This window comes from Betta splendens, chromosome 12 (genome assembly GCF_900634795.4).
Source record: "Betta splendens chromosome 12, fBetSpl5.4, whole genome shotgun sequence".
Lineage (NCBI taxonomy): Eukaryota > Metazoa > Chordata > Actinopteri > Anabantiformes > Osphronemidae > Betta > Betta splendens.
The window spans coordinates 2,432,913-2,505,001 of NC_040892.2; the positions used below are offsets into that span (position 1 = coordinate 2,432,913).

The following is a 72,089-nucleotide window of genomic DNA, read 5'->3' on the forward strand; positions in this document are numbered from 1 at the left end:
ACAGTTTGTATTTGCTTCTTCTTCATTTGTTTTTTATTTCTATCATGTGTACGATATGTATAAGGAAAATTACTTTAAACCACTTTCCCTGTTTGGTGCTATCAGTCTCTTCCTACTATTGTTCATTGCTCAATTCAATTCTCTGTCACAATCTCCCCACGTACAGTAAATAAGAAAAGTGTTTATCGTCAGCGGACAAATCTTGCAGCGTGTGCATGTTTGACTGGTCAAAAACCTCAACACAGTCACTGAAGAAAAAAGGCGTTCAATTTGCCCAAAGATACAATTAACAAAAAGACACAGGAGTCATTCTCGCTGCAGCATTTTCTTTCTATACGCGTGGAGGATGAAATATTAAGTCTGATCCTCTCTCCTGTCAGACTCTTTAAAGTTGTGAAATTCTGAAAAAAAAACCTCTCTGACAGTATTTTTCAGCAGTCATTGGTAACAGGTTTAATCCTCAGGTCTGACAGATGTTCTCACTGCTTCGTTTCAGCAGTAAAAACGTTAGAACCTACAAACTAATACTGGTTGGTGTGTTTAAGTTGAATGTAATCGTGTTATATATTCTTAGGTCCTATACTTTTCTTCTCCCATATGAAGGGAAACAGCTGCAGTCAGTGGCTAATCACTTCGTCCCACTGACCCTATGGATCCACTGCTGGCTGTAAAGCAGGAGCAGGAACCTGAGGAAGTCATTCAAGACGTCTGATGGATCAAAGAGAACAATTTGACCCAGTCGTTTCTGTAGAATGAGTTCTCAGATGATCACGTTTGCTTCCTGTATCTCTGTCCTTTCGCTCCCCTTCTTTACTTTTCCCCTCGGATCTATCCACTTAATATTTGATCATCATTTACTGATTTGAACGTCCTACGTCCTTCCCACCACTTCTCCTGCTTCCCTTTGTCCCACGCTCTCATTTCCTCTTTAAAAATCTGTTTACCGTTTCAGCAGATAGTTGACATTTGATGTTGAAACCGAGTCATGAAAAGTGGATTTCAACTCCCTGAAACCTTTCTCTTTATCCACGAAGCCTCTTTAATCTGAGGATCTTGGTGGGAGACAGTGAATTTATCGCCCAAGGTGCTTTCACTTATCGCTTGACCTGAATCCACTCATTAGGTGAAGGCGAGCAGCTGTATGTCATAGTCACAGCTTATTCAGGTGCTGCTGCGTGAGGATGAAAGGATGCGATGGTTTCACCAAAACGTGTCCTCAGATGAGTGTTGGGTGCTTTGAATGACTTCATCCAACTACATCGACAGAGTCTCTGTTTGAAAAGCTGCTGTACGAATTCCCCTCATTACCTCCTCCTAGTTAATCAGTTCATCATCATCATCCTGTTTTTTTTTTGAGCACCTGTTTGTTGTTGTTTTTTTTTTCGTACTGTTGAGTGGACAGAGTGGAGATTTTGTCACTTTCGGCCCCACTGACGACTGCATGTGCACAGAAACGAGCGCAGTCATTGGCCTGATTGATAACAAACCTTTCATTCCACGTTGCATCACCCTCTCCTCCCGCTGCTGTTCCGCCCCATCTTTCCTACACCACGCGCTAATATAGCAGAACAATCTGTTTGGAGTTTAGAGTGGTGATCAGTGGAACAGTTTAGGTTTTATAGTCCATTGGAGTTAAAGTGGTCGATGTGGGTCAGCGAGAAGAGGAAGCTGGACGTCCAATCAATGCAGAACTTATAACTTACACCTATAAAACGCCTACACACACACACACACACACACGCACGCATGCACACACACACACACACACACACACACACACACACACACACACACACACACACGCACGCACGCACACACACACACACACACACACACACACACACACACACACACACACACACACGGTATTGATGGACCCTCTTAAACTTAACGTGTATCAGCAAACAGACACTTTTTGCTGAAACTGACGTCCACGTGCACAAAAACTCGGGCAGATTCGCTGATCTCTCTTTTTTTGACAGCCGACAGCGGCTCCGTTCAGCCATAGATTTCTCTCCTCCTGTAATCACCTGTTCACACGTTTGTACGGGGTTGCAGCTGCAGCAGAGAGCGGGGCCGAGGCGGTGTCAGGCGGACGGGATGTAACAGAGAAAAGTGGATCGAAGTTTCTTTTTAACCGAGGCATCTTTCATTGTGTCCTGGGAACAATTGCAGCTCGCGCGCGCGGCGTTTCCGTCTCAATCCGTTTGTTTCCGTCCTTCTGTCATTCTCACGTCCGTCTGCCTCCGTTTCCCGCTCCTTCTACGCATTCACCGCGGCACGCGCTCCTGAGCTGCGCCCGCTGCGGAAACGGAGCGTCGGCTTGCGCGTGCACGTGCAAACAGCGCACTGAGTGATGTAGTGCGTGCAGTCGGGGTGTCGCATTCTGTTATGACAGCGAGCGATGAAAAAACACTTCCCGGCGCGCGCCGCTATTGACATCGCCCCCTGCGCCATCTATTGTGGTGTCAGGCGGCACATTAGTCACGCCGAAGACGTCGCGCGCCACGCGGCGACATTGTGTTGAGGACAGTGATTAAGGCAACTGCTCTGACCTCACTTGGCTTCTGGCATTAAACATATGGTTATCGTTTAACCTCAGCTTCTGGTGTGATATTAGCAAACAATCAGTCTGTTTCATTCCTCTTTGGGTGCAATCAAGTATTTTTTTGTGTTTTTCAATTATAAAACGTGCAGCAGCTACAGAAAAGACAGACCTGGTGATTCATTCACATGTTTAAAGGAAACTACATTTAAGTTGTATGTGACAAGTCAGTTGTTGAGATAAATACAAATGAAATATTGTATTGTAAAGTGTTATGTGCCAAGTCTGAAGCAACGTGGTGTTTAACAGCTGCTGACAGACCCCTGTTTTATCATTAAAGTCTGGTCACATGTACTTCTGTAGACAGAAGAACCAGGCGAAAGGCTCCGTTTGGGTCTGTGAGACGGAAATGTAGTCATCTGCCCACGAGCTTCTGCTCAGAGTCTATAGATACACAGGTGAAAACCAGAGGAGCTCCTCTTCTTTTGGACATTACCAGTATGTGCTGCATACAGTACGTATGAGGACTGATGGCATAATGCTGATGATAAATCATTTATGCTTTAGAACAATTGATTTTGTTTACTATCGTATTCCAAGGCCGTCCTCATAATACGTCGACCCGTTTGTCTAAAATCACCAAACTGTGGAGCTTGTGACGCGTGAGGTGGGAGTCGACGCCACACACACACACACCTGCAGGCGTGCGCTCACGCTGTGGAGGAAACAACAAGCCAGCGGCAGCGCATCAGCGCGGCGAGACGCACGGACACAGGCCGCGCGGTGTCATCAGAGTGGATCAGTCACACGTGACAGCGGAGCGAGAGTGATGAAAGATGGAGAGAGAGAAACGCACGGGGGAGAAGAAAAGGCGCGTGAAACGGAGATAATAGAGAGAATGGAGGAAGAGGCACTGGGGGAGACGGCGTGTGGACGAGCTTTGTTTAGAGAGGCAGACGGACGGACGGACACACACACATACACAGACAGACAGACAGACAGACAGACAGACAGACAGACAGACAGACCACACACACACACACATACACAGACAGACAGACAGACAGACAGACAGACAGACAGACAGACAGACCACACACACACACACATACACAGACAGACAGACAGACAGACCACACACACACACACATACACAGACAGACAGACAGACAGACAGACAGACAGACAGACAGACAGACCACACACACACACACATACACAGACAGACAGACAGACAGACAGACAGACAGACCACACACACACACACATACACAGACAGACAGACAGACAGACAGACAGACAGACAGACAGACAGACAGACAGACAGACAGACAGACCACACACACACACACATACACAGACAGACAGACAGACAGACAGACAGACAGACAGACAGACAGACAGACCACACACACACACACATACACAGACAGACAGACAGACAGACCACACACACACACACATACACAGACAGACAGACAGACAGACAGACAGACAGACAGACCACACACACACACACACACATACACAGACAGACAGACAGACAGACAGACCACACACACACACAGAAAGACAGACACACACACACATACACACACACACACACACACACACACACACACACACACACACACACACACACACACACACACACAGAAAGACAGACACACACACACATACACAGACAGACAGACAGACAGACAGACCACACACACACACAGAAAGACAGACACACACACACATACACACACACACACACACACACACACACACACACACACACACACACACACACACACACACAGAAAGACAGACACACACATACACAGACAGACAGACAGACAGACCACACACACACACAGAAAGACAGACACACACACACATACACACACACACACACACACACACACACACACACACACACACACACACACACACACAGAAAGACAGACACACACACACACACACACACACAGAAAGACAGACACACACATACACAGACACAGGAGGGTTTCAATCTGACCACAGCACACGCTCCAAACCAGTAGCAGTGATGAAGATTCTACTGGTAAAACCGTTGTTTAACGATGCCTTCAGGCACCAGAGCTGTGTCGAGGGGACACGCGCCTAAAACGCAAGAACACAGTAAATCAGATGAATTGATCCACAAGGTGTTTAAGTTGTAGAAAACAAGTTCAAGTATTGAGACAGATACTGTAGCTCACTATCTGTGAGATATAAGTACAGAATTTATTTTTCTAAGATAAAACAAAGGCTGTAATTGAGAATTCTGCTCACTTAAATTACTTTACGACCAACATTTCTACCTTATCTTGGTCACAATATCAAACGTCTACCATTAGAAAAATAAATGCCCTGTTTTCTCTACACACACACTCACACACACACACACACACACACACACACACACACACACACACACCGCATGCGGGAGGCAGGAATGAATGGCTCGGCTGTCCTGTATTGACAGCAGGATTGATGCTGTCTGAGTCCCAGGTGACTCATTTGAACAGAGTCAGAATAGACCTCTTCAACGCTTCACTGCCTCTCTGTGCATGTGTGTGTTTTTTTTGGGGGGGGGGGGCTCAGTGTAAATATTGGTGAGAGATGATAGATTAACAATGATCACAACCATTTATACTGTAGATAAATATAATAGTCTATTTGCTTTCCGTAAAAAAATACTGTACCAGAAATGAAAAGTAACATCATTTTGAACCTTGTAGTCATGAAGCTGAAGAGATTGTTACATAAAACTGTTCACGTTCATGTGTTGATCTGCAGCTTCCTGGTTTTCTCACACAAACACACAAACGCCAACTGCCTTCCGGAAATAAACATTCTCCGTGAAGCAACACACACACAAAAAAAAAACCACCAAGACGACGAGTAGAAGAAAAGTCACCGTACTGAACGGCTACAAGAATATGTCTCTGTGTGTGAAATAAATGCTGTGCATTTAGAACAATGTTATAATGAGTTCATGTCTCCCACTGAAAAGCCACACACAACACAACATGCACACAAACAGGAAACAGGTTTGTGTGTTTTCACGTGCAGCCGCTTCTAAAAACAACACAATTGCAATTAGCGCCGCCGCGTTATTACAATGTTCCAATGCACAGTGCAGCGCAGCGGGAAAGTAAAGACCATATATTATTGATGTCCGCGTCTCCAGCGGCTGCTTACATATTTAAAAGTCCATCTGCTGGTTTGATCTAAAGGCTGCAGCGCTGTGAACAGCATGCGGCTCCGCAGGACAGCTGGGCTTTACAGAGACTTCATGGCTCTAATTAATGGCCATAAAGAGCAGAAACCTTAAATATGGTTCGCTACCATTAAAAAAAGGCAGCTTTGCACATTACAGAGGTTTTATTGGGACAAAGTTGTTCTTTCGCCAGAGTTTATTTAATAAAAACTGTAATTAGTTAATTCAAACTTACAGTAACTTTTTAAAAATATATCACCCTTAGTAATGAACTGCTTGGCTCAGTGCAGTGAGGTGCGCGGTTTCAGTTTATGTCCTCACCATTTATTGAATCTTCCCAGGATGCCAGCTCAAAAGTGCATCTCACAAATGATTCAACCATTAAATCTCACACATTTACAGACTTCACCCCTCTTGTTTTCAAATTAGACCAAGAGAACTCACAGAAAGTGATGCAACACTAAAAATACAGTAGTTAACGGTGCTTTATTAAACCAGCGTGAGTGACACAAAGTGGTGGGATCTGACTGGAGATCAGTGAAGTCGGACTCTGAGCCCTGAGTCCTGGACCACACTGTTCCTGGTATTGACTTTCTCGCACCTTGTGCTGTAATTGCTCACTGTGTGGTCCCGTGTTCATTCTCGTTGGCCGGGGGACGTTTCAGCAGCAGGATCCTCTGCAGCAGAACTCCACCGCAGGACAGCGTCAACTCCTCATCCTTCCACATGTGCCACATCAGGGTTTATTGGTTATTCTTTCAGTAATGGCCAGTTATCGTATTTAATCCCATGTCTGAATGCGCGGCGTTCCATTAGACGCGGTGCCGCTCTTAAACTGTGGTTCGAGCCTGGTGCTGCTCGCTGTGTGGCTTATCTGCTCCCTCTGCCTCCGTGTTTATCCCTCAAAGTGCAGCAGGCGACGCTGCATCTCCTGTGTGTGACCAACAGATTTCCATGACCAGAGCACCTGCAGCACTTTTGCAAGAGTGCTTGGATTAGGAGGATTAAATTATCAGCGGATGTGATAGCAGCTGGAATCAATCAAGGCCAATCAGATCAGCTACTCTGATCCCTTTAAATGCAGTGCACACCTTGCTGTGGTCCACCGGCTGCTTTGTAATTTAGACGAGTCCAGTGCACATTCTCCTGAGGGACGCGGCCACACGCAGCATATTAAAATGTCCGGTGGAGTTTTTTGTAAACAAGCAAAGAGCTTTTCCACAGTGCACCAAAATGTTGTTGTTTTTATCCTTGAGGCCTGTTAATGGTCAGACGAACACCCTGGGTCCATCGTGGTTCATGTTACTGGTGCTGTGCTGGGGATTTGTAGCTTTAACCGTGTCTGAATCATGTTTATTGTGTAGTTGGACTGCATCTTTAAGGAGGAGCACACACACACACACACACACACACACACACACACACACACACACACACACACACACACACACACACACACACACACACAACCCTGCTGCTGAGCTGAGGTCCCACCTTTTCCAGTTCCCCCGCTGCAGCGCCTGGTGTCTCCACGACGCCCGCTCTGCAAATTGTGCTGGAAGACACGACGCGGCGTCTTCCTGTGACTGAATGTGGACGCGCCATCTTTTAGCAACTGCACAACCCGCAGCAGACAAGGTGTGGGACGCGAGTGAGTCGGGATAATGAGAGCGTTCGTCCACACGTGACCACAACCATCAGCGTCTCGTGGTTTTGACACCAAAGGACCTGAACTGATTCACGTGCGCATATGATGCTGGTGGTGTGTGAGCGCGTGCACGGCTGCCTCTGAGCCTCTGTGCCTCTGGCTTTGTTTACATGAGGCGTGGGTACAGTACAGTAGGTGCATGGGGGGAAAGGCTGACAGAGTGCACCCCCGCTCTGCTGAGGAAGGCGGCTGCGTCTGAGCGTGTGGGAGCTCAAATCCCACCTGGTGGAACGTTATTACACAGGCTTCTGTTCCAGAGAACGCACCTCCGCTTCGAGAGGGAGGGTCGAGACCCCAATGCGGTGTGAGGTCAGCCGGTAGAAAGCCTTACTTTACAACAATGATCCCAGTGGACGAGTCACGAGGCAGAAATGGGGCGTGAGTCCGTTTCCAGATACAGACGTGTGGAATCACAGCGACCGTCACTTCCTCCTGGTCTGGTTTTACCGCGCGTCCAATCACATTGATATTCGGCTCACGGGGCCAACGCTGCCTCCAGAGGTCGGCGTTACAGTAGATAGAGTTACCAGTAACTAATGAAGGGCTCAGACAGGCCCGCGCTGTAGATTAGAGCCAAGGGTAACTAGAAAGGACATGTGTTGATGACATTAAACAGCTTCCGTGTATCCCTCTGGCTCCCGGTCCCTAACAGACTGCCAATGTGGGCAAACACACACACACACACACACACACACACTGACACATCTTGGAACATTGGCTCTAGTGCGACAGTAGCGCTTTATTCAAATGACCTGCTCCTTAAGATTTCTTTGTGCATGTTTACCCTCAGTGCCTTCTTATAATGGCTCATACTTATAACATTGATCTGACCTCATCGTGGCATCTTGACATTCTGTTGTGATACGATATTGAGCTTATGATCTCATTACCTTGATTTGACAGATTAGTTTCAATGAGGGGAAAATCCATTACTGACTCGTAAGAAGATGAAGAACAATGTGAAGTGTTTCATAATTAGGCCTCATTAATCAGCATCTCCGGCCGTGATCAAGTTCCTCGTGTTTACATTTGCTGACTACACCCAGCGTAGAGTTTGGTAAATGAGGCGACATTACACAACCGACAGCACTGAGACACATTCGTCCAGCGCTGCTGAGGCCGGAGCTACTGAAGAGAGAGGCCGTTTCTAGGAACAGCAGCAGGCGAAGCGTCCAGGCAGCAGCACGGCGAGTTCCTATGATGAACATCGCTCACAAGCTGCACAGGAAGCTGGACTTACAGCCAAGACTCACATGTTCACAGTTCATGTTCTGTAGATCAGCATCCTTTTCGTCGTCATCTTCATGGAGAACATCCTGTAAAATGCATCAAGTGCAAAGACAATGCTCCTGTTACTCAAACTGAGGGTTTTTATCCAGATATGATATGATGGACGTAATACTTTAAAATACTTTTCATTCACACCCATTATCTGAACTTCCCCTTTTGCTTGATTACAACTACAGAAGGTTGCATCAGGCAATATTTAATATGCAGTAGAAGCATTCACTTTCTTTACCATAGTTCACCTGTGGATTTGAGCAGTTTGTCCATTTCATTTTTAATGTGAAATCTGTAAATGTACTACATTAGTGCTACAGCAGGTTATTAGGTGGTCATTAGGTTATTAGGTCATTAGGTCATTAAAAATGTTTTCGTGGGTCGATGGCAAATGCCCCATTGTCTTTGTGCTTAACCGACAGATGTGAAATTACAGATGTTACTTATAATATAGTGCTCTCAATAACAAGAAACAAGACCAAACTGAAGTACCTTACTGTAGATGGACTAAATCACCTAAACAGGGCTCATACCAATGACAATCTCTCCCCTGGAACTTGGAGAAGCCATTTTTAAATCCATCCTGCAGCCGCTCAGTTCCTGCTCACTCACACGATGAGGCAATCAAGGCCTCCCACCCGTAACCCACACTCAGAGGTCATTGACTGGGCTCACTAGCTGATTGCACCGCGTCCGTCCCATCTGAGCTTGGGTGCGTAGCATCTTCTGATGTTGACGGCCTGTTGTGAGTACCTTCCTGCCGTGTTCGGACCCTCACACATCACGACTGTGTCAATAACAATGACACTGTTCAATTCAGAAATGTGACCTTTGGGACAGTTTTTCTGGAAGCTTGGCGTGAGTGATTCAGGCTTTAGGTAAGTGCCACACTAGCAACTCAGTGCAAATGCTAAAGGAAACGCTTTGTCAATAGCAGGATACTGTTGAACTCACTATAGGGATTAAATTCTGCAGGCTTTATCTCCACTCCTCATAGGACACGTAACACAATTTGCATTTACTTCATTCAATGCACGTGGCGTTCGTTCTCCTCCGTTTGCACAGCTGCATATTTTACAACCATATTAGATAGATATCAAAGAAGCACACAAACACACAATTACACACACACACACACACACAAAAGCAGCTCAACATAGTGTTTTATAGCCACGAATATTAAGAGGCACTAAACCAGTGCTTTCTCCACACTGCATGACTTCCAATAAAGGCTGACACTAAACACAGTCTTGCCAACTAACTTGGCTTTTTCCCACAGCACACACACACACACACACACACACACACACACACACACACACACACACACACACACACACACACACGCTGATAGAGCTGACACATTGTTAGATCTATGTCCTGTCCCTGTATAACCTCCCACAGTGCTAAAGAGCAGACATAAAGCTGTTTTCACATCATAAAGCCAGCAGTCTAACTGGACTGTGCTTCTGGGACTAGTATAATTTTTTCAGTGCTCCTAAAAGAATACTTAAAACAAGGAAAAATAATTAATCATGACAAATAAGGACGATAGTGTCTTTGTATGTGCAGCAGTGTTCTATGAATAGATTCTGCAGCAACTGAGGGAAAAGAAAATAGAAACGTGAAAGTAATAAAATAAGGAAGTTGGAGAAGGTGAAAGTGCAGCGAAAGTGCAAAAAGAGCCACGGGGACATTTGTTGGTGGGACAAAGACAGAAAGAAACACCCAGAGGTACCGAAGTGCTGAGTGAGGAAGACTGAAAGGGATGGAACGAGGTGTAGACAAAAACTCAGGCAGACAGAAACATGCAGACAGTGGGAGACAAAGGGGGGAGACAGACAGAGAGACAGATGCTGCAGGACAGAGAGGAGGAGACAGAGGCCCCTGTGCAGTCGACGTGTCAGCGCGGCTGTAATTGCCGTCGCATGGCGGATGACGGCTGAGGAGGAGGAGGCGATGCGATGGTGAAAGACGAGGAAGGACGCGGGGAGTGGCGCCCGGTCTGTGTGGGGGGAGGGAACACAAGGTTATCACCGCACACAGGCTGACTCTATCTGCCGCGTGCGGCACCCTGCACTCTGGAAGAGGTCTCGACACGGCCGCCGATCAATCACACGTTGTCGTCATGGAGAAGAACGCGTGCTGGTGCATTGTCACGAACAGCTGATGCAAAAACAATGTAATCCATGTGTTGGACCAGCTGGGATTCGCTCACTGGCCAATGGGAAAGCGTCACCCGGTGGGACTCCAGCTGACTGCTGCAGAGAACATCTGTATAAAGTTGGACCTTTCTCCATTTTCTACCTGCAGTGAAGCAGATCGAAGACTTTCCACTGACGATAAATGGCAGCAAACGCTCTTTACTCCTCAAAGGAGACAAAACCTTGACACCAATAACAAAAAGAGAACTTTGCCTCACTCATATTTCCTGCCACAAAGCAGACGGGTCTGTCTCCAGTGACCCCTAACTGCCGTGTGTGAGAGCAGACTGTAGATACCGGGTGGCTGTTACTGTGTAACAGGACAACGCCGATAGGATGTGATGGAATCTGTTCCCATTTCATCAGCATCTGAAGACGCAGAGCAAACTGCAGTGGACACGTGGAGCCTGATTGCTGGGAGGGAGGTACCAGCTGCCACCAGTGCCCATCACAGTGTGACCAAACACAACTGGAGGCAAAACCCCACTTCTCCCCCCGTCACTAAACTTACAGATCTCTGCGCTTTATATTGTTTTTATTGTCGCACAACGGTTTTCACTTTGTGTGAGGCTGAAAAACACCTCATTGATGTTAAAAATGGAAAACAGGTTTAATGTGAAGAGACTTGATTAGTAACAGTACTTTTACATAGTTAGATTATTTATATTGTTTGCAAAGCATTGCATCCTGCAGACACGTTACTATGTAGCCTGCATGAATGTATTGAATTATGTCATTTAAACTAGCTAGTTAGCTAACACTCTCTAACTGAGAGAGACCAGGACAACAAGTGCAGGTACGATCATCATGGGAATGAATGGATTAATTAGGGGACATGAAGTTTCTCTCCAGTTCAGTTGAGCGTTGGACGTGTTGCATGGTTCCAGTGATTAACGTGCCGATGGCCCTGCTGGGTCACGGTCCACTGTGTTGTACTGAGGGAATTAGGTGCTTGACATACATTCTAATCAGCGACTATTGGAACAGACGGTTCAAGCGCTCTGCAAGGTTACAGGATGGGCTGAGGAGAAGTAGATTAGAGCAAAATCAGAGCACGCCACACGACGTAGCAGGCGTCAGAATGCAGGCAGAGTAAGAGCAGGAGTCAGCGGGCTGATTCCACTGGCCGTCGGCTCTTCAGGGGGACACAGTTGTCTTGGATTTACAGTAACACACAATGCCAAAATAAAGCGTTTGGAGCAGATGGCGGCCTGTGTGGACGGGGACAGCGCTTCCTACAGTCGGATGCAGTGCTTTTCATTTACATAGTGTAGCTGGCATTCATTCACCCACGCCGTTGTTAGGGAGTGTCCGTGCAATGTGAGTTTCACCAGCTGCAACTCTGTTTCACTGAGCTGGAGAATATGAAAATACAGTATGCAAGAAGAATTGAGCGGCACCTCTGAGCTACAGAACCTGGGATTAGGCAATAAAAGGCGCTGGCTGCCTTCAAAGCTGTTAGTGCTAAAATTCCAGTCTCACTGCGACCACAATGGTTCACATTCACATCGGTTCGTCGTTTGTCTGATCCCGAAGTGGGGAGGAGGAGCTTCGACTGACTGAATGAATGAATAAACGAATGAATGGAATCCTATTAAACAGAACAAGCTGCTTATTCCTGTGGTCACAGCTCTCGCTGGTGCAGGGCTGTTGACCTCCAGATTAAAAGACAGGGTTCTTCTCAGTCGCTCACGTGGATCAAGAGATACGTTTAAGCGGTGGGATGAATTAAAATGAACATGCTTTGATGTGAATCGCTCATAGTACAAGTAGTAAATGTTATCCTACTGTAGCTCAACTGGAGGACAAATTAATTCTAACACATTTTTACTTCACTTTACTTTATTTTACAATAATAAACTAATAAGATATTAAAATATATTTTTTAATGTGGCGTGTCAGAGGCAAACATTGTTCTGACAAGACAATGCCTGAAGCGACGACTGCGCTAAACGAATCCCATTAAACTGCTGGCACTTCCTCCCAAGGACCCATGAAATGGCTTTTACTTAATCAGCATCACAGTAGAGCCGCAACTCAAACTCAACTTGGATGAAATGACAAACGGCTTTCATAAAACGCATGATGAAAAATTGAAGCGTGTGAGGCCCCTTGGTGTCGAAGCCTCTTTTGAGTCATTTCTATTTAATGCTGAGTGAACACGTTTCTGAACAAGTCGGTGATGTTTTATTCAATTCAATTAAAACAGACAAACCCGGAGTGTATTTGAAACATTTGTGACGCATTCCCATTGAATGAAGTTCTTTAAATTCCTCTACTCATATTATGATAAGCGTAACCCATTACAGGGGCTAATAACTCAGACTGCATTATTGATGGGCAGCTCCAATGACTGTCTGGAGGTGTGGCCTCCATGATCAGCCTCAGCCAGTGGGAACGCAGACCGATGAATAATGGAAATTACAGACATATGCCGCTTAAAACTGAAATATAGTGCAATTTTAAAACATATTGTTGCTGCGAGGGAGAAAGCTTAATTCAGGGGCCACCGTCTTTGAGAGGCTGGGATTTTAAGCCACCCGAAAGCGCTTCCTTCTGTTTACACCACGGCAGCAGAGAAAACGTCTGATAGGCGGTGATGTTTAGGTAGAGTGATCTTCACCCAGGTTGCACTAACTCTCTCCTTTCCCTCAGCATTGTTCTTTGATGCTTATCTGCTCAGCACCTCTCCTCCTCTCGTCCGTCTCTTCGTGGCCCTGCTCTCCGTCTGAAGGCGGATCAGTAACGACTGTTGTTACATTCTAGCTCTGTTCTCCTCCCAACCCTTTAAACTCTCCTCTGATCGTCTCATTGCCCCTTTGGAGCGCTCTGACTTTTCACAGACAAGTTTTTTTTCGGTTTATGGACACTGAAATAAAATGCACCATCAACCTGAAGACCACCGATAAAGATCACTTTATATGATCCCAAAGAGCTCAGCATATGAAGCCTCACCCAAAATAGGGACCTGTGGCACAGAGGTGACAACTTAGCGCAGTGTCAATGCAGTAGTTTTTGCATTTAGCTGCATTTAGTTGATTAAATTAAATTCAAAGATTTTTAAAATCTTCAGCTTCTTCTTCTTGGCCTCATTCTTCACACAGAACACAACATTCAGGAGTTACTGGCAATGCCGTTTGGAATTATTTCAAAACCGCTCACATCCAATTAGGGAGAAACTGTCTCATAAATGTGAAATATGTCATTATTACAAGACAATGTGCTGGTAGAGATCCTGCTGACTGCACAAAGTCTTGGCATGTAGACAAGTGGAGCATGTAGATGTTCTCTGCTTGAAATAAGACCTGGGAACCCAGTGCGTGTACTATTTAGTGGATTGGTCCACAGAGACTCACTGTATGAGGTGGGAGCAAAAGCTCACTATTCATTTAAAGCAGTTAAACACTATGGAAAGAAACAACAGGCACTTGTAGTGTAGGTGTGATGCTCTGTGCTGTGAGCAGGCTGTCAAGGTGATGCAGCCTTGACTCTTCCAGTTTTCCAGGCGTTTAAACTAAGTTGACAGTAGTAGCTGTCAAAGGCTCGTCCTTCTGTCCAAGGTCTCCGTGCATCAGTGAAGTTAAACAGCTGTAGCAGCTCGTATGCTAATGAGTAACGGAATCTCAACAATACAAACAAACAAATCCTGGGTAAACAAAAGGCCCAAGTTCTTATTGTGCATTATAGAAATCTAAACACACACTGTACATTAGTTGATTAAATGCTCTGTACAGTATCTCAAGCTTATGAGGAATTCCTGCCAATTACAAGCAAAGATAAAATCCATAAACTCGGGTAATTACTCAGGTGTACGGCTTTTGAAAGGCTTTGGCTGAAGGAACTTTTTTTTTTACAGCCATTGATTAATTTTCCCTTTTGTTGTTGTACATTGGCGGTTGCTATTCAGTGGGAGCATCACATGAATAAACCTGTTCTTTCTACACGTTCCAATGACAGCCCTGGAAGCTAGCATTCCTCTTACAAACGCCCTTCAGCGACACTCTATTACTTTATCATGTCATAAAAGCAATATGGGCTCATTTCGATTACATAACGTAAAATGAGAAAGTGCGGGGACGTGGGTTTGCCGGTGGTTCAGTAGCTACCTGAAAGACAGTTTAGTTCTGTTAGATTAAAGGGATTTTTACATAACATCTATCACATGTACTTAGTGATATTGTGTAGTGTAAAAAGTCTATTGAAACTTAAATTGGTTGATGATTAAAGGAAATCAGTGACTACCTAATAGGACCACTCACCAACCCGTCCATTTGCTCCTCGCTGCGTCACCCAGCATTAACCCTTGATCCAGTCATAACTATAATGGCAAACTCATAATTAATGTTGCCACTAGAGGTCATCTCACACTGAAGCGCAATTAGGTTTCATAAAAAGATGATTGCGCAGATGAGCTACAGACTCATTTCTGTTCATGCTTAAGCAGCAAAACTCCAAGGATTTCATTATTAACAATATCATTTATTTCTATATGATCATGCTTTCTTTAACATCTCTTGTATTGTATTGTTCTAGTAAACAATGCACCTTGTGTATGATCTTTGTTAGAAGCCTGGTGCAGCAAAATACCAAAAGTGAAAATGTCAGCCTGTTTAAATGCATGCTGCAGTGGAGCACCTGCAGCCTGTCATTGGAGAAAATATAATGAGATGACATTTACCTCCATGACCAACTTTCATGTTACACACACATACAGTACTGGTGGTAAACAACCACATGAACGTCCATCCTGTTTGTGTGCTGCCGTTACAGACACACAGGTAGAACCAGCCTTTAATCCCCATCCTGCTGTCGTGACCCTGGAATGACCCCACACGCCTGCATCTGGATTAAGACTCGGGGATACTTTCTGTAGAAGTTTTGTAAAAACTTTCAGACCTCACAAGGCTCGGTGCACACAGATGTCCTCTGAGTCCCTGCCTCTTCTTTCAGCACAATTTTCTTAACAAGTCAGCATCAGTTCGTTCTGCGAGGGAGACAGAAGCTGAAATATAGATGAAGGACAGTTTTAACACCAGGAGAGTCAGCGTGCATGGCGGTGTGCCCCAGTGCAGCGCAGACGTCCATGTGCTGCCCAGGACGGCTGTGACCTCTATTTGGTAATCAATGGGGCCGTAAAAAGTGCAGTGTTATAAACAGCAGTACAGCAAAAGCAATACTGCAAATAAGATCTGTTTAAATATGACATTTAATGTACTTTTTGTAAGAATTTTCACTTAAAACTCGTAACCTTTTGCAATTATGCTGTGAGCAGTTGCCAGGAATCCATATATCAGAAAATTGCTTTGTCAGGGTTCAGAATTTACTTTTTTAACTGTGGGGTCATTCAGGGCTCAAGATGGATCCATAGCGTAGAGGAGACCACAGTTGTGCGATGCACTTTGGGAACGCTTCATAAAATCCTTTAAAAAGCGATGGGGCTCCGACTGTTCCTACCACAGCGGGTTGGAAATGGAGAGCGTGAGGGTGAGCGGGTCAATAAAAGAGATGGGATTTGACACACAAACACAGAAATGGATGGCGGGCAGATTGAGGAGCGAGTGAAAGAAAAGGTGATGGAGCAGTGTCATGGAACCAAAAGAAGTGAAGAGACACTGGGCGTTATCAGGGATCCCCAGCCTCTGCATGCATATCGTCACTCTACAGTAACAGGCTGCACGGTGGAAGCCCCATTTGCATCGAATGAGAGGGCACAGAAAAAAAAAAATCTGCTGACTGGACATGCATCCAGATGAGGAGAAGCAGAATCCTGACTGTCTACTCCTGTCCCCGTCTCATCCATATCCTTTCTCTCTGGATCAGAGGGATTTGCTGACAACGATGAGATGGTCCTCCAGCAAGATGCACTTTATATTCTGTTTTTCTAAACAACTATAATTAAAATTATAAATACAAGAGGAAACAAAAGACAGAGTCAGACTATAATTAAAATTATAAATACAAGAGGAAACAAAAGACAGAGTCAGACCACATATAATTCCTTGCTTGTCCTGTGCAAAGCCATGAAAGCTGATTGTTTGTACATATTGGTCTAGTTGAACCTATGGTATCGCCGGTAACTCCAGCAAACAGAGCCTTTGACTGTTTCATCTTTGCACATTTATTTTTTTGCATTACTCCTTTGACAGGAAAATGGCTGCAAGATGTTGTAGTCCTCCGGCCACCAGGGGGTGACGCCTGGTTAACTCAGACTCTGGAGGACCTTCTGTCTCAGGTGTTGGTTACAGTTAGTTAGTGTGTATAATATGTCATTATATCCTGTTTCCAGCAGTGGCACTGCATCCACCGCTCGTCTCTGACCTCCAGCCTTGGCTCTGTCAGTTTGTGTGAATGACTTTGATGTAGTCTTGAAGAACTGTTAACCACCTCTTTCTGTTCTTATTTGCAGAGGTTATTTTCTGCTATAGTTCAGTTACCTAGTCTCTCGTTTTCGCAGTGATTGTGTGTTTATAGCTTTAAATTCAGAGTTCAGAGTTCAGAGACTTTACCTAATTAGTTTTGTCAGTAATCCATTTGGTTCACGTTACTCTGCATTTGGGTTTAGTCTTGCTCTAGTTTGTGTTATTACACCAGAAAATAGACGGATGCTTTGAAAACACACTTGACCAGATGATTAATGATTCTCACATCAAAAGCCAAGCTACAAGTGGCACCATTTACATCTTTGGGGACTGTTTAAGTAAACCACATCTGAGCTCACTGTATGGTGGTTTTGGTTATATATGACAACGACATGCACTTGGATATGATTTTGTGTAACGGCAACAATCCAGAAGTCACTCAGCGCAAGAAGTGTTTGCTGAATGCAAATTAGAAATGGCATTAGAATGACGAGATCCAAGGCCAAGTATTTAGAAGTTAAATCTACAAATTGCTTGATGCCACATCAAGGACCAAGCAAGGTTCATTTGGAGCAGAATCAAGTCTTGAAGTGAAGAAGAGCTGAGAACTAAAATGTCTTTTTATTACTGTATGAGCTCTCTGAGGGTTGTCTTTTATGTTATGGAGCAACATGCTTTCAAAGTGAATGAATAGAAACGTTAACATGACAAAGTGTGAGTGAAACAAAGATGCTCAGGTTTAAATATTCTGAGTTGTGTGTATACTGTACTGCTCACAGTGGGCTATAGTGTAATTGTATCACACTGATGCTCAGGGAGGCGGACAGTGTCAGGTAAAGGTCAGAAGAAGAGAGTGGATGATTGTTACAGTTAGTGGAGACACAGTCCAGCAACACAGACGCCCCACATGCATTCATCTGAAAACCCAAATCACTTTACACTGTTGCTGTATTTACAAGTCTCACCTACGTCTAAAGCCACTAGTTAATAGTCGTCATGCCTGGAGTTGAATATTTATATTTATTTGTCTAAAAATAACAAATATTTTTGAAGAGGAGCAAATCAAGATGTAAAGCCAGTATTGAGCAGGTCGCCAACATGTCCTGATCATTTAAACTGTTAAGATGATGGATGAGGTTTATAATGCGACGCCTAAAGCGATGACCCGTGAATGTGCTCAGATGCATCTGCTGTCTGCGAAATGCTGCAGAATTTCTGACGGGAAACAATTAGTTGTACAAATGCTGGTGCACATTTAAATAGGCTCACCAAGGCACACGCGCAACTGGCTGGTGGTTAATTGTTGCCTCATTAAGTCTCTGTGAGATGGTGACGTTCTATTACAGGCAATAGAAGTGAAACAACACATACCTTCTAGTTCTTTTCAGACAATAATTCGATGGATGGATGGATGGATGGATGGATGGATGGATGGATGGATGGATGGATGGATGGATGGATGGATGGATGGATGGATGGATGGATGGATGGATGGATGGATGGATGCATGGATGGATGGATGCATGGATGCATGGATGGATGGATGCATGGATGCATGGATGGATGGATGGATGGATGGATGGATGAACGGACAGATGGACAGACTGATGCATGGGTGGATCAATGGGTGGGTGGGTGGGTGGCTTGGTGGGTGGGTGTACGGACGGACGGATGGACAGACGCACGGACGGATGGATGGATGGATGGATGGATGGATGGATGGATGGATGGATGGATGGATGGACTAAATGAAAGGAGAAGGACTAAATGCTGACTTTGGTGCCTCTTCCAAACAGGGGGTCCAAAATATCATTTTATTGTTTATTTTGCTGATTTCACAAAGTGTCGGGCCGACACTGAGTTTACTTGAGTCATCATTGCCACACTCCTGCCTGCTGGGACTATTTTAATTCTAGCCAAAATGTGCGGAAATGTTGAAAGGCCGCGTGAGTCCTACACACTGAGCAGCGCAGCCGTATTTACTGGGCTGTAATTTATTGTCATGTCTCTTGCTCTGGCTTTGGTTAGAAAAGGAAATGAATATGCAACACAATAATGAACAATACAGGCTTCATACTGACACCACTGATTCCACTAATAGAGTTGATGACCTGATTAGATTTTGAAGTGTTCATTTGCATACAGACTAGGGAAAAAAACAGTTTGGCTGAAACTACTTCAACCTCTAATTGCTTAAACATATGAACTGTGTAAGGACAGGTTGACACAGTATTTTCTAATAAATGAATGACCTCATTTCCATAACTAGCTACATCCTGTGCAGTACATCACTATTACCATGAGGCATTTGCAGCTCGAGTGTCTCTCATGTCCACTTTGGTGTAATATGCTCAGTGATGCTATTTGTAGAGGAGGTGTCGGCTTCTCTACACCTGTACATTTAGGTGAAGGTGTAAATATCGTGTCTCCACCCAATCAGATGCCTGAGGCTTCTGAGGACAATTGCATGAGATCTGCATTGGTCTGAACATTGTTAATTTAGCATAACAGTACTCATTGTGTGGTAAACCTAAATGCTATTGCTATTTAAAGACAGAACATATCGCACGCTGGGAAGAGGAAAGTCGTGGTTTTAAATGAGAGCTGCGCCCTGAAAAAATTCACATTTGAGTTACAGAAAGGCTGCAATTAAATTCTGTTACCTCATCTCTGAAGTGTAATTTAGAGTCCAACCAAAACACGTTGTGCTGCTGAATTCAAGCTGCTATTCCATTAATTTCCAAAATTCCCCAAGTAAACTCTGTAAACACGGAGATAAACGAACAGCTTGAGGTGAGAGTGAGAATCTACACTGTGACGTTGGTATTTACTTCAATTGTCAAAATCAGTTTAAATGTATTAGTTTGCGCCATTTTCTAATATGTTGATCACTCACTCACTCACTCACTCACTCCTGTTGAATGTTGAAATGTAAAAATTAACTGAATGTCTGGGAAAAGGCAGTGTTTGTGTTTAGCTTTGCTTCTAACAGCTCTGTGGCCGTGGTCGTAAACAAACTTGGTGACCTGTTTCCAACTGTACTGAGAGCAGCGATGACTCATCTGGCAGCGTTCACCTCGCCGCTCGCTTCCTTCTCTGTTGTTTGCAAAACTTCATTTCCTTAAGTGCATATTTAATTGTAATGAGCCCAACCACAGCTTCTTTCTGCTTCACCTACAGGATGACGCCCGAACGCCGGCGCCGGCGTCTGTAAATGTCACTTGTCTCTCCACTCGAGTCGAACACGATTTTGCACAGTTAAGTAGTGCAGATAATGATTTGATTTCCCTGTCAGACTTTTAATGATCATCGCGTCTGGGGAGAAGGTGTTGGATCCGAACCCTGGCGCTGGATGCAGAGCCGGGTCTTGCATCACGCCCATGTGATGGGGGAATAAAGCCCTCCTCTGCCTCCCAGACAGCTTTCACAGCTTATCATTCAGCCGTTGTTCCACATTGTTTACCTCATCATTTGGCTGTTTCCGGAGCAACACGCTTTATTTTCTGCTCAACCCCGTCTCTGTCTGACCGACTTAATTTCAAGCCCGGAGTCAATCACATGGACACCTGATGAGTGAGAAATCACAATAGCACAGTGGGTGTAAAGCAGGATAAGACTCTAACCAGTCGGTCGATTGATTGGAGAATATGCCTCATAACGCGCCATGACGGTTGGTGCAGGTGCATGTGTGTGTGTGTGTGTGTGTGTGTGTGTGTGTGTGTGTGTGTGTGTACGCTCAGCTCAACTATTTTTAGTGAAAATGACTTTATGTAATGATGAGAAATTGGGGTAGAAAATTGACTTTGCCACCCTCAGTTCAAAGGCAGAGGCTCCGTTGCTCTGTGTTGCATGGCTGGCAGAGGGTTTTTTTCAGCAACACAGAGGTTTGAGCTGATAAAAAAAAAGAAAACGTGTGTAATAAAGGTATGGTGAGGTTTAGGGACTGACAGATACACAGATTCTTGAGGCCAAAGCCACGAGTGCTTGGCTGCAGCGCTCCCACTCCGCGCTCCCCTTGGTATTAGTTCTTAGCAGAGTTTGGTTTAAATATTTTACTCCAGAACTGAAACGGCGCCTGGTGCAGCATATGTCCCAAGCTTTTACATAAGCTGTGAGTCATTTGATTGTTCCCTCCAATTAAATATTTCACGCTATGGGTCCAAACTCTCAGACAGCTGTGTTGGTTTTAGCTGATGGGACAGTGCTTTTTGTCAATGTCAATCTCTCCGGATAAACATTCGCTCATTATCGACAGAAAACAGTAAGATGCCGTTTGCCGCTCACGTGCGCTCGGACACGACGTGCACGCGAACGCCGTCGGCGGACGAGCGTCGCGGACACGGACGCACACGTGCGCTGCAACATCTGCCACGTGGAACCTGTAAACAGGTTAACGAAACCATCTGGGACCCAAATCCTATCCATCCAGTTTAATGGTACACAGCAAGTTTTGCTTTATTCACAAGTGATATTTCTCCAAAGGCAGCTTTATTTCATTTAGGATTATTATTGAATGATACATGTGCTCAGCGCTGTTTGTGCTCAAAGGACCGTTTGCCTTTCTTTGCACAAATGAATCAGGGAACACTGTGTAATTCAGGCTTCAAATGCGAACTCTTGGGCTGTTTGTAGCAATAGTGATGCGTTTCCTGAATCCCAGCTTCAACCTCCTGCGTCATAAAACCCGTCTTTTGGCATCAGCGTGAGGAGGTTTGACCCGGGAGCCGCGCTCCTGCCCTGTGCCTCAGGCCCAACTCCTCTGACACCAGTCCTGCAACGCCACTGTGCTCTACTATGTAACGTTCAAGGGTGTGTTTTACACAAAAGAACCTTGAGAATAATCTGACACCATTTCATTCTTTGCAGAACTCCCCCTCACCTCGGCCCGTCCTCCGCCCGCCCCTCTCGGACGCGGCCAATTTATTTTGCAGCAGTGGTTTCTGTTGTCTTGCCAGGCGTGGATGTTGCATCTGCTGTGAGAGAAAACCTGCAATTCACTCAATCAATAAATCTGTTCTACTGTAAATAATAATAAAAAAAAAAAAGCCTAAAACATGACTTGAACACTGCTTCCCAGTCGTGGACGTGTCAGAATGCTGCGTAGCCCATCTCTGCTGTACAGTGCAACCCTCCGCCATGACAAGCGATCCATCTTCCTCCAGCCGCTCCACAGGCAAACGCCACCTCTGGGACCCGCCACAGCTAACAGGCGCCTCCTCCTGCCCCTCGCCCAGCACCTGCTGCACTAAATGATTTGTATACATGCACTTTACCGCTTTCCACTGCTAAGCAACCACTTCCCAGCTCCTCACATCACATTCAAGTGCTGGAATCTTAATCCTCGACTCAGGCAAATGGAACAGTGTTGAAATACAGAGAAGAGTCGGCTCATGGAACTGGTGTAAATGTATTTATTCAACTGAAAGACATATCATCCGATAACGATGTGTACTAAAATGCAAATTTAGATTTTTGCAAAGGTGGGAGGTTTTTTTTCAGTCCGCAGAGTTCTGTCATTTAAGCTGCTCAAACATTTTCCTGCAGTTTGTCCTTGAGCAGCCTTTATAACAAATATTAGGTTAGACAAGCTTTTACAAAGGCACGGCCCAAGTCTTGTCCTACAGCGGAGCCTTACACCAAACCTTTGATCATGAGATTAATATAAAAGTGTCAGAGTTAACATTCTGTTCATATGGAGAGCTTTTTCTTAGCATGGAGCTAACGTCAGCAGCGTTAGCGTTTACTTCTCCCCACGTCATCTGCTGGATGAATGAAGATGCACACGTCCCCATACGTTTCAGATGAGACTGCAGATTTAAAATGCTCCAAGCAGGTGAAGGGGAAGTTATTTTACAGATGTAAAGACAAATAAATACTCTTTACAACAGTTACATTTTGCTTAAAAACGATACAAAGCTTCTAAAAGTAACAGAGCTCATTGTTTAAAATGCATTGATATTAAAGGTCAAAATGTCTTTTGGACATCTGTTCCCTGTAGTTTGGACCCAGACGTTGGCACTGTTTACTACTCTATAAATCTAATACAGACAATAGGACATGTTCTCTTTTTTTATGTCTGATCTGGTTCAGGTGCATCGTTTGCAAGGGGCTGTAGCTGCACACAACAAGTGTTGATTGCTTCGGCGAAGCATTTTTATAACAAGTAGGAGCAGGAAGCAGCTCAGCTGGAAGCGACTGAATCCAAGAAAATGGGTCAGTGCAAAAGTGGCCTTGACTTCAGTTTCCTTTCAGACACAATCTTTGGGCTCCTCTTGGGCGCTCCGACGTTTTTGCAGCGTAAATGCATGTGAGGACATGAATAATTGGGCTAATTTCTCGCCTGATTCCACCAGTTTGCCTCTGCAATCAAAGAGCTTGAGCCCATCTGCTGCAGTGTTTCACCTTACGTTACACTTGTGCTGTGCTGAAGTGGTGGGAATCAACATCAGCATGCGGCTTTGTGTCATTTCTGCATTTCTGAATTTTGAAAAATGATAATATGTTGATTTGGAGATTTAAATATGATGAGAGCAGACAAATGAGAGCCTGATGTCTGGTCTTTGTGGCATCTTGGTCATTTTGTCCTTTGGGACCAGCTGAAAACAAGGACGTTGTTCTGCTCCTGTGGATCTGGGGCACTGGTCCAAACTGACAGCGACGGTCTGTCTGTGAGATAACATATAAGTTTGCTGGAGCTTAGAGTGAAGTCACATTGTAGTTTTTGCTGATTAGGAGGAAGAAAAACTTGCTCTGACCCTTCGACTTTGACTCGCTGTGTTTGCGTTTTCTCTGTTGCTGTTTCAACGTCTGTTTCTTAAAGTTTCTTGCCCATCTTTGTGTGTCATGTCGTACTTTTACTGAGCTCCAAGCTGTCAGAGTGATTTATTAAAATGGATTCAAATCATCCCCATCTGCCATTTTACATAATAAGTCTATAGATATGGTTGAGTGTGTTTCTTTTCCTGTTTGGATTGAAGAACTCACCGAGGTCACATTCTGAGGTAGTCTTATTGCCTTTATATGTTCTGTGACCTGTGATTCTGTGAGAATAAATGCGGGTTTGCTTCATAGGGCAGTTTTTGTACAAAAGCTCAGCTGAGACCAATTCTGCTTCTCCAGTATTTTCTGAAACGTAAAAGCAACTATGTAGAACACTGTGTAACACACCAGGTCCATGAACCTGGGAGATCTGTAACGGCCCTCTTTATTGTTCAACATGTACAAAAAATATTATTTTTGTCAGTAAATGCTTTAGATTCAGATTTATGGGCCATAAAGAAAAGAAAGGTTTGCGGTGAAGGTGTTTTTTCTTGACTTTAGCAAAGGAGTGCAGAAAAATAAAAGTATCATTTTCGGTTTCTTTTTTATTTAATGCTTTCTTCACCTATTCTGGGAACATTGGTTGTGACAGAAAGGATAAAAATCTTAATCGTGTCTGTAAACTCTACCGATGTCAGGTATCGGCCGTGTACATGGCTTTATCGCCCAGTAAACCTTATCATTGTTGAACCAGGAGAAAACCGTGGCATCAGGTGCCTGGCGTGGCTGAATCACTTCAATTCAGACTTTGGAGACTGTAAAGAGCAGAGTGCATTTCTATGCGGCTGATGAATTACACTGCAGATACAGTAAAGTGGCCAGATACAGTATTTTGCATAATTCCTCCTAGGGATATTTTATTACTAATTTGGTTGGTGCAGTTGTGGTTTGGGTTAATCAAGTCATTCGTGCAGACAGTAATGTGTTCACACAAAGCTAAGGCTGATCACTGTCTGTTCCTCCTCCACCTGCAAAGTCAAACACGTCTCCAGAAGTGTTTTATGTAATGACACTGCTTTTCTAAACAGTCTGACCTTAAATGTGTAAAAGATTTAGGCAAGTGTCTCCTTTTCCCTTTACAGAAGGCAGAAGCCAGTGGTCTGTACAGTATTAACTGATGTAAATCAGTGTACCTGCATGGACGGGTTCGTGTCTTTATTATCTCTGTGGTGCATGTAGGCCTGTGTGATCAGCTGTGTGTCTAATAGCGGCTCTAACCTTGAATTTTTTATCTCCTGCGCCTTCAGGTTTCATCTGTTCAGGATCCCTCCTGCTGGAGGGGGAATTGAACCATGGAGGAATGTGGTTGGCAGGTGTAAGGGTCAGTGAAGTCTGCTGCATCGCCGTGCGAGCGAGCGAGCGGGGAGAGAGAGCCGCAGACGAGCGACAGACAGACGGACGGACAGATCCACAGGAACGCAGACAGGTGAAGGAAATGGACCGCGAATCAGACAAGCCAGGTTGACACGCTGGGCAGGGATGAATATTCAATCAGACAACGGGTCAGGCAGGTAAGCAGAGCAGGACAGAAGAGAAGGAAAGCTTAGCAGAGCCGTGTCCAAGAGTCCAAAACATGGAAGTCTGGTAAAGAAGAGAGGCGGAAAAGTCCCAAAGACAAAGGTCGCACAGAGGTTGTGTAGTAATGCGTTAAGATACGTATAAGTTACTTACTCCAAGCGAAGCAGAAACTATAGCGTCATAAAAACCACCGGAGAATGACAATTATTGGCTGCACCCAAAATTTTATTTTGTTTTCAGACAACCAAGCCAAAGATGACACCACAGGTATGAAAACACATTAAATTATTTATTTTCCACTTCTTACTGATGAGGAGAAAGGGAGACAGCAGCAGTGTGTGAGAGGACGCCATGCATAGTGCAAAACCAAGCGAAGGGAGAAAAAGTCTGTGGAAACAGACTCCGTCAGGATCTGTTTATGTGACTCTTTGTTTGAATGGTTTTAATACAAAAGTTCAAAAGTTCATGGTGCAATCCCTGCATTCACTGTTTTAATAACAAAAGCGAATAATTGATAATAACTTTCATACGTTTCCTCCGAGTATAAATGATAAAAAACACTAAGGCAGACGCTTCCTCCACTGAGCTCAGTTCAAATGTCAGGGTGTGATTAAAGACATTTTAATCTCAGACGCTGAGGCTCTTTTAGTCGCATCCTGATTTCTAGTCAATGCTGTGCAAAACATACACAGTAGTAAACAATTGTTTTGTTTCAGATGCAGCAACAACCACCGTGGAGCTTTTTAAAGATCAAATCTTTTTTCTTTGCAATTTCTCCTTTTCCACATTTTTTTAGACTCCTCTTCAGTAAACGTGTTTCTTGTGTGTTTGCCACATATTTGTTTAATTTGAGGAGGAAGCAGCTGAAGAAGCACCTCTCTCACATTCTGCCCTTACCCTGTTTTCATCTTTCCTCTTGCTCCGTCCTTGTCGTCTCAGTTCTTTCCCCATTTTTTTTTCCCCATTCTTGATCTTTCGTCCTCGCATCAATCTTCCCCATCGCAGATTCCCTCCCGTGGCTCTGTTCCCCCTCCGTTCCGTCTCTCCCATCTGCTCCCGTCCCCTCCGGTCGGCACCCTTCTCCTCCTCTTCCTCTCCTTGTCAAACTCCCTTTTCTCTGTCTCTGCCGCCTCACCCTGCGCTCCCATCAGTCCAGATTGTGCCGTATCAGATCAATGGGACTCATTGATCTTGCAGGATCCCGGTAGGCATGCTTCTCCCACGTCAGACCATTAGACAGTCATTAATCTACATCAGACCGTTAACCAATCATTATTCTGGGTTGCTATTTAAACTGAGCCTCCTGATTGGCTCAGTGGTGACCTCTGACCTGAGGGGTTACACAGGCAGCAGCAGACATGCCTGTTAGTAACTGCCTCCTGCAGACGCTGTTAATGATTGTTGGGGAGTCTCACAGTTTGACTGAACAAACTTCACGCACCAGAGGCCGTATGTGCGTAGTAGGTTTAATTTAAATGTTACACATTCTTCAAACACCAATGGAGGTCACCTCTGGTTGATACTTATACTGCACTGTAGCTGCACCAGAGCGATATAACACCTGTGCACCGTTGTCCAGATGTGCTGATTCAACTCTTTGGTTGTTTTTTGCAGGTGTAGGCGATATTGGATTACATCACACTGCCTCGTCCTCGTGTCATACGCACACATAATCCAATAGTCTGGCAATAGAACGGCAGAACAGAGCCACGAGCTACAGGTTGTGTAAAGTGTTGATCTGACAGGACGCCTTTGCGCATATTTCGTTGGATTTGTTTGCTGTTATGCAACGCGTTCATTCACAACGTTCCCTCCGACTCTGGTGAGAGGAGCGGGGTGGAGACGCAGCGGGGGGAAGGGGGGGGGGGGGGGGGGGGGTGATATCTGATTGGAACGTGCGCAGAAGATCGCGCTCTCGTGCCGGAGGTCTCGCTAGTACAAGTGTCAGTACAGAGGTTGTCTCGCGCTAAGCACCGCGCGCGCGCTCTGGGAACGCTTCCACTCCTGTGTTTAATGGGGAGAGGGGGAAATAATTTCCCCATCTGAGATTCCGGGATGAAGTAGCATTTCCTCAGTCTGGATGATAATGGGATAATTGTCTTTCGAAGCCAGATGTGGATTTCCTCTTTTGGAATTTGCATGATGCGCAATAACCGTTCTTTCCGCCACATTCTCCTTTGAGCTTGTCTACTTCATTTTCGCCGTTGACATGTGTGGAAAATGTAGCTCATTGCCCCGCCGACACGTTTTGGATTCACAGGCTTGAATAATGAAAATCTTTTGAGATGAAAAGCAGCACGTTTGTGGGTATTTTTTTGCGTGTGCGCGGCTCGTGCCTCATCTTGCGCCTCACCAGCCTGTTGTCTGTGTCCGTGGAGAAACGCACAACTTTGCCGCGAGCTAGAGCCGGAGCGGAGGCTGCGGCGGGTCTGAGCGGCGCGCCAGTGCCACACGCGGGCGGCCACGAGGGGGACCGGGACCGACACGGTGGCCACGCTGCTCGGCTGGCCTGCGCGTGGACGGGGGATCCGGGGCGATTGTGGCGCGGCGAGGATGAAGACAGTGGCGGTGATGACGATGAAAGCCGCCGTGCTGCCGCCGTCGTTATGCGTTCTCCTGTGCGCCCTGGCGTTGTTCCCGCCGCGCGCACTCTCGCACCCGCAGCCGTGCCAAGTGTTGAAGCGGATCGGCCACACGGTTCGGGTGGGGGCTCTGCAAGTTCAGCCCCGCTTGCTCTCCTCCGCGGCCGGCGGCGGCTCTGAGGACGCGGACACCGACGGGGCGCCGGCGGGCGGCGGAGATCGGTGGCCGGAGTTGGAGAAGCCGGTGAAAACAAGTGGCGGCGCGCCCGGATACGGGAGCCACAGGAGTCGAGGCGCCGCAAACAGCCCGCGGGGAGCGAGTCGGAGTAGGAGTCAGACGCGGCACCGTGAGGAAAATACCTCGAGGGAGAACCGCATGTTCGCACCCCGAGATTCGGTCCTGCTGGCGGCGGAGGCTCTGAACCGGGCCGGGCTGCTTCCCTACAATTTATCCCTGGAACTTGTGATGGCCGTTGGGTCCGGGCTCGGCGAGCTGCCCGCCTTCTCCTTCTCCTCCTCGGGGGGACCCGAGGACGAGGACCCGCTGTCTTTTCTGGAGAGCGTGTGTCACACCGTGATCGTGCAGGGGGTTTCCGCAATGGTCGCCTTCCCACGGAACCGGGACGAGTTCGTCAAGCTGGAGTTCGTCTCCCTGGCGCTCCAGGTGCCCGTCGTCAGTGTTGTGCAGAGGGAGTTCACGCGTCAGAGTGAGGTAAAAAAAAGTTATATCTCAGTCACAGCAGAACTGTTGAGCGTGCAATTCCATTTCCCTGCAGCTCGTTTCACACTCAGGTAAAGGAGACGTTTAAAACGCCTCGCAGGCTCTGCCTGTAAGGCCTGACTCACCTGACGCCATCAGTCATGAGCGTCTCTTTTCCTTATTAATATTTTCCTCCCCTCTGTCAGTTTTAGGCATCTGTTCAGATGAAGGACACGATTTTTCTTTTCATCTTTTAATGGTTCAAACTCAGCTACAGATGTGACACAAGCACACAAGAAAGAGAATAATATTGTTTTATTCCCCTAAAGCATCCAACTGTTAACTGTGGGGAAAGCTGCATGCACGTCAGAATGAGCCACGATGAAGTAAGACCCAGATCCATAACGCAGGAGCGGGCTCTGTCCATGGTGCTGAAACCTACTGTATGCGCAGAGTGTCTCTATGCAGAGGAAGCGTTTTCTCCTTTATAGACAAGGTTACAGGTAAAAGTTTGATTGAAGGCTATGTGTACCCAGCAGCATATGCCCCCAGGTATGAGCTTACACAAATGCTTTGTTGATAAGCTGCATCCAGCTCTATGGAGGAACAGAGCACGCTGGTGTAAAACTATATTTCATCATGACACTGACCTGGATGACTTTGATGAACTCACATAAACATATCATCCAGGGCTTATGTGCATTATTGATCCGAGTCATTCACCCAGGAACACTCTATCTATTGATCCACTGACACGCATCACACACGTCTGATCATCAGATCATATTATCTGTTAAAATGAGAGTGTGGGAGATACCGTAATGACAGATCATTGTCGAGCTCTTGCCTCATATTAAATATACTAAGAAAGCGGCGCGCTGGTTTACACTTGGCGTTTGGTCTGTTACAAAAGTGGCTGCGCCGTAAAAAGCCAACATGGAGTCAACTACTGAGAAGGTTTTAAAGATATTTCATTACTTTTACAATAAGCTGGAAATTGCTCCACCGGCTCCCAGTAATACGTTTGGCTGGACAACGTACACAGTTTTACGATTTAGCCATTTGGCAGCAACATTTTATAGAACATTATCAGTCTGGCCTGATTTGCTGCTTTTTTTTTTTTAATCAAATTTTCAATATCATGATTACAATCACTAGACGGATGGAGCAGTCTGTGAAAAGCGAGAACCACCTTTTTAGTTAATGTTTTTATGTTGGAGCATCTGAGCCGCCCTCTTTATGGATTTAAGCTTAAAATGAGGTTAAGAGCGATCGCTCTCATGCTCACGTTAGCCAGTGTTGACTGTTAGTGGGATAAGCCGGTCAATGACGCACAGTAATTAATACAGAAAAGCTGACAAATATGTCACGATTATCACTCATTAGTTAATCAATGCCTGGAAGGCTAACGCATCATTTTTCTTTGGAGGAGCTGCCTGTTGAGTGTTTTACAGCGTCTCAGTGTGTGCGTTACTGGTGTCGAGACAGTTATTGCATTGCAGTAGGTGCATTTACAGATAAAGTTTGTACGTGTGTGTATTTGACTTTTCACACACACTGTGACAAACTAGACAGGACCAGATGTGTGTGTGTGTGTGTGTGTGTGTGTGTGTGTGTGTGTGTGTGTGTGTGTGTGTGTGTGTGTGTGTGTGTGTGTGTGTGTGTGTGTCTGTCACTCTGTCACTTCTGGAGTAATATCTAATTTCCCGCTCTGTGCACAAGCAAGAATGTTGCTGTAAGGAGTCAGCAGGTGTTTAGAGTCCAAGCTGGCTTTTAAAGTGAAGTAACAGATGCAGAGTAACCAGCTGACGCCCAAGATGAATTGATGGTTGAGTGATTGTGCATTAATAAACAATTAGATGGATGGATACATGGGCAGGAGATGAACTCCAGACAGCAGTGCGTGTGCGATGCTCGTGTGTAGCTTCTGGACTAGTGGTTTAACTCCCCACTGACTTAGTCTAGTTTTGCTGTAGGCTGAGAGCAATTTCCCTTTTCAGAGTAAGTAAACAACATTTAATAAAGTCTAATTAATGTTTATTGAATATTGAGCTTCCCTTGGTTCTATAATTTAGTGGGGTGTGTATTGATAAACCGGCCTCATGTTGTTTAGTACGTCTCATAATGGGATCATAACAGGATTAGAATATGCGAGATAACAGAACCAGGGTAAAGAGGGAAAAGGGGAAATGGGAATGAAGTGGTGATAATGGATGGGGAAACCTTACTGGCAATAGACACTTCAGTGCACGTCTACAACACTAGAGCTCGTGGAACATTAAGATGCAGCATCCTCCCCGACAGATGATGAAAACAAGGAACAATCACGCGACTGACATTTGGCGGCTGAGACGCTGCACACACGTCTGCTTCACATGCAGCGGCTTAAAGTGACAAGTGTTAAGGACTGAAGCACGACAGGAACGTTTGGCCTCTGATAAAATCCTCACATACAGTACCTGCACAGAACAAGATGAATGATAAGGATTTGGTGACTGGAGGATATAAGGAGGCTGAAAAAACTAAGGTCTATGTGTTGGTCAATCCAGACTTTAAGTTCTTAAAGCTCTACAGTATGTGAAAATAGCAAGGACCCAAGAGGCTTTAAAATTTACAACACCGGCATCATTTTATTTCCAAAATTACAGTTCTGCGTAATCTACAGCACACAAGTAAAAAAACCTAGTGATCCTTTAGAGAAAGGCCAGGAACCCCTTTTATTTAGTTTTCATACCCACCGCCATGAATCATCTAATCATGGAAAGATCAATACCCAAGTCATAGCTAGTTTATTTGATTTGTCTACTGGCTCAACGTTTTGCCGGTCCCTGCACTTTTACCAAACAGCGAGGCCTGCGATTTCTTTGCATTAAAAGAAACTCAGGGCAAACGCATTTGGGCTGTTTTTTAAGAGAGGACTGATAAAAGAGCGCAAAGTGACAACAGAGCCGGGATTTCCCAGCGCCTCAAAAGCAGCAGATGCACGCGTTTATGTAAGGAAGCAGACAGACGCCGTTTGTAGCCGATTTGATCCTGTTTATTTACATGAAGAACAAAGAGAGGGGTTCAGCTTTATGATGATGGCAGCGCAGACGTGTTACAGCGCGGAAGGAATCCTTAAATCCTCCTCAGGATGAAGGGAGGCAGGAGCGCGATGCCCTGTAGGCTGTATTAGCATTTCTCTCCTCAACCGGACACTTGCTTTTGTTTGCAGCAATTGTAAATCGGTGCATAGGATAATTAGGGACTGGCTTATTAGCATGCCTACTGGGCAGAGTGATTAATGGGAGTTAAAGTAAAATTAACCAATGGATTAATGTACATTGGCTTTAAGTGCGAAGCCCGTGCAGAAGTTGTAGAGTCAATTATAGACTTGCTGAGGGCCTTTTCAGCATCTGTAGCTGTGTGTGAGCGCATCCACATGGACTGAAGCACAAAGTCCACTGGAGCTGCTGCTCTGGCACATTTATTTATATTCTGACTTCACTATACAATAGCCCCCAAACAGAATAGTATCTGTGTCGATCATTATACACAACGATTTGTAGAAACGCTGGGATTGTTCTGCATTAAAATCAACCAGCCTTTTGTCCACAACCGTGAGGATGCAGTGACTTCCAGACACGTGTGAGTGAGCAGGTGGTCGCGGGTTCTGGCCCGAACCTGTGCACAGAACTGGGCTGTGGAGACGGCACAGAGACAGGGCCTCGGAATGGACACGACACCGAGTCCGAGGAAGAAGTGGGCTTTTAATGTGTGCAGCCACAGACTTATCTATCTAACGGAGGAAATGCTTAGAAGTCATGAAATATGGATCTGATGGGAAAAGCAAGGAGCTTATGTACAGCAGAAAAGCATTAGTCCATGTGCTCGGAGTGTTTCAGAGGCTAAAGGCCGTTATTATTATTTTGCACGTGTGGTGTAAATGAAGCCCAGAAGCAGGAGGCGCTGGCGTTGGGTGGAGCGTCGGCCCCGTTCTCCACTGTGGCTGCAGCCCTCGGCCGCTGGCGCGAGCCCCCTCCTTTCACACCTTTTCTATAACGCTCACATCTGGATCCGTCCGACGAGGCCGGTCCCTTAAAAAGATGTCGCCTCGATGACAACACATTTCTCTCTGAAATCTCATTATGGGCCTTGAATCAATGGTGCGTTCCCATGCAGGTCACGTAAGCCGTGCTGCAGGTGGTGATTCACCCCCACACCATCATACATGCTGACTTTAGCACCTTCCTCTGATAACACGCTGGTGGGTCCTTTCATTTTTTTTCATTAAAAACATAACCTGCACGGGTTTGAGCCTTTGAGGATGAGCATTCTTGCATTTTGGCATCATCCAGAGCAACGTTTATTCCTTTTTCAGAATTTTTTAGTGGGTTCAAGCACCAGACTTAGATTTTCTTTCTGGGCTTTTTTCAGATACATTTGATGAACTGAGCAGAGTTTGGGATGTTTCAGTTCAAGTATTTATGGAGACTTTAGCCTGGAATAAAAAGAACAGTCCTGGGGTCTGAAACCTTGTGCAGCTCTTGTGCGTTTGTATTTCTGTGAGCATTTCACACCGTGACCTTGGGGTCATTGTGCTGCGACCTCCTCTTCCGCCAAGATCTGCAGGGTTCCACCTGTGAATAATCTTTCTCATTGTGAAAAAAATGGACTTTTGCCAGATTGATAAGCAGCAAGGACGTCTTATCAAAGGCTGTAGCCGATGTCGTCGCCCCTCAGCTGAATATTAACACACAGCGGAGCAGCCGATTGCCCAAACTCAGACATCTGCGCGGAGACAATTAAACGTGAGCAGATGATGAGCTGCACCTGCAGCTCACCTGGAAGCAGCAGCTTCGTTCTGGTTGAATCATTACTAGCGTCGTAGAAAGTCACACGATGCATCACACAATAACGCAGGTGAGAAATCGATCTTGATTTCATAGGATGTGTTCTTTTACCAACTTTGTTCATGGTATTCTGAAAAATGTAAAAAAATAGTTTCCCATGATGTGAGTAATGATATTCATGGTAGCTGGTAAGTGGAGGTTGAAACCCATTACGTCCAACACTGTGTTTGTTCTCGAGGAACAAATTGAATTCTAAGATAGAAAATAATTCTGCTCTTGGCTTCATAGTCCCTCTGTCTGTCTCCTGTTCCCTCTTGCGCGCTCTGATACGTCCACTTCTCCTCTTCCCATTCTTATTCCTCTGCAGGCTTCTCCCCTCTTCCTCAACGCTGCACCTGAATTCCCTCTTCATCCTTTTCTCATCTTACCTTTCACCTTTTTCCTGCTCTCATTTCCCCCGTTGTTCCAATCTGTAATGTTTTCTCCTCTGCCTGCTATGAAACCAACTGACCTTCACTAACCCCCCCCCCACACACACACACACCCCTCCTTGATTATCACAATTAGGCTTTAGTGCTCGTCATCCCTTCCTGTTTGTTTAACCGTCCGTCTCATTTCATCCCATTCGCTCTTTCCTCATATCTCCGTGATACATATCTTTTCTAAACCCTCTTTCTTTCTGCTGTCTCTCTATCTGTCTCTTTCATTTTTTCTCGCCCTCTGTGTAAATCTTTCACGCCTAACTTGCCCATTCTTTTACAATCTCCTCACAGAATCCTCTCCACCTCCAAATGGCGATGCGGACCGTGGAGGCTCCGCCGTCCCATCTCCTCTATTCCCTGCTGATGATGAATGGCTGGTGGGACATCAGCATTCTGCTCTGCCAGGAATGGGACATTAGCGACTTCCTCTCCCTCATCAAAAACAATTCCCGTTTCCACTTGGGCACTCTGGTCAACCTGACGACCACGGCCTCAACCTTGGCCCTGTTGTCATCTTCACTCTCGTCCTCCGGAGCGGCGTCGGACGCCGCGCCGTCGTCTCTGCCTCTTCCCGGCGCCGCTGCCTCGTCCCACGCGTCTTCATCCACACCCGCGTCTAGATCAGATCAACAGCAGGCTCTGATGCGGCAGCTGGAGGCCCTGAAGGAACCGTCATCCACGGCGGGGCTGGTGACATTTGGATGCGACATCCGGGACGTGCGGCGCCTGTGGACCTCGGCCGCTCGCTTGGCGCTGCCGGACTTCCACTGGGTCCTGGGCGACAGCCAGAACGTGGCCGAGCTGAGGACGGAGGCGTTGCCTCTGGGGCTCATAGCACACGGCGTCATGGGATCCCCTTCCACGGATCACTACGTGCACGACTCGCTGGAGCTGGTGGCGCGGGCCGTGGGCCGAGCGGCTCAGGAGAACCCGGTCCTGGCGCTGATCCCTGGAACTACGAACTGCATGGATGCACAGCAGAGGAACGGCAGCTCGGGCCAGTACTTGTCAAGGTGAGACACGGATGTGGCGACTGCGGCCGAACCACACGTCCAGTCGCCACCAACATGCTCTGCTGGTGGTCACAACCTTCTCCTTTCATTCTCCAAACGTTTCTTGACCTAGATATAAAGCATATAAAGCATATAATATATAAAACGATGATCTTTGGCTATTGTGACTTGTGTTTTTGACTTGATCAGACATTTTAAAATACTGTAGTTCTTCTTCCTGTCAGTCCCATGCGCTGTCTTCTACAGTCTTTCCATTCTGTTAATGGCCTCCTTCACTTGTGTAGACAAACAGCTATCATGAGTCACTAAGAATCACCTCCGGGCTTTTTTCAGGCGGAGCAACAAGGGGACATGCAACCACCGGCCTTTTCAATTGTTTGTCAATATTTCCACAATTGATGAGTCATTGAAAGCAGTGTATGTGTGTGTGTGTGTGTGTGTGTGTGTGTGTGTGTGTGTGTGTGTGTGTGTGTGTGTGTGTGTGTGTGTGTGTGTGTGTGTGTGTGTGTGTGTGTGCTCCCTTGCTTTGAATCTGGGTCACCTCCACCCAAACAGCTCTTACTGGACATCCTGTCGCCTTCACTTCTTTGAGCTGCTTTGTGAAATCCCAGCTGCAGTAACTGCAGCACACATTATACACTGGATAACTACAGCTGTGTGGCGGAACGATAGCGCGTGCCGGACTGCATTAAGCAGCGGCACCACTGCAGCTGGGCAACTTTATATTGCTGAGCGATGAAGAGTGTGTGATCACATTGAATTACAATTAGAGTTTTACCTTTCGCCTGAATCAGCAGAGCCATCGTAGGAAGAGGATTATTTGAGGATGCTGAGCTCGGAGGGGCTTGAGGAGATTTCTGATTGTGTTTACATTTCTTTGGTTTTCATTTTGAGCTTCTTATTAAATATTGATTAGTTTATTTGCCTTTTACAAATTACAAAACAAACAGCAAGTGTCACCGAGCGGCTGAGTTTGCCACGGGGACGCGGATTTCTTTTTCCAGGCTGGATACTTGGTCTAATCTAAGCAGTTTTGCACAGCGAGGTGGTGAAAAAGTAACAGCAATATGCGATGTGTTATAACCAGCTGTGGAGAATGTGGGACAGGATGTATGTGTGCATCCAGCAAAGATAAAGAAAGGTTGTTTTCTTCCTGAAATGTTATTCCATTTCCTTGCAATTGAATTGTGCAGAGCTCTGGGCCTGTGTGGGCCGTTCATGCTACATGGATTAATAGAGGCTGATGTATTGTTCTCTTCCCTATTTCCGCGTGTCTCTCTCAGTTATAAAGATTGGGCATAAATTGAATCAGCATCCTGATCCTGATCATCCTCTATTCCCGTTAACGCTTCTCCCACATGGTAGCAAAGACATTTATGTGTGCACTCTAACATTTTTATTGGTTTCTTTTCTGAGATGATCTTTAATCTGATTGTGGCGCCAGGGTCATATGAGTCACCTGTATCTCATTCCAGATTTATCACAGTTTATGATTCATGCGGTCTGCGAGTGGCTCCCACAGGTTGGAAATTACTTCTGAGTTTCTAGTGGTAACAAAAATAATATTCTGGAAGATAATAGTTGATAATTTTATGTGTTTTTGTCCAATACGTCCAGTCTAGCAAATGCCATTCATCAACAAGCAGCATAAGCACCAGTCCTAAACATTGGGGCTGTTTAGCAATGACAGAGGGCTCAGGGGGTGCAGACACCCTGAGGGGGAGGTAGATATATGAACAGGGTGAGGCTGTGATAAGATGCTGGAGCGGAAGTTCCTCAGAGGAAGAAGCACATATTCTTCAGCCCATATATAGATATTTTGAAAGCAATTTTAACATTTCTCCTCGAGGTAAATGGGCATTTAGACAGGAAGATACATTAAAGCCCGGTTTTATTCTGAACCAGAGCTATTTTCACTACATATTTGTAAGTGCACATGTGGAGTGCACATGTGATGGAGATGGGAAGAGGTTGCATGCTAATTGTTGGTGAGGAGAGAAGATCTCCTCGAACTTTAATCTCGGGTCATAATGTTGGAATCACAAAAGCAGACACTAAAATACAAATGGGATGTTAAAGACAAGTATGGATCAATTCATCTCATCCTACAGTGGAATAACCTTAAACACGCGGTCAGTAGAAAACTCTGGGGGCCGGGGTTAATAATGAAGCATGTGTGATTCCATTAAAACAACAGCTCTTTGAAAAGGGTCAAAACCGATTTTTAACCGATCGTTGACAAAACAACCTCGGGAAATATTTAAGAATGAAGGGACACTCAGATAAATGAGCTAAATGATTGGCTAAATGAGGAATCTGTGGCTTTGTTTCAGAATAAAAAGCTGCTACTGTAAACAACTTACAAACTTTATTCAAACACACACTTAAATATAACCTTTTTTATAAAGCAGTTTCTGAATGTTTGTCTGTCAGATTGAGTTGTGCTTCTTTCAGCGATGACATGATGCATGTGGGTCTCGGCTGTTGCAGGATGCCTGGACAGCCTCGTACTCCTCCATACAGTGTAACTTGTCGACGCTGAACTAACCACAAATATCTGTCACTGTGCTGAAGAACTCGCTGTCTTCTAAATAATCTACAGCAGGACCTCCAGCCATTGAATATTAGTGCTGTCCACTTATGCGAAGAAAAAACAATGGCAGACAGAAAAGTTGCACTCCAGACGTCTGACCCCGCCCCCTCGCATTGTGGCCCCGCCCATCTCAGCCCCCCCCCAATGGTCAACCCCATTGTAAACCAGTAAAATATCGCTTTAAGTCCCTTTTAAGTTCTCACTCACTAACTCACTCACTCACTCACTCACTCACTCACTCACTCACTCACTCACTCACTCACTCACTCACTCACTCAGCACACATTGTTATTATTGAGGATCTTCACCTCTAAACCAAGCAGTGCTCATTTTTCTACCTGTTACTAACTAACCTCCAAAGTAGCACAGCGTTAGTGCAGCAGAGAATGTCACAGAATCAATTAAAGTGCAATTAGAAAATCGTTAATCAACCGACCTGACGCTAAGAGGCTGTGTGACTTCGACTGTGCTGCTCCTGTATTTACGCATGCAGAAATGAAATGAGGCATGTCTCTACTCAGACACACACGGATTAATCAATAAGCAAATAATGAAAAATAATAAAAGATTAAAACACATCCCTTTTAAGCTTTACAGTCGCTTGTAAATAGACTTGGGTCTTATTTATACTGAAATATTTATACTGAAATAACATTCCCTTCCTGTGGCTCATTCAATTTAAGGTAAAACCCAGGAGAACAAGCATTCATAATCCAAAGCCCAGCTTATTCCCACCACACACACACTCGCTGTTTACAAAGATCATTTTCAGACGCGTGTGTTGCAGTGACAGGGGACACCTCTGTTTTGTCAAACCACGATATCGGAACTTAGCGGATGAGTTGACCCAGAGGGAAACGTTGTCACCACAACAGCGTTGATGCCAGAGACAATGTGACAGACGAGGAGCAGAGGGGTTGTAGCCGGACATCCCTTCAGGGCGATCTATTGCATTATGATTATGGACTTATGGCTTCCGCACAGTCGCCGGCAAAGCAATCAACCACTCACTCAGGGAAATACAAACTACATAGTGTGGTTTTTCATCAGCTGGAGTGTTGTAGAGAGTTATGACAATGGACACACAATGTGATAGAACTGAACTGGCTCCACTGTGAAAAACAAGCTGAAATAATATGCATTAACCGATTTTACGCACAGCGACGGGAAGTGCAGGTAAAGGACTGATTAAAATGGATTTAGAGAGCAGGTGTCTGCTGTTCTGGAGGAGGTCAAAGTCCTGTTTTCTTCCCTGGATGAGTACAGTAAGGTATGAAACACACCGTCCCCTGAAAAGAGTCATTCAGAGCTAATATAGATTGCATAGATTGCATAGATTGAACTCAACTTGTTTCTAAAGCTGCAGTTTTAAATTGCTGCAGTAAAAACTTACCACTGTCATATTTCTGAACGTTCCCCTCTTCAAACAGGACAGTGGGACTCGTTTAAGCATTCTTTAATGATTTTGCGTGTGTTTTTACACAAGCAGCTTTTCTTTCCACCCGGGGATGAAGAGCTGTTCAGCCACTTGTGCTGTGAGGAAGTCAAAGTTGTGCTGTGAGAAACGGGTCTGAGCGCATCCCGTCATTCCTACTACCGGGCAAAACGTTCAGCATCGCAAAGGCAAATTTGCTCAGCGTGTTGAGAATTTTAATAGACTAGAAATACCGACATAAATAATGCATGGATGGAAAATGAAACAGAAATTAATGTAATAATAGTAAAAGTTCCATTATGAGAAATCAGATGATTATTCTTCATTATTACCAATAGGGTTAATCAGTGGCTGCTGGCGGTTCTGCTCGGTTTATACTCGATTTGTTCATTATTACTTTCATTCTCATCTGTCTTGGTTTGCTTTCTCAGGCTTTGATCCAAGCGGGGTCACGAAGGCCGCGCCATCATCTTGCCGCTCACATTCCACGTCTTTTCTCTCTATTTACAACTAGATTCCATTTTCCCGGCGTCCGTCGAGCTGCACGTCTTGGTCATTCACTTGCTGGCTCCTATGGGAAAAGCCTTACAATGTACATCACTTAGCATTATGTTGCGGGAATAGCCTCGGGCCACTGGAGTGTCCTGTATATGGTGCAGCGCGGTTTTACAGGAACTCTGGGTCCTGGTACGTGCAAGAATTAATAAATCTATTTTTCAAAAGAAAGGCCCAACATAAATTTTACACAAAGACTATAAAAATGTAATGGACGGTTGCATACAGTAGTGTACATATGGTGCCGACGGCTCAGAGCGGGTCTGTCCTGTGTGTCTGTGTGTCACTGCTCACTTGTCCATCAGTATTTCCAGTTGTTAGACGACATTACATTTTAACCAAAGACTAAAAGCCTGCGAGTCAGAAACTGTACAATATGTTGGTGGCAATTAAATACAGCTTCTAACCTCGGGAGGTGCCGATATAAAAGCTCAAGGACCTGTTTTAGCAATTTAAAAAGATCTACTGTAGGAGGAATTGTTGTTTTACCACCAGATACAATCCGTCTTCATAAAAATCATCTCTGAAGTGATACACATCCACGGAAATCAAGGGCAGTATCCTGAATGAGGCAGCCGAGCTATGAAGATACAAAATGCTATATAATAAATGTCCCCTCTGAGGCTTGTGTTCCCTGAGCTGATGTAAGTAAAACACTCTCTGCTTTAACAAGGAGAAATGCTGTTGGCAGAGCTTTTATGTGGCTAAAATGGCAGCGGCCCTTATTTCACTATCTCATGGCATTAAAAGAAGATGTTTTCATGCCTGAAAGCAACAAGCAATGAGGTTGATCACTGTAAGACACACGGCTTCAGATGCGTTTCTTCATTACGAGTTCCTGACTGTGACACAAACGCTGGATCGGGTCAGAACACGGACGGGGCTGCTTTGACTCTCAGCGTTGCTTCAGTATGTATGTCTATATTACTGTCATCACCTTGTTTAATTAACCTTCAAGCAAAATCTCAGTTCCTAATTTTGATTCTGTTGCCTGAATATCTTTTATTTCTTTATGTAAATAGATTTGGTTGCTTGGTTTTAAAGAGTTCTTGTTGACAAAGCACAAATGCAAGGCACAAATCTACGCCCCGCCCACGGCCTCTGCTTTACTTGGACAGTGGAGCTAATGCAGACCTGAAAACATCATGAAATATTAAAGACAGATCAGACCTGTGCCTCAGTTTATTTGCTCCTAACTGGTCTGATTAGAGGAATTCAATAGTTTATCGAGCGCTCCCAATCAGAATTAAGCCCAGATGTAATAGAGATCACCGGGTTCTGTTCTGGATCAGCGACTGAAGTACTGGAGCAGCACTTTGAATTCAGTCAGTGTCCTGTGCTTCTACCAGCCGGTTCCCTGCAGGAGGAGGAAAAAACAGGCTCCATCAAAGCCTCGACCTGAGAAAATCAACGAGCACAATCATGGATAGCGCCCGTGTGGTTTCTGTTGCAGCGCGTCATGTTTGTTGTGCTACTGTTGCCGGTGACCTTTGAGTGAAGATACCTTCTCTGTCTTTTTCCGAGAAGCAACGTTCAACTGCAGGCAAAATCGTAAAACTCGAGTCCTCGCACACGCACGATTCCACCTACGTGTTTATTTCCAGCCGACAGAAGCTGTGGATTTCAGCCACGAAACACCGTCGATGTCGCGTCTCAACATGAAACATTAGCTATTAAAACTCCTAACCTTTAGCTGAAACGCGACGTTCGGCTCTTTAGCGTGTAACGCGAGCGAGCGCCGGGCAGGATGTCACATCCATTGTGCGACGAGGAGAGAGACACACTCCCCAAGTAGCTTCACATCTACAAGACACTGACCTTCAGATCGACTAGTTGAGCTGTCAGGTTGCCTTAAAACCTGCTAACAGAGAAAGGCAGACAGGGTGCGGTGGGAATGAGGTTTCTGCAGGGCACGGTGGCAGGAAGAGGGATATTTTGGGACCAATGACATTATTTACATCATGTCCTCCCGAAGGCACGATGTACCTCAGACGTGTGAATCCACCTGCCCAGGGTGGAAACCCGCATCCTCTCCGAAGTCAAACTTGGCTCCGGTGTAAGTGTGTCTTTTCCTGTGTGTGGGTGGGAATGTGCGCATCAGCTCCAGTATCTGACACTCGGAGACAGCCAGCAGCATGGCTCAGTGAGTGAGGGAGTGTGATCACTGGACTGTGGTGCTGGCTGGCACACACGCACGCACGCACACAAACACGCACGCACGCACACACACACACACACACACACACACACACACGGACATGCGCACACGCACGCACAGACACACGCACGCACACACGCACGCACGCACGCACACACACACACACACGCACACAGACATGCGCACACACACCCATGCACGCACGCACACACACACACACACGCACACGGACATGCGCACACGCACGCACACACACACTGGACAGCCACAGAGCCCAGAGTAACAGAGTGTGCTGTGCTTGTGTTAAATCAGGAGTAAATCATAATATTACATTTAAGTCTCTAAAATCCTGAAGAAATCCTGACAACTGACACATGGACAAAATATCAAGCTGGAAGAAAATATATTTAACTGCAGTTGATATAATATATTAATAGAGGACTTGAGCCGGCTTCCTGATCATTACCATAAAACGTCTCTGTGTGTAGCTCTCGCAGCACTAGTCATCTGTAGCTTGTGAAACAACTTGTGGTTCTGGAACTGGGCCTCCGGACCAGACCAGATCAGTGGCTCAGCAAAGCATGAACTCACACTTGACTGCTGCTGTTCTGCACTTGTTATGAAGCTCAGTGTTTGCTACTCTGAAAAACTCATTTGTAATTTTAGGTTATTTTTTCATCATTTGTATTTATGCTTTTTCGAGGGATGAACCTGAAATAAAGGAAACACTGTGAGGTTATTTATTGTGCCACCTCCAACTCATTTGCATCCTTTGTGCCTCCTCCCCCCTTTCCTTTCCTTCCTGTCAGATTTCTATCCAACACATCGTTCGAGGGCCACAGCGGCTTCATATCCAGAGGCAGTCACAGCCAGAAGCTCATCTCAGAAGCCCATCACTACATCTGGTCCCTGCAGCTGGACCCCCTCGGCCAGCCAACCTGGACCCGCCTGGGACGCTGGCGCAGGGGGAGGGTTCTGATGGACCAGGGGGCGTGGCCAAGCCACTTGGGTTCCTTAGGAGGCGACTGGCGCCGCTCCACGCTGCATCTGCGGGTAGTGACTCTGGTGGAGCACCCGTTTGTGTTTACACGGGAGGTGGACGGGGACGGGTTGTGTCCTGCAGGTCAGCTGTGCCTTGACCCGCTCACTAACGAAACTTCACTTTTGGAAGGACTTTTTCAAAACCTCGCAGGACCCAACGGGTCAGTTCCCACTGAGCTGAAGAAGTGTTGCTACGGCTACTGCATCGACCTGCTGGAGAAACTAGCGGAGGACATGGGCTTCACCTTTGACCTCTACATCGTTGGCGATGGGAAGTACGGGGGGTTTAAGAACGGCCGCTGGACGGGCCTGGTGGGAGACCTGCTCAGTGGCGCCGCCCACTTGGCAGTGACTTCATTTAGCATTAACTCCGCCAGAAGCCAGGTCATTGACTTCACGTCTCCCTTCTTCTCCACCAGTCTGGGAATTCTGGTCAGTGTTCCTCCTCTTTTGCTGTCACTGAATCCAGATGTTCTGCTGCTGCTCTCTGTCACTTACCTCAACTCTTCCCTCTTGGTATGCGGGTGGTCAGCAACAACATGCTAGACTTTTATTACTGCAAGCCCTATGTTATTGGATTCTAATGCAATTCCCCACATGGGGCTATACTGATGAGTGTACAGCTTTGTGACTCTGTTACTGCAATTACTATAGGTGGCCTCACCGTCTGACAGCTGTAGTGATGGTGGTAATCACTCTTCCCTCTCTCCCTATCAACGTGCCACTATAGGAGACCATGCCCTGCTTTATTTACAGGCGCTGTCTTTTCTATTATCTGCTCCCCCGTTCCGATTCACGAAAAGCACCTTCACCACTAAGTTTTATTTGAGATAAGGCTGAGGTAGTGACTGGAGCACAGGGTGAACACGTTATGCTCATATTGTCTTGACCAAATAAAATCCTTTTAATGTTTTTAGTGTTAGTTTTTATCTCAGTTCTAAAATATATTCATTTGGAATATATTTCATTTGGAATTTATCATTTGGATAAATATTTATACACATTGTCCAACACTCAAATCCTCTAAAAGGAAAAGCAGCTTCTGCAGATCCACCCCTCATATTGCTTTTCAATAATGTTTGCAATGATAATTCAGTAGTGAAGCTTTGTTACTCTCAATCTTTTCTCTGCTCAGGTCCGCACCCGTGACACAGCTGCCCCCATCGGGGCCTTCATGTGGCCCCTGCACTGGTCCATGTGGCTGGGCATCTTCGTGTCCCTTCACGTCACCGCCATCTTCCTCACGCTGTACGAGTGGCACAGCCCGTTCGGCATGACGCCGCGCGGGCGCAACCGCGACCGCGTCTTCTCCTTCTCCTCGGCGCTCAACGTGTGCTACGCCATCCTCTTCGGGAGGACGGTCGCCATCAAGCCGCCCAAGTGCTGGACCGGCCGCCTGCTGATGAACCTCTGGGCCATCTTCTGTTTGTTCTGTCTGTCGACCTACACTGCGAACCTGGCTGCCGTCATGGTCGGGGAGAAGACGTACGAACAGCTGTCAGGGATACACGACCCAAAGGTACGAAAGTGGCGCCAGCTCCACTGAAAGGCTAAACCTTCTTATTTTGATCCACTACTGTCTCTCTAAACTTTACATTTTTGGTTCTAGCTTGGGGGAGTTGGTCAATCTGTGTCTACCTACAGTATATCATGTTTTTTTGATGTCAGACAGTTCAATTCATGGAGTTTGTGATTTTGGTTGATCTGTTTCTGCCAGTCGTGTGACCTACACTGAAGAAAAGGCTTGGCATCATCCACGGGACACTTTTAGCTAAAAATAGAAGATAGAATTTCATAAAAATGACAATATATGTTGGCTTTACTTTTGTACTCAATGTTTCTGACTGCTTCAGCTCACTTTAGGCAACATTTGCATTAAGTTTTTTAAGGTCTAATTTAATCTAATAGTCTTTGAAAACATGGTTGTTTTACTTCCTCTCAAGCTTCCAGAACGATGACTAATGGTTTGTTGGTGAATTTCTCTTTCAAAATGTCCTTGATGGACACTTAAGAAAAGTGCAGGCCAGCAGATTGGGTATCTGTTCCTACTTTTAAAAGGACACCAAACTTTAAATCTGTAAATGCTGCACAATGTTCTAAATGCAATTAAGAGGAAGGTGATTAATTCCTTTTCATCAACTCTCTGAATCACACAAGTACAGGAGTACTGAGTGGCTTCGTAACTAATGGAAAACAAAAACAAATTATTTAGTTTTCCATCAGTGCTCCTTTAACACGTGAGATTTGAAACTGACAATTAACAGAAACGCACCTCTAACTGAAAAATATGAATATGAGTGAAGTACTGTGACGCCCTGGATTTTTTGATTCTCTCCTGCAGTTGCACCATCCCTCTCAGGGATTCCGCTTTGCTACAGTGAGAGAAAGCAGCGCAGAGGACTACGTCAAAAAGAGTTTCCCCGAGATGCACGAGTACATGAGACGATACAACGTCCCAGCGACGCCAGACGGCATACATAATCTCAAGTAGGACACTCCTACTGTATGTGTAGATACAGTTGATTAACATACCTGTCTTTGCTAAATCAGGGACTATCCAATCATCTCTCCTGTGAATCTTTCAATCTGTGTGTATTTACGCAAAAAGACCCCGAATGATGTGTCAGAGTCCACATTCTAGAAGACAAACACACTGCATCCCTGTTGCTGTCTTTCCGCATTGCTAGCCTGCCTGTTTGCATTCACACCTCAACCTCCTCTTTACCCTGTCATCCTAAGCTGCTTCAACATTCAACTGGCATCCCAATGGAGCAAAGCAGAATCTAGCCAGAAAAGGCAGCTCGAGTGCAGGTCGGGCCTGAGTAGGACACAATTTAAATGGGTGGAACAAGATATTTATTTATTTTTCACTGGAGCTTGTAAAATGCTGATTAGATGGTTCAATGGAAAATGTCATCTTTATAAAAATGCACCCCAGGAACAAGAGCGGATAAGTGTGGTGTGGTGTAACTTTGAACACTCCTCTGGGTTTACTACCCAAGGTACCTGCCATTACTTATCAGTTACATAATGAGGTTCAGTCCAAGTTTGTGTAATTTGGGAAGGGGCTTCACAAAACTCAGTTTAGCCCTAAATGTAAAACTAAAACAGTGGTTGAGCCACGATGTGAAGGCTTTTCTTTCTGAACTTGAGAAAAGTTTGACATGACTTTGCATCAAGTAGAGCTCCATCATTCATACATTCTAGTTTCCATGTACTGCGCTCAGCTTCTTAGTACTGTAGTATAATACTAAGGATAAAGAGGCATGATGCGGTATCTAAGTTATTTGCTCTTAAAAATATCAGATAATTTTAACATGGTGACATAAGCTAAAGCTGATTCAACCTGCAGTAATGATCGTGTGGGTAGAAAACGATAAGGATTTAAAACAGTGCCCTTGATGACAAACAACAAAGGGTCCTTGTATCATTTGTACTAGACCTTAGCTGTCAGCAAAGACTTTTCAGATGATTTGTCAAAACGTCACCTCACCTGCTGCGATCTAATGCGTCACCTCTGTAAACCACACTTCAAATATGTAACTGGCGAAAGGTTGAAGGAAAAAGCGTCAATCATCTTTCACTCATGCTCGTTCTTTAGATTAGAGCTCAAACGTTTAGGTTCAATCCCGACGAATGCACAGTTCTTAATGTTTGTACACTTCATTTTTCGATCGGCAACAGTAATTATTACCCTCGCAAATGCGTTTGCTGCAAACTATTTAATAAACACAGCTGCTTCAGATCAACACGCAAGAAGAAATCTGATGATGATACAAAAGGTCAGAGCAGACAACGCATTTTGAAAATCCCCACAGTTTGTGTGGTTTGAAGTTAATGTGACGTGTGCAGCTTCTTTTACTGCGCTCCCAGTTCACTGTAACATCGTGTTTGCAGAGCTGACCCTCAGAAGCTGGATGCATTCATCATGGACAAGGCGCTGCTGGACTATGAGGTCTCCATAGATGCAGACTGCAAAACACTAACCGTCGGGAAACCCTTTGCAATAGAAGGTAACATGGTGCATAGAGATAAAGTGATGGCAACAGCAGGCACAGCAACAATATTCACAAATATGTTTAGGTTTTTAATTATCACTTGGTTCTAAGAGGTCTTTCTGCATGACTGCTGGCTAACAGCATCAGCGCTTTCAGGCCAGACAATATCAATCACTGGACATTTGCACAGCAGTTAATCTTCCGGCTTTCAAAAGCTTACATTCTTTTCTGTCTACTGTTAATCTCTGGTCCATTTAGCAGGACTCTTCCTCCCGCTGTGAAAATGTTCCCATGGCGGCCGCTTCCATTACAGGCCACCACACTCCCAGATTCCAGTGTTGTTGTTAATTACTTAATGCACCCTTAAGCCTTCAGGATACAATACAGATCAGTCAGGGTGCTTCCTGTTGTGGAAAGGCACTTCTCTCATTGGCTATTGGGGAGTTTGTCACACTCGTACTCTCAAAAAAATAATCAGGCCTAAAACTCAGACTTTATGTAATTTAATCACATGTACATTTTCCATGTCATTTTATCACATAAATAAAGGATTACATAAAGTTAATGCAGTTTTAGACATAAACCTTATGTTTTTGTTCAGATACCTGATGTACAGGTAATGTGGAACTTCACATTAACTTTACATGTAAGTATTTCATCATGGTTATGTTAAATTACATAAAATAACACACAGGTAGGTCATTCCTCATTACATCACTTTGGGAAATTGTATTCTCTGCATCTAACCTATTCCTTGAGTGGAGGTGGAGGTTATTATTTATGAACACATCAATTTATTCATGAAAACATACAAACATACACTACGGTTCAAGTTTGGGGTCACTTAGGAATGTCCCTTTTTTGACAGAAAGGCACTTTTTTTGCAATGGACGATTCAGAAATATACTGTTTACATCACTAATGTGGTAAATGACTATTCTAGCTGCAAATGTCTGTTTTTTGCTGCAATATTTACTTAGGTGTATAGAGGCCCATTCCCAGCAACTGTCACTGCAGTGTAGTAATGGTACAATGTGTCTGCTCATTGCGTCAGAACGCCCAGATTACCAGATTACCTTAACAAATTAACATCCAGATGCCAAAGGCCTGCAATGCTGTGATTGCTGCAAATGGAGGATTCTTTGATGAGAGCAAAGTTTGATGATTAAATAAATTATTATTTCAAATACATACATTATTTTTAACCTTTTCAATGACACTATATTTTTCAATCATTTCACAACTCATGCTGGTAAAAGTTTTTAATGGAAAACACAGAATTGCCCGGGTGACCCCAAACCTTTGAATGGTAGTGTAATTCAGAATTATACTGATAATTATTTATTGCTATTGCTTAATAAATAAAATACCAACTTGTTCAAAAGTGTCACTGTTGCTCAAGTTGGTAAAGCTTTAGTATTAAAAGCAGAAGGTTGTCAGTTCAAGCATAAGAAAACAAAGATTTTGCCAAACGGATAAGTTATCTATGTCTATTCTTATTTCATGTCAGTATTTCCCATAACCATAGACTGCTGAAACAGTTAACGTTAATAAAGTATGTAATTCCTCATTACCTGTACATCAGGTTTTGAACAAAACACAAGCTTTATGTGTAAAATTACATCAACCTAATGTACCAATTGCATAACCCTGCTGACCAACCCGTTTCATAGATTTCAAGTAAAGGTTACTTTATTATTTTTTTTACACATTTTTGCGTTATGTTTGTTTAAAAAAACACATAACCATTTGAAATCCTATTTTTCATGTATATAATACTTAAAACAATTACAAATATGTTTTATTAGGAGCAAGAATCTTTTTTTTTTAGTGTATATGTGGTACATTGCACTGTGTGACATGTACAACCATCAAGTACCTGCTCTTTTTCCCTTTCTCTCTGCTAAACAGCAGTTTCATTCTATTTCTGCACAGCTATAAACCAGCAATAGAATATAATGGCAGTGTGTGATTGTGAAGTGGGACGGCTTTTTGCTGCTGTGATGGAGGAATAATTGCTAAGGAGCCTCCATTGTGCGTGTCGCCTCTCACAGGTTACGGCATCGGCCTTCCTCAGAACTCTCCGCTCACCTCCAACATCTCCGAGCTTGTTAGTCAGTACAAGTCGGACGGCTTCATGGACATGCTGCATGACAAATGGTACAAGGTCGTGCCCTGTGGGAAGCGCAGCTTTGCTGTCACTGAGGTAGGATCACCACCACATGTGACGCATGCATGGTGACTGGGGCGTTTAGACAGTGGCCAAATGCTAAGGCAGCATTCATATAAAGTCCATCAAATGCATCCTGACACGGGTCCTGGATCCTCATTCACTTGTTCCTGCAGGTTACATCTCAGAATACTTCCACTGCACTCCCTCCATGTCCATAATTGCTCCTTTCCTACAAACCCAGGCCCTGGACCCTTCAGCCGCCAACTGTGCCCCCAATAACTCGGGCCCTGTGGTCAATTCCATTCTGCGATCACGCAGCACTTAGCTCTCTTAACAGTCAGGCCATCTCCTTCCACAGCTGTGACTCTGGAATCCTCAAAAGTGACTCTAAGCTCAGTACAGACTGTCTCTCCCCAGTTACTTCACGTCCCCTCTCTGCTTAAACATTATCCTGAAAATTTATTATTTATTTTTTGGCAGGTTTTATTAACTCTGGTCCCCAGCTACAATATGAAGCACTCATGGAGTATCACCTACAGTAAATACACATATATAAATTACTAATGTTCATGAGCGATATCCACTGCTTGTATGCGTACACTTATAAATATATAATGTTAATCAGTTACAACACAAAAGTCAGTTTTGTTTTGGCAAAATGAACAATACATGATATACTGTGATTAATGTGATTTGAGCAGTATATGAATAACTGGCTCAGTTTGGACGTGCTCAGCCTTTTGTAGCAATGCTTTATTTTGATGAATGAGTGCTTTGTCACCAGCAGCTAAATGAGTTGGTCCCGTTTCAACTTCTAAATAACGACACATTCTCCAGGTTTGCTGACATTAAAAAAAGCCAGAATAATCACACATCTATGGACTAAAAGGATAATTTGTAGTTTTTTGCAAGCAATCAGTAAAAACAGGACAGTAGTTTGAATGTTAAGCTCTCTGTTAGAGATGAATAATTATATGTTGTTTAGAGTAAAAGAGCAAGTGTTTCCAAGAGACTTAAATGTGTTTCTCCAAGGAACAACCAGAAGTACCGGATTGGGTTTTAACAACATTTCATTTCCACCTGTTTATGCTCATCTTACTTTTAAAGGATAAACCCACTGATTTATTTGTTACCAGCATTCAAATCTACCCCAGGAGTCTCATGTCGCCACCGTCTGCACTGCCCGACCTCCCCTGAACCTCTTTGGCTGAAATTCCATTACAGCCAACTCACCAAGTCACAATACTGCTCTGACGCCTTTAATCTATGGCGCAGTCTCTTCCAGCGCACTCTCATAATGCAGCCGCCACAGCTGCTGCCGCATCACGGCTGGTCCACGCTCAGCCGTAGGAGGTTCCTATGAGTCGGTGCCTTGGCAGCGCCTGCAGCAAATGCTCAATTAGGAAATGAAGTGTGATATCACATTTGGAAATAGCTACTCGCATATAATTCTGGGAGGTCACTCTCCACACTGACACATTTGCAGAACAGACCGAGTGCGAGTTATGATGCGAGTCAAACTGCTTGTAATTAACCCAGAGTGAGGCCGTTTAAGGAGTTTTCCCAGGACCTGGATTTTTCGATAATGAGAAAATAGCATTAGCAACTCAACACTCATACATTGTAGTTTTTACACTTCTCTGTTGCGCTGGTATCGTGTAATTCGATAACTCAGTTTTGTTTGATTATGTTTAATCTAATAGTTCATCTTTGAGTTAAAGTGGGTGTCATCATACGATTCCCTCCAGACATTGTGAGTTTCTTGAGATAGTAGTTTTGTATGGATGAACAGTCCACCAGGTGATGACTCCAGCCCCAGTTTGGGGTCAATGGGTAAAAATAATCATGACTCTTCATTCTCTGCATACTGTTTATTCCTCCTGCCGTCACTCTGTCTCTCTCCAGACGCTGCAGATGGGTATCAAGCACTTCTCCGGGCTGTTTGTGATGCTCTGCGTGGGCGTGGCCTTATCCTTACTGACCACGATAGCGGAACACATTGTGTACAAGCTGGTGATACCGAGGGTCAAGGAGCCGCGCTTCAAATACTGGCTGCATACGAGCCAGGTACTGAAGAAATAATCACACCACGAATATGCATTCACACAGCTATGAACAAATACACTGACTGCTGAAGGCTGTGTTTAATTTATTAGAAGTCTATTTACTATTTACTATAAAAGGCATTTATGCAAATGAATAAACATGATTTTCTCAATTGCTTGTTTTCTAGAGATTACACCGAGCACTCAACTCAGTCTTCACCGATGACAAACTACCAACTGTTACAAAGCCTGAGAAGAGGTACTTCTATTTTTTACACCATATAATACAAATATTAATGAATGGGATCAATCTAAAGCCAACTGAACATGTCTGGAGCCGGTGTGAGCTCACAAACCTGCCTGAACCAACGCTACGCACTGAAAGCCCAGCTACCAGCGATGAAAGCCGCTCGCTGATAGATGTTGTGCTGGATCCTAGGGTGTGAGCGCGAACCCGCTTCACCGAAGCGGCCGTGAGCCCGTATGCTGCAGCCATTATTCACACTACATTTGCAACGGAGCATTTCCAGCAAGAAGCCACTTTAGCAGCCTTTAACAGCCCATTGGCCAAATTATCAGACTGAGGAAAAGTGACATCAATTAACATCCAAGTGGCAGTTAAGGTGCCCTATTTTAATCAGACGCCAAACAGCACGGGCAGCTCATTATCAGTAAAGGATATGAGGAGAATAATCTGTGTTTGGTGGGTGGGGGTGTAGTAATCCTGCAAAGTCTGAGTCTTTTTTTAAATATTGCATAGGTAAACTTTGTCCAGACGCTGTGACATCAAACTGTTTGTGGATCTTTGTGCATGGGCTTCATATTAGTGAAGTTTTCCTTATACCTCTATAGTAAATATAGTAAATCCTCCATGCCATCTTTCCTTTTATAACATTTTATATATAGTTTACACATCTCTGTCTGTCTCTGCAGAGGGGATGCTCAGGTGGAGGGATTAAATACGCAGAATAATTATGAAGCAAAGGCCATGTGAGGGATGCCTGTGGCAATGAGGATAGATTACCTACTTCTGCATAATCACACTCATCCTGTCAAGCCCTACTTCACTGGGCCTGTCAAAGAGTCAGGGCTTATTACTGTCACACTGTCAGTGTCCTAAAGAAACGCACTGTATGTTTCAAGTCCTGCGCTGACGTTATGTGGATTGATATTTAGTTTCTCTCTGCTTTGGCATCAGTAGCACTAGAGTTCATCCTGTGAATCCGTTTTGTATACGTTTCTTTTACATCAGCATCAGTGAATTTAAACAGGCTAAAATGGCCATTTAGCACTGAGCTCATTTCATTCCCTTCACTTTCATGCTAACAAGGATGTAAAAAAAGGCAAGTGCATCGGAGACAGCGAGTGGCAGTGGCTCTAATACCCCGAAACGCTGTCTGATGGCCAATTAAGATTATGTGATTTACTATCAAACTCAGTATTAAGGTCAAGGAGCTCTACAAAAAGCACTTCAACAGTTATCCACACTAAAGCAAGGAAATCTGTCACTTCTATTGTAGATCATTACCACAAGGTACAATTTAAAGTGCCGGGCGCACTCATTGGAATGAGTGGGAGATGGAATATGACCACAGCATACGATCAGCAGATGGTGGTGGATCTAAATCTCGCTTAAGGACATTTTATCAGGATCAATGTTTTCCTGATGCACTTGGGTCGTGTGTTTTGAATGGCAACACTTAATGTTCTCTGTTTTCACTGGGTGACAAAGGAAAAGGAAAGGCTGATTATAAGCGCAAATTTGATTTCTTTCTCACAATGTAGACTGCTTAGTAGAAATGATAGCAATCACGCATCATGGCAGGAATGAAAATAATGAGCAGGTTCATTGATTCTGATTTTTTGGAAAAGAAAAAGATCTAAGTGGCTTTGAAAGTGGCTCCATTGTTGAAACATGACCGGCTGATGTTTGAGTCAAACACTAAAAACCACAGAATGATTTATGTTTTGGAAGGAGGAGGTTCAACTTTTGTCATCCACCAGTATGTTATGAATTTAGGCAGTGATTTCAAATTCTGACTTACGTTTCACTAGTAGGTCATTTTTTCATGCTGTATAGCAAAATGATCTATAGCAAGCAGTGCCTCTAAAGAACAAGAAGGGTAATGATCACGCTGCTTCACAACTAAGAGATGTGATTATGATAACCTCGCTCACTTTCATTCCAGCTGTGATGTCAGCACAGGTGCCGCCTTATCAAAATGTCCATATTAATTTTAAGAAGAAACTCTTTTCATGCTCACATATTCTGATGTCTCATCCTTGAGCTTAAGGTCTCTTTTGATGTCAGGAGTAGCTCATTAAATTCTTCTTGTCACTTTTAGATCCTTTAAAGAAGTGGGATTTCAGACTCAGTTCTTCAGTTGGGCTGCAGGAACTTGCTTCGCTGCTCTTTTAATGAAATCCTAATCGAAACTAAAAACTACATTTGGTTCATTCCTTCATGAAGTTTAAATTATAGCAACATTACGGTTGACGGGGAGCAAAATTCATTGTACTGGTGCGTTTTCATTTTCAGTGGATGCGGAAGCGCTAGGTAATGGTGTATGCTTTGTGCCATAATATTACCATTAAGATCTAATAGTAATATGTTTGCTAGGACATCTTATGAATATGAATTTTCAAAATGCAGCTTTTGGTTCTTTCTTTCTTTTATTTCTGGCCTTAGACTTATGCAGATGTGACTGTATGATGTTGTAGCTAGGACGAGCTCCAGATCAGCAGGACCCTAGCCGTGTTCAGGACGATATTATGGACCTATACTGTACATACTGTAAGGATATTATAGGTTTTTGGGTAAACATCTGCGTTAGCGACATATTTAAGGATTATTCCGTATGTTTAGTGTAACATGGCTTGATTGTGAGGCCTACGTGCCGCCGATTTGCTTTGAGACACAGTTTCTCTGTGGTTCGCGTTTCCTGTGTGGGAGCACACGTCAGGTGATTATGCAGAATGTACGGCTGCAGAACAAGGCGTGAGAAACACTGCAAAACGTCCCGTGATTGCGTCTCGCTCGGCTCCCCATTACTCTTTGCTGCAGCGCAAAGAGAAAGGACGTGTTTTCATCCCCGCCTACGAGTGATGTGGGTTTAAGCCCGGAGAGAAGATGACGTCCGTGATGTTGCGTTGAACTGACACTTCACACTTTCAAGCCATGTTACTGCTGCTAGTGCTCATTAGCCTAAAGATGAAGATAGACCTGCAGGATGGATGCGAGAGGTTGGTGGGATCAGTGGAAGGAAATTAATTGGACCGAATTTGACTTCTGCAAGTCAGCCTTAGCGCTAAAGGTCTGTTACATAAGACACTTTCATTAAGATGAGGAAAATGTTATCATTTGTATCAACAATTACTTCATAATGACACTGTTAAAATGTAAGGCCAGTGATTTACACTGTTTTTGGTTGAACCCAAAGAAAACATCAAACATTCTGATTAATCTCAGTGATTTTAGCACACAGCAGCCACAGTGTGATTCCATGTGAGGAGATGCAGTCGGATGATAAACAGCTCTCACACGGGGGGTTCGCCAGAGTTTCCATTTTACATTTGTGCCTGTCTCATCTCCAGGTGCAATGAAGGAAACAATCCGGCAGCGTCGTGGAACCCTGGTGACTCATCCCACTGCAACAGACGCAGGGTTCTGCCGCAGGAAATGCAGAACGACCTGGAACGACCATCCCAGGATCCTGCTTCTTCACTGCCTCATTCTCTTCCCCTGCTGGAGAAGCACCTGCCCATAGTGACCACTTCCAACGGCCGGTCTGACCTACTGGGCCGAGCACTGGGACAAGGACTGGGGCCCGGACAAGGCCCTGCACAGTGCCGGAGCTTTGGTGTGGGTGACTGTGGTCCGGGTCTGGGTACCGGACGGAACACACTTGTTCAGGAGCTGTCAGAACTGGAGGGCCAAATCCAAGTGATCAAGCAGCAGCTGCAGACAGCCTTGAGGAGGAAGAGAGAGCTAGAACAGTACCAGTCAGAAAACCAGCAAGCAAACCAGACTGCGCCCAGTCAGGCCAGTACACACCAGTCCAATCAGTTTGCTCCGTATGCACAGTCCCACCAGCAGACTAACCAACACACGAACACTCTTCCGGAGTTCTGAAGCCTTTCTCATCTCTTCTCTGAGGGACTTGGTGAAACTAGATTCCAAGACGTCCTCCTGCAGGTTCTGGAATAGAATCCACGTCTGGGTTCTCAAGAAGGAAGCGGCGTTCTGCAAACAGGATCCTCTAGGCTCAGGAGATGAAAGCCTGGACTGAGATGTTCTTCAGGGATCAGACCTTGCTGTGGAACATCTCCTGACTGCTGAAACAAGCGCGTGGAGTAAACCAGCAGCAGTGAAGTCGGCATCCTGAAGCGGATCTGTTCCATCTAACCGGCCGCTGTCACTGAGGAGCTGATCTTAACTTCCCTTCTGCCTTTTCCTATTTCTCTTCTCACACCTCTCCCTTCTCTTTAGGCCTTCTCTCGTCAAGCGTACAGATTTGCCTGGTATGATGAAGCTTGACCATAGCTTTGAAGAATCTTTTGTATTTAAGCCTAATTGGCTAATTCACCTGAGTCTTGTGTTCAGACGCGGTGAAATGACCGGAGGTTGAACCCAGCCAGTTAAGTCCTTAAGTCCTCGTGTCTTGCTGAAACCCTTTGGGGGGAGGTGAAGAAATATATCTGCTGATGATTGGTCCATTTTACCATTTGTGTCCTGATGTTCTTGGCCTTTGACAGCATTTAATTTGGCTCAGGGCATCTTTTTCCAGTAAGCCTTTTGCAGGTTGGTGGGCTGTTGTTATGAGTGGAACTAGACTTTTGGCAAGACACCTCTATATTCATGAAGAACATCCTGTGTGTTGTGGATTATGGGACAATACAAATTCTCATGTATGGATCACTGTGTAACGTTGTCCTGCACTTCACGGATGCACTTCTAGTTCCTTAAACAAAGCTGCACCTACAGGTCATCATGTAACTCATCAGAGTTTGACCGATGGTCCAGAGGACGGTTTTGTGTCATAAGGGTTCAGGTTGAACAGAGACCAGTAATACAGCTGCGAGCTCGTTAGCTTTTCTAGTCAGGGATCCAACCGGTGCTCTAGTAATATTGTAAACACAGGACCCTCACTGCGGTATCATTAAAAAGGTAAACGTAAGAAGGTGACCGCTAGTCGAACTCTGACGTGTTATAGATGAACGTTCACAACTGAACACATTGAACAGCCCCTTTGTGATGAGACCTGTTTTCCTGCAACGTTTCGGGTTTGGATGTGTTCTGTAATTAAAGAATTACCTCTATTCTTTGCACTTACTTCAGCCGACGTCTTTCTTCCTTAGCGACACTCAGAATGCGGCCGCCGTAGTGTTCGTACCCTGTTCTGAGCTGAACCCCTCGGAAGCGCTTTTGATCGTCACGCCTCCGTACCCTGAGACTATTTTTCTACAACGCTAAATGTCACACATGTCTAAATGCCAAGTGACTCAAATCAAGACCAGAAGCTTAATCAGCAGAATACCACTAGGAATGTGATGTCATGTCTTGAGGATTGTTTTCTTTTTAGAGTTGACCATTTAGATTCACCTGCAGTTACTAACGCTCCAAATAGACTCCATTATGGCTCAGAATTCACCCCGCCAACCGCTGCCTTCCTTAAACCAAATTTTCTCCGTGCACTATTCTTTACTCATATAGCTGGGGGACAGCAATTTGAACAGGGAGACATACTCAGAATGGCAACCAATGACATTTTATAAACACATGGCTTGGTCAAATGCTGCCAAATGCACGCACACACATCCACAAACAGCCCCTATCTATTTAGCCCGCGTGTCTGCAGGGTAAGCGTGGGCTGTCGAAGCTGAAATGAATACCTGACAGAGCAAAAAGACGAGTGCACAGGCTGAGCCGTCAGCTTTCTTTGTGCCTGCCTCGCTCAGCGGCGGCATAAACATCACTGATGTCCGTGCGGCCGTAACAGGATGAATCAACAGCGCATCTGAATAAGGCTTTAGTGTGTCTGTGCTCATTCCAGTCACTCGTCTGGGTAACGTGTGCAGCTGGACTAGTGTGGAGTGAGGAGGAAGGGGTGCTGCGGTATCTGGCTGATGTTAAGATGCAGCAGATCCTTCAAGTTCTGTAGGTTGTTTGATCAGCACACGCTGCAGATGCTTCACTGAATAAGATCTTGGAGAACTTGGAGTCTAAGACCACCCCTTAAATCCTTTGTTGTGCTCCTTAAACCATCCTGAAGCTGGTCTGTATCGATGCTTACAGACCATGAACCGACCACACGTATGGCCGACCCGAGGATTCCCACCAGATTCCCAGCAGCTTCCTCCCGTCCTGATGTCACACGTTCCTCAGGTAAGCAATCACATGCAGCCTTCATAAACAAGTCAACCCCAAAGATAAAATGTGGGAGTCCATTCGACATGTGTGGTTATACTGTAGCTTTAAAATGAAAAACATGAGAACAAATTGTTGCTACTGACTATTTAATCTGTGGACGAACCAAGAAAAAAAATATATACAGCATTTCAAATGAAACGCTTTTTTGTTAATAAAGTAAAAGACAACAATAATCACAATGATAATGACTATAATTCAAATTATGAATATCTATAAAACATCATGACGTCTTTCATCATGCTGGGCATATCTTCCAATAGGAAATGGAGTCACAACATTGCATCACAATCCACTGGTGGGTCGGGGAGGAGAAGTAAAACCGGAGTCAACAGTAAGGTTCCTTTGAGGGGCTAGCTGGGACTTGACTATGCAAGTCCAATACATTCCTTATATTACAGCGTATTCATATACAGTGTTTTATGACAATGTCCTTCATCGGATCTTCTGTGTAAACTTATCCCTAAACACATACTTGTGGAATCTTCAGGAAGATCTGGGAAAGGCTAGCCCCACTGGACCTCTGTGGAGGAACTCCTATCGACATCACACTGAATCAGGAAACAGGTGGAACACGTTTGACACATTTACATACTGTAGGTGCTAAACCCTATTTTCTGACTCAGAGGACGTCACATGACTCTTCTTGTTATTCCCTTGAAAGGAGGCGGGGCAGATCCCCAAACGTTCCCCTAAACTGATACCAAAACATATCCAGGTTTACAGCAGGCAAACAGGTCCATATGGATCATAAAGTATAGTAATAGTCATAAGATTAACAAAAATCTTTACAAAATATGACCTGACGTGGTCAATTAATGTACAGAAGGATATAATAAAAAGAAGGTTTCTTTCTTTTTTCTGTACAAATGACAAACATCACAGAACAACAACATCAATATTTTTCCATAGCAAATTTTTCAGACCAAGAGCGATAGATGGCGATGACAGGAAGTGTGCAGGTTGAACCGTCAGGATCATGGATGTATCAGGAGCCGGATGTGGTGCCGTCAGTCTGGCTCCACTGTGGAACTCTTCACCTTTATACAATATGCATAATCTTTTTTTTCATGACTTTTCTAATCATAGAGTGGAAGCAAACCAGAAGCTGTGCTTGATGCTGTCTTTGAGTCCCTACTACATCCATGGTCAGGACAGGCCGCGCTCGCTCTTACAAAATGTACAAAACACCGTCCTCTAACTACAAACAGCTCACCGTGATGGAAGGAAAACACCCCATGTTTCAAATGGTTCCATTTATCTGCAAAAACAATCTGTGCTTACGTTTACTTGTGTTGTGATCTGTGCTTTGTCAGGTTGAGTTACGCGCAGCCCGACTGGATGAGAACCATTGAAAACACCGCGTATTTTGTTCCTGGGGTGATTTAAACAGAGATATTTCAGGAGTGTTGTTTGTTAAGCATTCGGCGCCACGTGGCATGCGTCTTCGTCATTGTGTCTGGAAGTGCTGTGGAGACGCAAACGTGACCCGGTGCTGCCCCCTTAGTCATGTGACCTCCGTCATCGACGCCGAGTGGTTCTGAAAATATACGTGAGGAGGACGAAAGAGAGGCAGGAACAGGGGTTGAGGAGGATGAGGAAAAATAAAGACAGATAATGGAACAGGGCAGGAGGGAAAGATGTGAAAATGAAAAAGGTACAGGAAGTCATCGTCAGCCAGTGTCAGGAGTGCTCTGTGTGAGGTGTCTGTGGGTTTGGACAAAGGGCCGAGGTGTAGTGCAAAATGTCATGCCTGTATGTTCTTATGGGCATATGTCATTGCTTTGAGAAAGAAGAGAGAGAAGAGAGAGAGAGAGAAAGAAAGAAAGAAAGAAAGAAAGAAAGAAAGAAAGAAAGAAAGAAAGAAAGAAAGAAAGAAAGAAAGAAAGAAAGAAAGAAAGAAAGAAAGAAAGAAAGAAAGAAAGAAAGAAAGAAAGAAAGAAAGAAAGAAAGAAAGAAAGAAAGAAAGAACATTGTGAGCTAAATTAGTGAGTCTCTTTAGTTTATTGATTTAAAAGCCTAAAGAATTTGACATAAATTTAATTGTACAAAAAACAGTAGCACCAACAAATTCAGCTCCACCAACTTCAAAGTGTGTGGATTCTTGTTTTAAGCTGGAGGCCTCGAGGGGCCGCTGCTAATTAATGGGCAGAGATAATGCGCATTACAGAGATTAGAGATTGGGGGGGTCCAGGTTTTTAGCTACCTGTGCACTGAGGGTCTCCAGAGGACTCTCCACACGGGGGAAAGTCATTAGAGGCAGACCCCGGTAGTCCTCAGTCTTCTGCTTCACCGCTGCACTGTGGACTCCTCTGAAGTTGTTCACCACACATATACCCTGTGGAGAGCCACACCCATGTGAAATGTACCCGTGGATTATCAAAATGTTTATTATAACACTGGTGCTGCAACCAACAAGTCAAAAAAACCCTGACATAAAACCCAGACTTGACCAATAAACAACACTAAATATGTTGATGCTCAGTATCCATTTAAATTTATTCTTATCAATAGTTTTAATCTCCTCTTTGCAGGATTATTATCTGCAGATGCTGTGTGGTGCAGCACTGGTATTACATTGCTGTTAATGTCAAATGTCAATTAAATGAATCTGATTTATTTTAATTTATATTAAACTGCACACTGGGATGTTAGGCTCCAATTACAGCGACTGAAATGGTTTTCTGCTGAGATGTCACCATATTTTCTACTTGAGAGCAGTTATTGCTGTTATATAAAGTTTATACGGGTGTAAAAGACTCAATCAAACATTACATGAGTCCACAAAAGTCAGCCATCATTTAATGTGGTCAGTGGAGATGCTCCCATCATATTTGTGGCATGGCGCGCTGCCCAGCGGCTGCAGTGAACTTATGCCTCGCTCCTTCATTCGTCCGTCCGTTAGAATTGTTTTAAAATAGAAAAAAAAGGCGAGCGGTACATTTCTGACTGTCTGGTGTTGTCAAAGGTATGGATGTGAAGTCCTCCATGAGGCCGTTAATCAAAGACGGCAGCCTGAGGGGGGATCTTCCACCCCGGGCCAACCATGCCTTCAGGCAGTGGCAAAGGCGAAAATGAAGCAGGGCGATGCAGCGCTGGAGGACGCTCAAGGTTCCCTGTGTGGCAGGAAACCAGGAGACAGCAGCTATGACGCTATGAAGCAATGACGCCTCCATTCCACATGTTAGAAACACGCCACGTGTCAAATACGCCATGCTCTGTGCATACAAATGAATACAAATCACTCAATGGTCTGACTTCTTATGTAAATGAATGCTTAAGAAAGTTGGTTTGCTGTTACACTTATAACATTATTGATTACTGGCGTTTCCCAGTTGACCATTAATCTAAACAGTGAAACCAGCGCAAAGGTGGAATCACATCCTGTCACGATCTCATTGGTGCTACTGTATTTACCGTGTACAGTCATTCTGCACTGTGTTTGCCATGTTAGCTTGTTGCAGGCGCCAGCATGTCCCTCCTTGTCTTTGTCAGGCACACATCTCTGTCTCCTTGACCCACTGCTTAACACTGATCCTTTAATCTGCTGGCAAAGGACAAACCTCTTGTAGGACTAAATTGCTGTTTGATGAGTCCTTCGTGATCCCCCTCTCTGTGATCGCTGCTAGCGCCTGGATTCATGCTACACCTTCTTTCCACTTTCTTTGGCCCAATTAATTTCCCTCAGCCAGGCCATCTATCACGCGCTCTCAGTTTCCAGATGATGAGACCTCCATGACCTTCGGCGCCACCATCAGGACCAGGTGCTGGGGACACGCCACCACCTTCAGCAAACGCTTCGCTGATAATAAGCAGGTTCAGAACTGCTGAGATGGTGATTGAATGTACAGTATAGTGTTCATGGTTCCCAGAGGAACCCTGCATGATTCTTTCTGCATATCAATCACTGAATGCTTACATCCTTAACTGCCCTGGGGTCATGATCGTCATCCCCTTCAAGGTCAAGGATCCTCCTCATTGACCACTGCAGCATCCTTCCAAGAACTCGTATATTGAGTAGTGTAACTTAGTTTAATAGCTGCACCCTTAAATATCCAAGCTGATAACGTATTTAATACTTACAGTGTACAGGAACAAATCTGTAAGTGATATTGGTTTTCGCTAAGAGAAGGGAGATTATCTGGTTTTAATGTTCATCTGTTGAAGGGCTGCTGAACTGCATGACCTTAATATTGAGTTTGATACCATATCACACAATCTTAATTGGCCATTGGAGAGCGTTTTAAGATAAAACTGACACTGCTGATAGCTTCCTCTGATGCCTTTGGGTATTTCTGCCTCCTTGTTAACGCATAGATTCTGATTCCATTCTAGTCTTTCTAGTCATTCAAGCCAATTAATTTTTACCCGAATGCTTCTTTTGCTCGTACTCTTTGTTTTTTTTCCCTCAATTTAAGGGGTTGGGGAATCACAGAATCCATTAAATATGTCGTTGTTGATTGACAGCGGATTTCCTTCACCCTCCTGACCTGAGATCAAGTTGAGGGGTTGATCTGGAAAACACTGCACACGTTTTGGTTTCCAGTTGAAGACCGGCTGCTTGGCAACACACCACAGCAGATGGACCTTACAGTAGTTTTACATTACACCTCTTGTTACATTGCACCTCTTGTTATGACTCTATCAGAGACAGAATAACATCCTTACATTTGGAGTATAGAGCCAGAAATAATCAGATCACTGCTCTCTTCGAGTGGTTCCCTCCATCACCTCTGACTTTAACACAACCACTAATTAAAACGAATGTTTCCTGCAACCTTCCTCGCCTTTTCGGGGCCTCCACCTCTTCTTCAGCTTGTTCTTTTAAAACCAGAGAGACTACTGGTCTCAGAAGAAATCCAGGTACCACCTTGAATCTTTCTCTCTTTCTTCTAATCAGCCTGACCTTCATCCTTCTATCCACACTCACCTGCATACAAACCTCTCCTCAAGGATAAACCTTGCTTCACCTCTTCTCTCCCATCACCTTTTAATGAACTCCTTTGCTACTTTACAAAATTAATGAACCTTGGTTCCCTTAAACACTTTTACCTTTTCTACAAATTTGCTTTGAGGTGGACATTTAAATGCATTGGCCACCATGTTCCTACCAGAAACAGAGCCACTGCGGATCCCAGTATAAATCCAGCCACTACGTCTGAACAGTGGTTCCGGTATTCCGAGACCCGGTTGAGGCCGGTGAGGAAGGCCGAGCAGAGCGTCCCCAGGCAGAGCACGGGCTTGGCCAGACGACTGGACTTGGTCTTGATGGTGCTGGTGATGTACATCTACGAAACAGAAGCGGAGCGTGAGAAAGACGAAGTAAGTTTCCTAAGGAGCAACTGGAGGTGATCCCACAGGAACTACGTCAATAGAAGCACCAGGCCTCCGTTGAATAGTAAGACTGCTTAAGATGTCAGAACATTACATCATATGACAGAAAAACTACAAACAAAGAGCTTTTTTTCACAGAGAATAAAAGATTACACGATGCACAAAACACGCAAACCTCTTACTGCCAGTCTCTTAATATTAAGTCCTTGCTTCTTGAACCTTTACACCTCTCATACCAAATGATGTAAGTATTAAATGCTCTTTTTCCAGCAACATGGCCCTCGTGTTTCACCTGCTCCTGCTGAAATCTGAACTTCTGCTCTCAGATTCCCTCTTCAGCTGCTGAGCGCGTCCATTACTCAGGTGTCAAAAGGCAGCTCTTCAAAGCAGCCCTTTACGAAGCCATTATCGGCCACAGTGTTTGCACAACCAATTCTCCAGAAGTGCTGAATCCTCCCTCCACTTGTATGAAGTATTTTTAATGCATTTTCGGGCATATCAAGTCATTTTTCCTGACACAAAAACATCCCATTAATGTAAATTGATGTATGCTTATCATTTCGATAGCTTGATGACACAGTGTAATTATGGGTCCTACAGCACATATTCAGAAGACGTCTGGTCTCACCGTCAGGTAAACAGCGGAGTAAACACTCAGCGAGGCGTCTTTGGACGGGAAGGACCTGCGGGCGTTCTCCACCATCACCGGGTTCCCCGTGCAGATGTTGCCGTTGACGATGAACTGGTGGTTGAAGCGACACTCGGTGCCGGTGTAGTTGGGCTTGCACACGGACAGGAAGTAAGGCGAGAGGCCACCCGTCACCACCTGGCCGGCGTTGACGAAGATGTCGGTGGCGAAGAGGCCAAAGGCGAACACACCTGGGGAACGGGGAGACGGTGAGGATTCATGGAACGCTTCCACCAGAACAAAGCTGCACTCAAACTGTGACACATGTCCACCTTACACTCGAGCTCAAACCTGAGATTAGCAACAGGAAGCAATACAGTACCAGTATCTAATGTGAAGAGTCATTCCCTGGCAGTTTCAGCCCACAAATCTTGACCAGTGTCTGCGTCTGCATTCCTTTAGCAGTAAAATATGACTGTTGATTATCCAGCCTGCTTAGCCATGAAATTACTCTGCTTTGTATTCTCCGTGGGAGGATGTTGGGGGGGTTATAAGAGGACAGGAACATGATTGTGTGAAGGACACCGGCTGATATAGGGAGGGGTGTAGATTGGGGTGAGGGGAGAGAAACGCCTCAGTGAAGTCACAAGTCTGAGATGTTTTGGAGTGTTTCATGAGATCCTTGTTCGTGCATACAAGGCATTAGAGCAGTTTTAAGGATGTGGCAAGCGTTCTTACCTATGAAGCGTATGATGCGGCGAACGAGTGGGTTGAGGTAACAGCAATCTCCCGTCACAATGGTTTTCTCCTGGGCCAGGAGAGCCTCCCTGGTTGATTTCATCACATACATGGACACCTCTCCGATGAAAATCTACATAGACAGAGGCCAAAATAGAAACAAGGCTAAGAAGAAGACATAGAGTTGAGTTGAGCATGGTTATACAGCAGGGTGGAGGAACCGCCTCGGTCCGGCCTGTGCACATAAACCACGGTGTCTGAATGCAGCCTTTCTTCAGGTCCATTATAGTGTGGACATTACATCAGGTCTAATGGAAAAAATGTGTGCTGCTGGACACATAAAATGAAACTCATTGCCAACTGCCTTGGGTGATGAATGCTTCTGCAAAAATATGAGTGAGAGTGTGTGCATACAATGAGACCGTGTGTGTGTGTGTGTGTGTGTGTGTGTGGTTCTGTAGCCTCTGGTGTGTGTGTTTGTAAAAGACCTGTATTTTAGCCCCAGGTTAAATCACAACTGTGGGGTATTTTTGCTCAAATTTGTTTATTTTTTATCAGGATATTATTCTGGAGGCAACTCTAATTTCTTTTCTTCTTTATGGCTATGAATAACAAGGGCAACTTTGTATTGTGACGTTGGGGAACTTAGCAAAGCTAAAGAAGACGGCAGTCGAGGGTCCTGCTCTGCATCCAGTCCTGTCTGCATGCATTAGCAGGAAGCAAGAGCTGCAAAAAGTACTGAATGGAACTGTCATCAAAAGCATCTTGTGATGTTTAATGAAAACTAGAAACATCAGTCCTCAAATGCAACATAACCAAAAACGGAGCCTTTATGTTCAAACGGACTCACTTCAAATGGTCAGGTACGACTGAGCAGCGGGCGGCAAATCAAAATGCGTTTAACTGAAGCCTGAAAGAAATGTCGGTTTAAATACTGACCAACACGCTGCCAATAAGACGCCCCCTCCTGAAGGCTCACTTTAACATTTCCCAGCGACGTAATATTGCCTTGAATTATTTGTTTCACTGCTTCACATATCGTATGTAAAGGTTAGCTACCAGTGGCTGATCATCTTATTTCAACCCCCACTGTCCTTTATATAAATGTCAGGAAAACTGAGAGGAAACAAGTATCTCCAAATGCGCCGCGCTGGCATTCAGCTGACACAGTTACAGAATGAAAAGGTTAAACATGCAAGTTTTCACACAAGTCGCAAAAAACCCTTTTTCTTCCTGCATTACCTCATTAACACCAAGCCAAGCGGCGGCGTGACAGATTTACATGCACTCAGATCAGCAACGTCCACGGAGATCCGTGAAATATGGCACGCGAGGCCTTAAAGTGACGGACAGTAAATGGCCACGGCGTTCAGAGGAACCGTTTTAATGCGTGTTACCCTTCTTTTTATTCACACATGAAATGCGACTGCTGTCCCATGCGAACGGCGATGAATGATTCATGGTGGGGCCGGTTCCACCTTGCCCACCGCCAAAAGCAGAGAATTTTTGATCAGAACACAATCGAGTCCACTGCCCGAGGCGGCGGGAAGCGTCTCCTGGCTTACAGGCTGTTTATGTGTTCTGATCAGCAAGAAGCTAACGTTAGCGTAGGACCGAGCAGTTAGTAAATAATATATAGAGCGATTGTCAGATGAAACGGACCTTAACTGGTTTTTATCTTTGCTCGTCTGACGGAGTCCAAACCGAGTCCATTCGAGATCAGGTGATGTACATTTTATTTGTGTTTAACAGACAAGTTGAGAATTGAAAGATGTCTATAGACAAATCGGTTAATTACTTCCTGGATCAACAGTAACAGACAACAAAGCTCTGATAAAATTAAAGAGCAAAGAGGGGAACGCAAATAAAGAGCAGAGCGATGCAATTAGCAACTAAAGGGCCACTTACTGACAGAGCCTGAGGAGGAAGTGAGGCCAAAACACAGAAGTAAAATATTTATGCCGCGCCCCCGTTTACAGGAGTGCTTTGACTCCTATGAATGTTAATGCGGCTCTGTCTCCGCTAAACAGCCACGCGCGTTCACTTTACGAGGCAATAACATTTAAATGCGTGATTGTCACACATCGTCTGCTTCCTTCAAAGCAGAACGATGATGAATGTCGCTTAACAAGGCTTTAATCACTCCATCATCTCTGTATTGATTCCTTCCATAGAAGAAGCAAAAAGAAGTGGATCTGAGGCTCTGGAAAAAGGTTTGCACCTCAGACCCAGTCGGTGTTGGAGCCACACTGATGGGAACATCCCCGCTGGTTCTGAAGGCACAGAACCGACCCAGCGGGTTTATCGGCTGCTGCATGAGGTCGGCCCATGGAACCGCCACCGCCTCCCATTGTTGCTGCCATGTGGAACTTCTCAGCATAAATTACCGCCGCTCTGCTAATTGGCCGACATCCCAGCGCTGTCATCATTAACTGCGATCGTCCACCTCTCTGCTTTATGACGCATGCGGAGACAGGAAATTATCCGGCCTGTGTCAGGAGCAGCTCGAGCACCTGACACAGCACTCTCAAAGGGCACAATTAAAAACTTTGGAAAAACATACGGATTGATATAGAAATTGTGGATTACAAAGGGCAAATACTGTATACATCAACAGGCTAGAGACGGGAAAGCACCAGCAGCTGAGCCAAACTGCTGAGGCAGCACATTTGAGCTGGAGTGTAACAGGGAACCAATATTAATCTTACTAAGATCTGATCAAACAAAGGGTGGCGTTCATTAATGTTGTACATAGTCAATGATGCATATTATAAAATATCCATTTACAGTATTTAATTTACAACTAACTAATCCTTCACCAGCTGTAGAGTGGCTTTAATATGTCCATTGCATGTGGCTTTAACCCAGGTGAGACTTTGTCCCAGGCAGAGACATATTTAATAATATCTCCTCATCAGATATTTCTCAGAAACAGAAAAAGGACAATGCCTGATTTTAAAGGAAGATAAAACCCAGGATCGCTGCTAAAAGCCTTCACACTTTATGCGTTTCATCCCTAAATTGGGGATTTGCCTTAAAGCACTCAACAGAAGATGATTAGCACGTTGCCGCAGTAAATCTACAGCAGCTATCAGGACGTGCATTAGACGCAGACTCCCCCAGTGATCCAGAGGCTGAAGACACTCAGCGCGTTCTGCTCAGGCTGCGTCTACGCGTCTGCAGAGGAGCCGGGAGCGAAGCTGGCTGCTTTTAAACCCACGCTCGGCTCATGATGGGAACTGAGGAGGACAATTAACACTCCTCATCTCACGTTGTGGCCTCCTCTGTCACCAAATGTTCGTGCCGAGTGACAGCTTTTATACTAGTTTACTCTCCTTAAATACAATGGAGCGAAAACAGAAGAACAGATTTGTTTATGAGCAATTTTCAAATGTCCCACACAAACTGGTCATGAAGTGTGATGCTCCAAATATCATCAAACAGATTTTTGTGTGTAGCTTCTCCGGCCTCCTCCCACAGACCACATGCGCTCCTTGGTTTGACTGTACGGGGCAAGGCTGCCACCTGGTGGATGGTGTCTGCTACTGCGTCTACCTCAGCTGTATGAATCCCTAAACATTTGGTTTGTAGATAATGAATATTTACAACGTCTGCTGCTGTAAGTGTGTTTCTACATTCACGTTCAGAAAATAATGAAGCATTGTGAATACCCCTTTGCATATTTTGGGTAAAATAATCATCATAGTTGTGTTTCAGTTTATATGAGCATCATCATTTGAATATTATACTGTCTGAGCACTGTTAACTTACAATAAAAGACAATGCTATGACTTGACTTGATGGGAAAGTGAAATCAGACGGGTGCTGAGCTGGAGAACGCCTGAATCAACACCTCACGTCACTGTTTGCTGTTTACACACATTGTGCTGCCAGCAGAGAGACTCGTACTCACTATGGCCGTGGGGGCGGCAGCGACCACACAGTACAGGATGAGGGGTGGGATGAAGCTGGACTCCTCGGCGCCGGGGTACGGCTTCATCAGCTCGGCGTCGTTGCAGAAGAAGCCCTGCACGTGAACGCTGAACAGGTCGGTGCACTCCATGTAGTAGGCCAGCAGCACCGTGCAGGACATGATGACGAGCTGGAAGAAAAACATGTCGGCGCCGTTAGCGCGAGTCGGTCCTCGCCGACGGCCCGGCGCTCCAAAAGTTTGTTGAATTCAGTGAATTGTGTTGCAGCCGTTCCCTGAGCCTCCCCTCGCTCCTCTCTCAGCTGTGGAATGTGTGTAACGGCGCGAAATGCTAAAAGTGAACGCATGCATCTTCCAAAATCTCCTTCAGCCTCTCTCTCTCTCTCTCTCTCTCTCTCTCTCTGTTTCTCTGTGTCATGCTAACTCTAGTCGTGTTCAAGCAGCCTACCCACCACCACCACCACCACCACCACCCTCAGCAGCAGCAGCAGCACCATCACTTACCACCTCCTCTCCTCCCTCATCCTTTTATCCCTCTAACATCATCTTTTGTCTCTGGCCTCCTTTTTCTCCCTTTCTAGAATCGGCTGTAGGCAATTTTGTGTTTCCTTTCATATATGGTATATTTAGATCCTGATAACGAACCGACACCGGAATAGAAAGTGTAACACATCACAAGGAGCGCGGATTATGATGCGATTTCAGAGAATCGGCTGCATTTGCGTCACTCCGCCGCTAATGTGCCAGTCGTGCCGCCAATCTGCGCGATCTGGCGCCCGATGCTGCGGTTTTGAAAAACAGCAAAGTAACAAGATGTTTTCCCACAGTTTTACGCCGGGACGGGTGCCACTGAGAAGAAAGGAGCTCTAACGTCATCATAGCTCGAAGAAAATGAACATCTGAGTCATGTGGGACTGCTGCCATCTACAAAGTCAACATTAGTCATTTAAAGCAGCGGAAAATCAGCATGGCCAAGCAGCAACCACTGCACTGTCCATGGCCACAGGCAATGATACATGATAATAAGATCAAATATGTGATGTTATTACACCAGATTAGACTTTGTATCATAAGCAACAGCATGAGTAAGTAGTTGTTTTCTAAAATGAGGATCAAGCCAGGTGCAGTACTCCTCCCTGACTCCAGGTGTCACTGTGCAGCTGCATTCGTTTCAATAGAGAAGCTACTGTACATTCTGTAATAGTATATCAGTCTTTCCTGAACATTAGTGAACCATTTATAACAGTGAACATATTTTAACCAAAGACATTTCAAAAAACATTTGGGCAAGTTTAGCACTTTTAGATGGTCACAAACCAAAACCTGTGTCAGCTAATAAAATAGTATTGTGGCTCTTGTTACTGTTAAACAAAAAACATTTTGGCATTTAATGCCTTCTGTATAATGGAAGACATTAACCAAAAACAATAATATTAGTAAGACTTATTTAGAAACATCTTCATTGTGGTGTGCAAACTAGACTGAGGCATATGGTCAGCGAGGTTCAGACAGTGAGGGTGAAAATAATAATTAAAAAAAGTCTGTTTACCTCAAACAGGGGACAAATGTTGGCACATTCAGTATTGTAACAGATGGTCATGTGGAGACCTCCAGGTGTGTGTGTGTGTGTGTGTGTGTGTGTGTGTGTGTGTGTGTGTGTGTGTGTGTGTGTGTGTGTGTGTGTGTGTGTGTGCGTGCGTGTCCGTGTGTGTGTGTGTGTGTGTGTGTGTGTGTGTGTGTGTGTGTGTGTGTTGTACTTAAAAATCAAGAACAAAAAGTGGTTTATTTCACCACACTGAGAACTTTCCAGGGAATTTTCTTTCCTGCTGTGGTGGTAAAGTTTTAGTGACAGTAAAGATCAGCAGGAAACACCTGGATGCACACACCTGACACAACCTGACTGCTCGTAACTGTTGGATCGGCTGCAGTGGAGCTACTCAAGGAGACTCCACACAGCACAGACAGATACAGAATAATTTAATGTTTTCCTGTTTCACAAACAAGCTCCAATTGCGTAATCAGCAGCAAAATTATTCGAAGGTCTGCTCTGAAAACATGCAAATGAAAAAAACACCCTGAGGGATCACATGCTTCCCGATGTCAGGTTCACCTGCAAACGGGATCGAACACCAGGCTGAGCTTCATTATTAGTCCTGTGAATAATTACCCTTTGGTAACAGTGAGTTTGTGAGGTAACCACAATTCATAGCGCTCAGTGCATCTCCTCCACACAAACAGGCCACAGGACGAAGGGCTGTGCTGATGTGATGGAGCTCGTCCTGACCCCAATCCAGACTAAAAGTCTAGTTCTGCATCGTGCACCTGGCCCGTGACGCACACAGCAGTTTGCGGCTCTGTCCTATTCTCTCTGCAGCCAGTGTCGCGCTGCATTAGCAGTGTGAAGGGCGAACGGGATGAGCTGCTGTAAACGGCCTCCATCCTGCTCTCACTGGGTGTAATTCACCTCTTTTAGCCCAGAATCGTTCTGGGCGTTTCTAAGCAGCCGTCGGCCTCCGTTAGCATTTAACAACACATTTGTTCACTATCACATCTTTGAACAGGAAAACCATGTTGTTTCTAAATCATGTAAAATGTATGTAATGAAAATATGATCTGAACTTAAATAAGTTTCCACTCCAAAACCACTCAATTCCAGAAATTGGAAAAACTGGGTCAGTGGTTCTACAGGGAGTTTGGGCTGTTGTCCTATGTGCATCAGGTATATTAATAATAATCCAAAAGCTCAGAATAATTAAACCACATCTCGTTGTTCAGTTCAGCAGGTGTTTGTGTTTCTCATGATGGGGTGAAATAGCTTCCAGGCTGAAGCAATTGTGCCTCCATCAGTCAAGACTGTGAAGGATTACAAGAAAGTGTGGTGGACAATTAAAGCAACATGAACTTCCAAAGAAAGAAGAACGAAGTAACGTACAAGTGATGAATGACCAAATTAAATGAAAAGGGAAAATTCCTTGAATAATCGATCGTCCTTCAAGACTGATTTATTTTTAGTGGAGCCTGTGGACTGCTTTCACGTCTCGCTGTTCATCATTGGGTTCTAACCTTTTGGATACTTGTCTGGAGCGGGACTGATAACGGTGGTGTCATATCACCATTAGGTTCCACCAGCCAGTACAATGAGATGGATGTTTTATTCAGCCTCTCTCTTCAACGCCACATGACCGTGAAATAAAAATCCAGGACTTAACTCTGGATTTATGTAACGTCTCCTGCTTGTTTTTATGATGTGAGGAGGAAGACGGATCACGCTGACAGAGGAAGGGTTTCAGAATGAAGCCAACCAAGAAGTGAGAGAGTGGAGAAGGAACAACTGTGAAAATAAATAGTTTCGAACTTGATTATAATAAAAAACAGTCTTATAATATTAGAAAACATCTGTTTCACATAAAGATGGTGTCAGAATTGTATCAACAATGGCAATGTTCTTCATCATATTACTGTTTAATCAGTGCTGTGATGGGAAAGTTCCATTCCTCAGCATGGAATCCTACTGTAACTTCCTACAGTAACTAAGCTGCTCATCAGCATCATGTGTGATCAGGTGTTGGAGCCCACAGATTGACCGTGACTCCTGTTTATTTAGCCGCTCATGCTAGCTCAGGCACAAAGCTAACAGGTTTAACGATGCCGCGCGTTGTTCCAAAGCACACAACAAAAGCCTCTCTTTAAAATCCAGACATTGCATCGGTGCAGCAGTCACACTGTGTACTGTAGCACGCCAATGCAGCCTGGCTGTGTAG

At 44.8% G+C, this 72,089-nt stretch overlaps 2 protein-coding genes across 4 annotated transcripts in view; one reads left to right on the forward strand and one right to left on the reverse strand.

The window, feature by feature from the left end:
- The first annotated feature begins 27,535 nt into the window (after positions 1-27,535).
- On the forward strand, positions 27,536-56,603 carry grin3a (glutamate receptor, ionotropic, N-methyl-D-aspartate 3A). Its single transcript, XM_029168730.3, has 10 exons — positions 27,536-28,957; positions 34,551-35,272; positions 42,823-43,486; positions 44,190-44,573; positions 45,396-45,541; positions 46,952-47,067; positions 49,107-49,258; positions 51,131-51,292; positions 51,459-51,529; positions 54,865-56,603. Exons 1-10 carry the CDS (start codon positions 28,217-28,219, stop codon positions 55,400-55,402), a joined length of 3,696 nt encoding a protein of 1,231 aa, XP_029024563.1. The 5' UTR covers positions 27,536-28,216; the 3' UTR covers positions 55,403-56,603.
- Positions 56,604-57,769: 1,166 nt separating this feature from the next.
- Positions 57,770-72,089, reverse strand: part of plppr1 (phospholipid phosphatase related 1) — a 23,636-nt gene continuing 9,316 nt past the window's right edge. For 2 of the 3 annotated variants that reach the window (XM_029168732.3, XM_029168731.2), the window contains exons 3-8: positions 68,311-68,499; positions 64,398-64,530; positions 63,660-63,910; positions 62,809-62,985; positions 59,904-60,035; positions 57,770-59,237 (exon numbers count right to left, since the gene is read on the reverse strand). In XM_029168732.3, the coding sequence (XP_029024565.1) occupies positions 59,205-59,237; positions 59,904-60,035; positions 62,809-62,985; positions 63,660-63,910; positions 64,398-64,530; positions 68,311-68,499 (915 nt within the window). In that variant the 3' untranslated portion in view covers positions 57,770-59,204. Of the gene's footprint in view, positions 59,238-59,333; positions 59,480-59,903; positions 60,036-62,808; positions 62,986-63,659; positions 63,911-64,397; positions 64,531-68,310; positions 68,500-72,089 lie in introns of those variants that run through there. The other variant, XM_029168733.3, reaches the window with a different exon arrangement.

Coding starts and splice junctions, on each gene's coding strand:
- grin3a (XM_029168730.3), top strand. CDS start 28,217: ATGAAGACAGTGGCGGTGATGACGATGAAAGCCGCCGTGCTGCCGCCG. Junction 43,487..44,189: donor CCACCAGTCTGGGAATTCTG/GTCAGTGTTCCT, acceptor TTCTCTGCTCAG/GTCCGCACCCGTGACACAGC. Junction 51,530..54,864: donor GTTACAAAGCCTGAGAAGAG/GTACTTCTATTT, acceptor TCTCATCTCCAG/GTGCAATGAAGGAAACAATC.